The sequence below is a fragment of the Schistocerca piceifrons genome, chromosome 6 (assembly GCF_021461385.2).
Source record: "Schistocerca piceifrons isolate TAMUIC-IGC-003096 chromosome 6, iqSchPice1.1, whole genome shotgun sequence".
In the NCBI taxonomy this organism is placed as follows: Eukaryota; Metazoa; Arthropoda; class Insecta; order Orthoptera; family Acrididae; genus Schistocerca; species Schistocerca piceifrons.
In genome coordinates, this window is record NC_060143.1 from 70,193,165 (window position 1) to 70,265,253 (window position 72,089).

The following is a 72,089-nucleotide window of genomic DNA, read 5'->3' on the forward strand; positions in this document are numbered from 1 at the left end:
GCGGTCCATTTAGTACATGTCGGACCCGCGTGTCGCCACTGTGTGATCGCAGACCGAGCGCCACCACAAGGCAGGTCTCGAGATACGGACGAGCACTCGCCGCAGTTGTACGGACGACATTGCTAGCGACTATACGGACGAAGCCTTCCTCTCATTTGCCGAGAGACAGTTAGAATAGCCTTCTGCTAAGTCCATGGCTACGACCTAGCAAGGCGCCATTAGCCTTACATAGTTTGAGAGTTATCGTATAAATGTCTCAAGAAGAACGATGTATACAACAATGATTAAAAGTTAAGTATAAAGCAGCTACGTACTTTTCTTGCTACCATTCAATAGTTATCCTGTTCCAGACTTCACGCCAGTCGGCGTGTGTGTACGCGTGCCTTTCTTTCGGCTACCCGTCACTGTGGACTGGCTGCCTTAGCAGTCCACATCAATATTCATAGTGCCCCTGCCCATCATACTCATTACTCGCGGCTTTACTGCGATTCCCGTAAGAGTTCGGGCACTGTCTGTGCATCCGCACGTAAGAAGATAAGAAAATGGCCAAATGGCAGGTGAGCCTCAACTATCTATCTATGTATATATATATATATATATATATATATATATATATATATATATATATATATATGGTATCTGTTCCTTCGGACATGTTCGAAAGAACAGATACCATCTTCATATATATAAAGGGCTGAAATGCTGGTAAGAGGGTGCGAGACGACCTTCCCATTGCGTGATACGTCACACGGGCATAATTGTGGTAAAATTTAGTGCCAATGTGGCACTATTAATGCACCTTACACCTCACATGACCTTCTGAACTATGGGCTTTTTTTCGCACCTGTCGACGTCTTGAACTGTTACCAAATTCGAGGGTGACGTCACAGGACGCCACACTTTTGCATCAGTACAGAGGATGTACGCACTTTTGAGCAAAACATCAAACTTCTACGTCACAATGGTAAACAATTACGGAGTTTCGAAAAAGTGAAAAAATATTCAAATGTGTGTGAATTCCTAATGGACCAAACTGCTGAGGTCATCGGTCCCTAGACTTACACACTACTTAAACAAACTTATACTAAGAACAACACACACACACACACACACGCCCGAGGGAGGACTCGAACCTCCGGTGGGAGGGGTGCAATCCGTGACATGGCGCCTCAAACCGCGCGGCCACTCAGAGCGGGCAAAAAAGTGACTCTGTAATTGTGCAGTGCAGTCTAGTTATGCTCATGTGAAGAGACTTGCACAGGATAGATTAACGTGGAGAGCTGCAGTCTTCAGACCAAAGAGAACAACAATAACAGTCTACCAATTTTAGCTTCCTCCATAGCTTCTTAGCATGACGGGCGCGACAAAATGAATCTCCAAAGTGTTCTTATGCTGGCCACAAGGCTGATAAAGGGGTTCTTGTGGTACGCCATTCCACTTCGCCAGCAGTGCGGTTGACAAATGTTGGATAGTTGTTAGCGCATGTGGATTTGATGCAATGCGTCTCCCCAACGCCTCCCACACGTGGACGATTTAAGTAGGAACAAGGCGCAGGCCAGTCCATTCGCCGGATATCCTCTCGTTCCAAGAACTCCACCAACTGCTCTATTTGATGCGGTCGCGTGTTGTCATTCTTAAAAATGAAGTCATGGTCGAAAGCAACCCCCAAAAGGCGCACATGGGAAAGGAGTAAGTTGACCGGTGAGTGTAACGTGTTCAAAGATTTGGAGTTGAGTGCGTCCATGCAACATTATGCCTCCCCACACCATAACGATGGTGTTCGGCAATCTTGGTGGGTGCATTACGTGTTCCTACCTCTCGCCATATGAGGGTTCGTCCAGAATCACTACTCGGGCTGAATCTCCTCTCCTCCGACAAGAGCACGAGATCCCACTCTTCTCTGGTCCAATCCCTGCCCTCTTGGCAGCATTGCAAACGTTGCCATCTACGTGCGCGTGTCAACTAAACATAACGTACTGCAAAGTGACCACTCCCGTGTAGTCACTGTACCACTGTGGAGCGTGATATTACGTGCCTTGCAGTCTTGTTAAACGTGGTTGCAATTGTACCCGCTGTTTGACGTGGGTCCCATCTCGCCTGCTCCCAGGGCTGGTTCGAGAAAATTTTTCCTCATATGTGACTTAGCATTTCCCATGGAAACCTTCCACCCGTGCCAGTTTTCGCAAAGAACTGTGATACGTACAGTACACAAATCTTGCTCTTGGCTCCCCTCTCAGCCTGGTGCTCCAAGCAGCCAGCTACTAATTGTGGTAGGTCCTGTTTAGAAATCTTGCATTTGTGGCATCTCTGCCGCCCCATTCAGCTTGACGCCCAAAACAGCGGCTTGTGTCATTTGTGCCTTACACCGGTCCTGCTTGGCGCACAAAGTAGCTGTCATCTGCTGCTATACTCGACCATGGTCGATCACGTCCTCTCCTCCGGGAAACAGTGTCTGTAATGCGGAATGTTCTCTATGCACATGAAACAATGCTGTGAGCAATACCAAACTCCTCGGCTACATTCGTCACTCTTTCTTGTCATCTTCCATTTTCCCGATATTCTTCCCTCATTTCGAGTGAAGTCGTCCAAATGTAGTCTCCGGGCCACTTTGTAATGAAGAACATTGACAAACACTGTTTTCTCCCACTTTTTCAGCTGTCTCATGTTGCAGGGCCAGCCCCATTTGGAGATATTGTCACGTTGGGCTCATGCCATATAACGTATAGCATGTTAAGGGGAGCCGGACGTGCCTATGCTGCCCATGTTAAAATCACTAGGTTTGAGGAACATTTATGAATAAACTACCAAATAGAAAAATTTGAATTTTTTTTTACATATAGAGTGGTTTAGTATTTCAGTTATGACAGAGGGATTTTGGAGTATCTTTTCTAGTTTCCTTCCAATTATTTTTTTTTATTAATGACCCAAATTTTTTTACAAATAATTGCTTTATAATTAAACTGAAATGAAACTACTGAACATATTGCCAAATGGCTGTGTTACAATGTAAGTTTGACCACTAGGTGTGCAGTATAAAAATTTCATCTCTCTAGCTTGAGTGGATTTTGAGAAAATGTTCCTTATATTCGAAAAATTCTAATTTACGGGAAATGGCTATCAAAGTTTCTCAATACATTCCTGCACTATAGGATGGATTATCAGGCTCTTCTTCTTCATCCTCCAAAAGCTTCCTCTTCTGTCTTCTTTTCTGGCCTGTTGTTCCATCATACTTCATATGCCTTTCTCTTCTTTCTGCTCCTCTTATCCTTTCTCTCTCAATATTTCTTACTGCTCGTACAGTGTTCACCCCGGCTGTAAATCCTAATGCCTTTAGAACTTCACACTTCACACTGTTCCCTTGGTTGTAGGTTGCTATTTCATCATAAATGCCAAAGTGCAGTGTTTTTATGCTTACAAACACCCTTTATGAATCACTTTCCAAATCAAATTGTTTACGCTCTCATTAGGATTCTACGTCTTTCCATGTAGACATTTGTGTAACAATTCTGGCTGTGCTAAGTCATGAAAAATTGGTTTTATTGTTCCCTCCTGATTCTTGTACATACTGCATATTACCCGCTTTACACAAGAAGTATAGGGCTAATACTACCAACAACAGGCGCAACACTGAACTAATTCGAAACGGGAAACAGCAAAGAGACGATGTTCCTCGCTCTTATTCATTGTAGTATCGCAACTTGGTATTAGTGTTAATTTTCTTTTCCCTACGTTCTTCCTCATCTTATATACACGGTTATTAAAACGTGGCATCATAACCAGAACAAAAGTGTACGACAATATTAAATGGAGCAAGATGTTCGAAATTCTGAGGAAAATAGGAGTAAGCTGTAAGGAAATACGGGTAATATTTGTCACAGAAAACAATGTAGCCAACCGTTGCACACTCGCTGTATGCGTAACATAAGGCGCTGTATGCGTAACAGGCCGAGAAAATCCCAAGCAGTTCGCCAGGAAGTCACGAGAGGGTGTTAGATGCATTCAGCGGCAGCCCATTTCCTCTGCAGGCGTGGGGGAAAATGGTAACAACTCCACTTCTAGGGCGATTAGAACAATAATTCAAAGCTTACATTAAAGAGGAATGTTCCAATTAATTTTCGGTAGCAAAAAAAAAATCGTAATTTTTTGGATTTGACCACCTCCGGCTTCCCTTAAGGATTGTATAAGGGACAGTCAAATGACAACCCAGCACTCGACACAATGGGACGACGTAATGGTTCCATTCAAAAGTAATCACTACAGGCGTTAAGACATTTGTCGCACTGGGGGCCTGGACGACCAATTCCTGTTTCGTAGACCGCGGTCGGTCGCTGACGAATCCAAAATCACTCTCAATTCTTGCACTTTCTCATCTGACTGAATCAGATGTTCACGCATGTCTTTCTTCGGGCATCCAGAGAAGTGAAAATCTCACAGTGTACGATCCGCACGGTACGGAGGATGTCGTAGGTTACCCAACAAAATTACTGAAGCGTAGCCTTCATACTGTCGTCAGCGAGAGGGCTGGTGTTCTCGTGCAACGGGACGAGTCCGTCGGACAGCGTTCCGAGGCGTTTTGCCTTAAGGTGCTTCGCAGTATCTGCTAAGTGTCTTCATAGTGCTGCACCTTACTTGGTGCCACCATTTCGCGCGGTTCCAGACTGTAGCGCCTAGAACTGCTCGGCCACCGCGGCCGGCGTCCGATAAGGTCACGATGACCTTTTTCTTCGACTGAAAGAGCCGTCTACTCGTCGAGTTCCTCGAGTGTAGAACCACAATCAGTGCGCAGCACTTTGAAGACACTTTGCAGATACTACGACGCACCCTAAAGTCAAAACGCCCAAGAATGCTGTCGGACAGAATTATTCTGTTGCACGATGATGTCCGCCTCCACGCTGCCAATCGGATGAAGCCTACGCTTCAGCGACTTGTTTGGGAAACACTACAACACCCTCCGCGCAGCCCGTATCGTTCAACATACGATTTTCACATCTATGGCGATCTGATGAACGACAACGTTGGTTTCAGTCAGACGAGAAAGTGCAAGAGTGGGCACATTTGTGGAGTCTTTACCGGCCCATCACTTGTAACGTCCCCACAGAAAATACCCTCTACCACGCACCAATTAATCACTGTCAATCAAACCATCCACATTCATTCACTTTGGAAAAGTATCTGATCTGATTTTCTCGTAACATATGCGGCGACAGCTAGACGACGCCAAAGTATTTTCTAGCGCGTTTATTCTTTGAAATAACAGAGATGCATATATGCATTCTCCATGGTTGTTAGAGTGGTAACTAGGACAGCTTCTGGAGTAGGGATTGAGGGATTGACGTGTTTCTGAGAGATTTTCTTCTCGCTAAATCGAGCGAATTAGCTTTTGTGCCACTAGCGGTTTGTTTGAATAGAAAGAGAGTGTAAACGGAAAATAATTAAGACGTGGAATCACCGCAGATCTGGACATGTAATGGAGATGGATTTAATACACAATTTCCTTCATAAATAAGGTTTGTGACTTTTTGTTCCGGAGTGAATGAACGAATGAGTTTTTTCTGAACCATTTGATGATCACGTTGGCCCTGTAATTAGTGGGGAAGTTTCAGCTGTGTCGAAGAGAGCCTGCAATCACTGAGTCTGTGTTAAATCGTCCAAAAAGGCTTCGTACACATCTGGAATTCGCAATCTTTCGTAAAAGGAACATATTGTCCACACGATTGATTCTCCCGACAGAATACAGTGTTTAACAGTAATAATAAATGTAAAGATCTCTTACAGCAAGCCAGCCGCTGATTACCAAGACGAAGGACTCCACCAAAGATCCTATTTGGCTGATTTCACGTAATGAAATATTATATTAAAAACTGTACATAGATAAAGGAGAGAAAGAGAGAGAGCGAATGAAAATAGAGATAATACTAATAATCCTCCATTAGTCTAACTTTTCGCCTGTCTTATCACGGATCAGCCAAGACACGGGAGGCCCTTACATTACATTATAGATTTATGTGTGAAGGTGAAAGGGTCTTAAAGGCAACAGATACACGTCTATACAGACAAGACATTACACAAAGTTAGCGGCTAGCTGCATTCATCATCTATTCATAGAGGAAGAGACGACAACTTATTATTATTCTTGTTAAACACTGTTTACGAAACAGCATTTCATCGTCTCGTTTCCCAGTGGGATAAATGTCTTGACGCATGTGATGATTACTTTTGAATGGAACCAATCCACGGCTCCGTTGTGGCTGGTGTTCGGTTTTCAGTTTAGTGCCCCTCATAGTAGGGAAGACGAATGGTCGACTTCGGTTTACTGGGGAATTTTTAGGAAAGTGTGGGCCATCTGTAAAGGACACCACGTATAGGACACTAGTGCGATCCATTCTTGAATACTGCACCAGGTCGGATTAAAGGAAGGCATCGAAGCATTTCAGAGGCGGGCTGTTGGAATTGTTACTGGTAGGTTCGGACAACACGCAAGTACTGAGGAGAAAAAATGGTTCAAATGGCTCTGAGCACTATGGGACTTAACATCTATGGTCATCAGTCCCCTAGAACTTAGAACTACTTAAACCTAACTAACCTAAGGACAGCACACAACACCCAGCCATCACGAGGCAGAGAAAATCCCTGACCCCGCCGGGAATCGAACCCGGGAACCCGGGCGTGGAGAGCGAGAACGCTACCGCACGACCACGAGATGCGGGCATACTGAGGATATGCTTCGGAAATTCAACTGAGTATTCTTGAAGGGAAGGCGACGTTCTTTCGAGACACACTATAGAGAAAATTTAGAGAACTGGCATTTCATTCATTTCCACTGAGTTGTTAATACGTTATGTTACTTTGTCTGTCTCGTCCTCAGGTTTCGATGAAAAATATGTCTAAAATAAACTGCAGTGGGACTTTGCTATAACAAAATTCAAAGGACCTTGAAATTTATGTTAGTGTAAACGAGTGTCGTTGTAACCGAGAGCCGCGCGGAGTGGCCACGCGGTTTAAGGCACCATGTCACGCACGGATTGCGCGGCCTCTCCCGCCGGAGGTTCGAGTCCTCCCTAGCGCATGGGTGTGTGTGTGTGTGTGTGTGTGTGTGTGTGTGTGTGTGTGTGTGTGTGTGTTGTTCTTAGCATAAGCTAGATTAAGCAGTGTGTAAGTCTAGGGACCGATGACCTCATCAGTTTGGAATTCACACACATTTGAACATTTTTGTAACCGAGATTCGTATTTTCAGTCTGTTGTGATGGCGCACGGAAAAGAACAAATTTAGTCAGCCTTGTTTTGTTTTACATACAGTATTCACTCTTAAGCTCATCTATTGTTGCATACATTTCATAGTCGCAGTGATTGAGAATATCACAGTCGATTGCTGGCAGCGGCAAATCATCAGTGTCACTGAACGTGTCTTCAGTTTCAACGGCATTTATTCCTTTAGTTGTGATCCCAACGTGATGGAAACAGTTCTTGATGACCTGGCTCCGAGCTTTGGTAATACACCTGATCGCATCCATCAGAGTAATAGAACTTTGTACTATTTTCAGCAATGTGAGCTTGCGATAGTGGCATTTCAGACTCATAATTACTCCTTCGTACATGGTCTCCAATAAGCCTGCCGTATTTGCAGAAAGATAAACAAGCTTGATATTCTCAAGACCAGAAAGTGCGGGATGTGCCGGACAGTTGTCAACAAGAACCAGTATCTCCCTTTTCTGACTTCTAAGCTCCAATTCTAAAGCCTTATTTCAGTTTCAAAGGTCATCCAGGACTTTTTATGAGCATTGTAGTGCACAGGCAGATTTTTTTTATATACTTAAAACACCAAGGATTTTTTGGTTTTGTATCACGAGCATTTTTTCTTCCCATTTCCATCTGCCGCTTAGCACAGGCCAGAACTGTTATTCGTTCTCTAGGTAAATCGCACCAAAACATTTTTCGCCCTTGAATTTCAGAGTTTTGTCAGGTCTCGCCTGCATTACAGACGTCATAGTTTGCATATCCTCACGAATTGTAGACCACATAGTAGTGAGCCATTGTTGGATTGTTTCAGTACTCACACTGCTGCCTTCACCGCTTGTTATCTCCCCCCTCCTTCCTAATCCCAGCTATTGTCCACAATAAGCAAAGTCTTTTATGAAAAATATGATAGGAGCGAAGATTACAATAAACTTTCCAGTTTTTACTTAGCTTTTCGTGCAGAGTTGGATCCAGTTCTTCTGGTCTAGGGGTCTGATTCTTCAAACTGAAATTCTCACGCTTTTAGGTCCTCGTGGTTGAATTGATTTAAATAAATCTGAAGATTGTTGTTGCAGAATTTTTGTTCTTACGTTATTATATTTTGCCACATTTTGTTATATCGTACAGTCTTTTGAATTTTCATATTAACAAAGCCGAAATTATATTGTTCACCCAAAACACAGAAATATGTCCAATCACACCAGAGGCATGCTTACTACTACTTCACTCTGCGGTAATAACCATATTCCAAAGGGTTTCCAATTTCCCTTGATAAATGATTTTCTATTAATTTCGATTATTATTTCATAAATGAATCCAGAAATAAGCGTAGTAAACAGTACTAGATTGCATAATAATAATACAATTTTTAAGTGTGTCAAATAATTTATGATTTCAAATGTTTCTAAAAAAGATAATTTTAACTGTACATTCGGAACTAGTACTGAAATGGAAATAAGCGTTTGGCGTCACTGGCCTGCAGGCCCCTTGCGGGGCAGGTCCGGCCACCTTGGTGTAGGTCTTCTTACATTCCACGCCACATTGGGCGATCTGCGCGCCAGATGGGGATGAAATGATGATGAAGACAGCACAATATCCAGTCCCTGAGTGGAGAAAATCCCCGACCCAGCCGGGAATCGAACCCGGGCCCGTAGCATGGCAATCCGTCACGGTGACCACTTTTTTTAATCTCATTTTGTTCGTTTTCGTTCGTTGCGTCTGCTCGGGGCAGATGTCGCAAGACACCCGTTTCAGTTCGTCGTTGATCCATTAACTCAGTTTTTTTATTACAGAGGGCAACCCCTCTGACCGAACACGCTGAGCTACCGTGCCGGCGTCCACTCAGCTATCTTTTTTTTTATCTCATTTTCTTCATCTTCGTTCTTTGTATGTGCTCGGGGCGGACGTCGCAAGACACCCCTTTCAGTTCGTCGTTGATCCATTAACTCAGTTTCTTTTTTTTTTTTTTTTTATTACAGAGGGCAGCTAACCCTCTGACCGAACACGCTGCGTTACCGCGTCGGCGTTATCGGGGCGGAAGGAGCTAGGAGTTATCGATTGTAACATCGAAAAATAAAGTAATTCCTTTTCGTAAATTTTTAGCTTGAAATATAAGATACGAACCGCACAATAAGCCTGAAAGAGTGGTTCAGTGTGGCGCGGCGGAGGGATGAAGTTGACTGCGGTAGTTCAAATGGTTCAAATGGCTCTGAGCACTATGGGACTTAACTGCTGAGGTCATGAGTTCCCTAGAACTTAAAACTACTTAAGCCTAACTTAAGGACATCACACACATCCAAGCCCGAGGCAGGATTCGAACCTGCGACCGTGCCGGTCGTGCGGTTCCAGACTGTAGTGCCTAGAACCGCTCGGCCACTCCGGCCGGCGACTGCGGTAGTCGTCGTGGGGTTGTAGACCACTGCGGCTGTGACGGGTACGGAGCCTCTCCGTCGTTTCTAGGCCCCTGTTTAACATACAATACAATACAAATAATGCAACAATATTTTTCTCCGGCAATTTCGATTGAATAAATGCAGCATTTGTTGGGGAACATCGTGGAATGTTCCCACATCAGCTGTCATTGCTTCATGAACTTCCGTTGGTGACGGCACTGTAAGTAGCCTTCAAAATGGCGTCTGTAACGGAGGTGCTTTCCAAGCAGGGAGCTGTCATTGAGTTAGTTTTGGCTGGAAACCAGAGCATCGTAGATATTCAGAGGCGCTTGCGGAATGTCTAGAGACCTGGCAGTGAACAAAAGCACGGTGAGCCGTTGGGCGAGGCGTCTGCTATCATCTCAACAAGGTCGTACAAACCAGTCCAAACCGCCCGCGTGCCGGCTACTCCCAAGAAGTTGAAGAAACGGCTTCAGCCTGTATGTCGCCACAGAAATGCAAACGAACTTCTTCTTTTTCATGGCAACACAAGGCCCCTCACAAGTCTACGCACCCGAAAGGAGCTCACAAAACTTCATGGGACTGTTCTTACTCATCAACCTAACAGCTCGGACATTGCACCTACCGCCTTGCATCTGCTTAGGCCGCTGAAGGATGCGCAAACAAAACGTAAACAAAACGCAGTCTTTGGTTAGCCTTCCCCACAACATTTTCTGTGTGTTCCTTCCAATTTCAGTTGTTCGTAATTGAAATACCTACGTATTTGGTTGAATTTACGGCTTTTAGATTAGACTTATTTATCATGCAACCGAAGTTTAACTAATTCATTTTAGCACTAATGTGGATGACCTCACACTTTTCGTTGTTTAGGGTCAATTGCCAATTTTCACACCATTCAGATATCTTAATCTAAATCGTTCTGCAAATTTTGTTTGATCTTCTGATGACTTTATTAGTCGATAAACGACGGCGTCCTCTGCAAACAACCTAAGACGGCTGCTCAGATTGTCTCCCAAATCGTTTACACAGATAAGGAACAGCAAAGGGCCTACAACATTACCTTGGGGAACGCCTGAAATCACTTCTGTTTTACTCGATGACTTTCCGTCAATTACTACAAACTCTGACCTCTCTGACAGGAAATCACAAATCCAGTCACATAACTGAGACGATATTCCATAAGCACGCAATTTCATTACAAGCCGCTTGTGTTGTACAATGTCAAAAGCCTTCCGGAAATCCAGAAATACGGAATCAATCTGAAATTCCTCGTCAATAACACTCAACACTTCATGTGAATAAAGAGCTATTTGTGTTTCACAGGAACATGGTTTTCTAAACCCATGTTGACTGTGTGTCAAAGGACAGTTTTCCTCGAGGTAATTCACAATGTTTGAACACAATATATGTTCTAAAATCCTGCTGCATATCGACGTTAACGATATAGGCCTGTAATTAAGTGGATTACTCCTACTACCGTTCTTGAATATTGGTGTGACCTGTGCAACTTTCCAGTCTTTGGGTACGGGTCTTTCGTCGAGCGAACGGTTGTATATGATTGTCAAGCATGGAGCTAATTCATCAGCATACTCCGAAAGGAACCTCATTGGTATACAGTCTGGACCAGAAGACTTGCTTTCATTAAGTGATTGAAGTTCCTTCTCTAATCCGAGGATGTTTACTTCCACGTCACTCATGTTGGGAACTGTTATCGATTTGAATTCTGGAATATTTACTTCCTCTTCTTTTGTGAAGGCATTTCGTAAGGTTGTGTTTAGTAACTCTGCTTTGGCAGCACTGTCTTCGATAGTATCTCCATTGCTATCGCGCAGAGAAGGCGTTGATTGTTTCTTGCCGCTAACATACTTCACATACGACCAGAATCTCTTTGGATTTTCTGCCAGGTTTCGAGACAAAGTTTCGTTGTGGAAACTGTTATAAGCGTCTCGCATTGAAGTCCGCGCTAAATTTCGAGCTTCTGTAAAGGATCACCAATCTTCGGGATTTTGCGTCTGTTTAAATTTGGCATGTTTGTTTCGTTGTTTCTGCAACAGTGTTCTAACCCGTTTTGTGTACCAAGGAGGATCAGCTCCGTCGTTTGCTTCGAAAATAGGCGTCTGTTGGTGAGGACTGTGTACAGACGTTCTCAGAGCACAGTGCGACGGGAACACCTGGAGGACGCAGTTGTGTTTGCGCTATCGCCAATTGCGCCCTCGTTGTGCGGTCTGGTTTCCGCCAAGGCTGCTCAGCTGCGGACGTTTATGGCACCGGAACTATCAGGTGTGACTTCGCCAGGGCTTTACTGTGCTGGTGCTGCGGTTCGCAACGGGACTCGCCGTCGGCAGGTGCGGACTTCCAATCCCCGCGCGGCCAACCAGACAGAGACTTCAGGCGGTTTCCCTAAATCGATTCACGCGAATACTGGGATGGTTCTCGTGAAAAAGACATTAACTATGTAACACAGTCTTCCCCAGACCTATCTTGTGCGTCGTGTATAACTGAAAGCTACCTACTGTTTATTGCTTATATGAAAACCGTCATTGCTGGGCCGCGGTGGCCGAGCGGTTATAGGCGCTTCAGTCCGGAGCCTCGCAACTGCTACGGTCGCAGGTTCGAATCCTGCCTCGGGCATGGGTGTGTGTGACGTCCTTAGGTTAGTTAGGTTTAATTAGTTCTAAGTTCTAGGGGACTGATGACGTCAGATGTTAAGTCCCATAGTGGTTCAAAATGGTTCAAATGGCTCTGAGCACTATGGGACTCAACTGCTGCGGTCAGTAGTCCCCTAGAACTTAGAACTAGTTAAACCTAACTAACCTAAGGACATCACAAACATCCATGCCCGAGGCAGGATTCGAACCTGCGACCGTAGCGGTCTTGGGGTTCCAGACTGCAGCGCCTTTAACCGCACGGCCACTTCGGCCGGCTCATAGTGCTCAGAGCCATTTTTGAGCAGTTATATTGTCTTCCTGCCCCTGAGTGTCAGATCGTGTGAATTTACATAAATATTGGGTGAATTATAGCCCTCGTTTCTGTTTCAAAGGAAAACTACGTGCAACAGAAATCTACGAGTAGCTACTGAACTTCTGATCGAGCGAAGCTGGTATGCACATGGTGGCGAAGTTTAGCGAAGTAGATAGCTGCAGGAAAAACATTTATTCACAAAGATCCAGTGTACTACTGAACTGCATTTAACATGTAACACATATAAAAACCTGACACTGTGCCGACCGAAGTGGCCGTGCGGTTAAAGGCGCTGCAGTCTGGAATCGCAAGACCGCTACGGTCGCAGGTTCGAATCCTGCCTCGGGCATGGATGTTTGTGATGTCCTTAGGATAGTTAGGTTTAACTAGTTCTAAGTTCTAGGGGACTAATGACCTCAGCAGTTGAGTCCCATAGTGCTCAGAGCCATTTGAATTTGAACCTGACACTGTGGTTGCTTACAAAAAAATGGCTCTTAGCATTATGGGACTTAACTTCTGAGGTCATCAGTCCCCTAGAACTTAGAAATACTTAAACTTAACTAACCTAACGACATCACACACATCCATGTCCGAGGCAGGATTCGAACCTGCGACCTTAGCGGTCGCGCGGTTCCAGACTGTAGCGCCTAGAACCGCTCGGCCACTCCGGCCGGCAGGTTGCTTGCAAACAAACCGTAAAAACTTAACGATAGCAAGGACTTGGTTGGCTATGCAACGCAGCGTGGACGCGCAATTTCTCAGACACAAATATTGAAACTCACAGAGTGATTCAATGCAAAGTTCACTATATTTGAGTAATGAGTGAATCGTCAAAGCCGACTTGTGACTCGAACCGAAAGAATCATGGAAGTTAACTGGGAACACGATGCAGGAAGTGAGTCGCGAACGATTAAAGAACAAGTTCGGTTCCTGTACAATCAGGATGTCCCAGAAAAACACAGACAAATATCAGGGACATGCTTCTCATACAGAGATAAATAAAACATGTCAAGTAAACACCGGCTTAAGTTGTATGAGGACTTGTTCACCTTCGATTCTACGGAACAGATCTCTTCAGCTGCAAGGTCTTTGCTTTCTATATTTTGGGAGGAGGATTGACCAAAATAAGAAAAAGAGCCTAGTAGACACGGGTTCCAAAATGCGTGCCTCAAGAGCAATGAGCACTTATTCTTCTACTGAACAAGTGTTCATAGCTCTTAAGGTATGCATCTTAGAGCCCATGTTTATGGGACTTCTTTTCTTGTTTTGGTCCATACTACTACCTCCCAAAACATGAAAAGCAAAGAGCTTACAGTAGAAGAGATGTGTTCCATAGTAGCGAAGATGAACAATTGGTGATATCTCTTAACATATACGATTTAGAACCCTTGTTTGCTACACAGTTTTTCTTGTTTTGGTGTATACGGAACGTGACCGTAAGATCGTCGGTGTTTTCTTTTGGGGCACCCTGTATACTTGTGGTGTGTGTTCTCTCGGACATCAACGGCAACAGGTGAAAAAAGGTGAAAATTTGTGCCGGACCGGGACTCCCACTCTACACTAGCGGTTGCCTTAACCGTCTCGGCCATCCGAAATACACAGCCTGCACACTACTAACATTGCGTCACCTACCCATGAACCTCTTACTCGCATTCGGGAGGACGACGGTTCAATCCCGCGTCCGGCCATCCTGATTTAGGTTCTCCGTGATTTCCCTAAATCGCTTCAGGCAAATGCCGGGATGGTTCCTTTGAAAGGGCGTAGCCGACTTCCTTCCCCGTCCTTCCCTAATCCGATGAGACCGATGACCTCGCTGTCTGGTCTCCCTCCCCAAACAACCCAAGCTAAACCCCTCTTACTCGCCATTTCAGTTTCTACAAGAGACTCGGGCTTGGTGTGAATATGCTCTGAAAGAGTGGATCTTATATATATATATATATATATATATATATATATATATATATATATATATATATATATATATATATATATATAGCCGGAAAAAATCGCAGCACCAAAAAAATAATTCATGTAAAGTAATGAAATTTCGGGAATACATTTGTCTAGATAACATATTTAAGTGATTAACATTGCAAGATCACAGGTTAATGTAAGCGTGAGACAAGCCATTGAAAATGTGAAATGCTAGTACATTAATAACAGGTATAACCGTCAGAATGTTGCATACAAGCATGCAGACGTGCGTGCATTGTGTTGTTCAGGTGCCAGATGTCGGTTTATACGATGAAATTGCACTTGGTCAGTCAGTACACGGACGGTTAATGCTGTTTGTGGATGACGCTGGAGTTGTCGTACCATGATGTCCCGTATGTGCTCGATTAGAGAACAGATCTGATGACTCAGTAGGCCAAGGCAACATATCGATACTCTGTAGAATATGTTGCGTTACAATAGCGGTATATGGACGAGCGTCATCCTGTTGGAAAACCCCCTAGAGTGCTGTTCATGAATGGCAGCACAACGGGTCGAATCACAAGATTGACGTACAAATTTGCAGTCAGGATGCGTGGGATAACCATTAGACTGCACCTGCTGCCACGCACACCATAACTCGAGGTGTAGGTCCCGTGTGTTTAGCAGGCAAACAGGTTGGTTGCAGGCCCTCATTTGGTCTCCGTCTACCCAACACATGGCCATCATTGGCTCCGAGGCAGAACCAGCTTTGATAAGAAAGCACAACTGACCTCCATCCTGCCCTGCAATGAGCTCTCACTTGACACCATTCAAGTCGCAAATGGTGGCGATTTGGAGTCAGTCGAATACACGCTACGAGGGGTGTGGCTAAGAGCTGTCCTTGTACTAACCGATTTATAACAGTTCGTTGTGTCACGAACTACTGCTGAAATTACTGCTGCTGATACAATACGATCCGCCAGAGCTGTACGCCGACAGCGTTGGTCTTCCCTCTTGGCAGTGCGACGTGGCCGCCCGGAGCCCAGGTCTTCTTGTGATGGCACATTCTCGTGGCCACCGCTGATAGCTATCACGTACAGCGGCTACATTCCTGCCAAGTCTTTCTGAAATATTGTAGAAGGAACACCCTGTTTCTCGCAGTCCTATTCCACGACCTCGTTCAAATTCAGTAAGGTACTGATAATGCCGTCTTTGGCGTCTTAAGATCATTTTTGACTAGCATCAGTTCACCACGTCCAGTCTCAAAGATAACTAACGCTCACGACCATTACAACGTCTATTTAAAGCAAACCTGATTTGCATCCTCATAGTGGCGCTACTACCGCCACTCTTATGCGACTGGTGCGAAATTCGAATAGACATCTTTCAGATGTAGAAACACGCCTACCAACTTTCTTTAATGTCGCACAGCTACTTCTTGATGTGGCGGTTTTTTTCTGTCAAAGTATATTAACTTTTTACAGTTCGTCTCTGAGCAGTTCTGAAGTGTTCGGTTCCATCTGAGGAGTGGAACACGGCAAGTGGCATAACCCGATTTGCCTGGAAGGGTTCAAATAAGTGAACACGCGTTTTGGCTTATTTGTAGATGCTCGACCGTTTCCGAAAGACACGACAGTCAAAGTTTTGCGGTGTTTTCCAAGTAGTTTATATGCCTTTTACCGCATGCTGTCCACAGACGAAATGGTGACACGGTGTTTAGCGTCACCGCTATTTTTTTTTTTTTTAATTTTGCGCCCCATGTTCGAAACCCGATTATTCCTTTTATTTTCATTTATATACCAGTATCCGTAGAAGATTACAACATGAATGGTTTCTAGTGTATATTGACATAACTTTTTCTTTTTGCCAAGCGGAGTAGCCGCGCGGTCTCAGTCAACTTGTCTCGGTCCGCGCGGCTTCTCCCGTCGGAGGTTCGAGTCCTCCCTCGGGCATGGGTGTGTGTGTCGTCCTTAGCATAAGTTAGTTTAAGTTAGATTAAGTAGCGCGTAAGCTTACGGACCGATGAGAGAGACAGAATAAACTGACATTTGACTTTCTATTACTGTATTTATCTTCCGTATTATCTACATGCCTTTATTAAGTACAACGCTAAAAGTTCTTAGACCATGAACGCGTCATATCTACATACATCAAAAAAAGTTTTACATCAACTCGGTTCCGAGAGTTCCGGAACCTGTGCAGAAAATTGGAATAGAGATCAACATGAACATCGTTTGTGATTCTTGAGTTTCTCCCGGCTTATTTGATAGTCAAAATATCCACGGATGTGCTGCCGGTCTATAGTGTCCAACGGGCACAATATTTCGGCGATCATACATGTCGCCATCATCAGGTGAACTGACGGACTGAGCTCCTGTGAACGTGCTGTCACGGAGATCCGTACGCTATGGCTGCTCAGAGGGAACTGGGTTCGGTCGCGGCGGCGGCCGATTTAAATACCCTCCGCCCGCGGCGCGCTCCCTCCGCCGTCCGCGCCTCGCGCCACGGTCGCGCGGTGGAACAGATTGCGACGGCGTCTGAGATGACGTCGGTGTGATGGCTCTGTCCGGCATGGTCGTCACAACTATACGTTTGCTCGATTTACTCTTGATTAACCCAATCGCTGGTTCCCAAGCCTTGCTAAGATTATAGCCACAGTCACGGTTTATGAGGTCGTCATTGGTGCGAATTTCGATGGCCTCTCTAACAACGCTGTCCCAGTATCTCGACGTCTGTACCAGAATCCTCGTGCGGTCATACTCCATGGCGTGATTTTCCGACAAACAATGTTCAGCGACCGCCGACTTGCTCGGATACATCAGTCGAGTGTGCCTCTGGTGTTCACGGCATCGATCCTCGACGGTACGCATCGTCTGACCAATATACGACTTGCCACATTGACACGGAATCTGGTACACGCCGGCCTTCCTCAAACCGAGGTCATCTTTGGCGCTCCCCACCAGTGCACGAGTTTTATTTGGAGGACAAAACACAGTTCCGACCCGGTGTTTCTTCAGAATGCGGGCGATTTTCCCCGAGAGTGCGCCTGTGTATGGAATAAATGCAGTGCCTACCTCCTCCCTCGTGACTTCAGCCATCTCAACAGGTTGTGCTGCAGTGGTTGGGCGGAGAGCACGTTGAATCTGCCACTCTGAACTGTATTTCGAAAAAATGGGTACTCAGAGTGGCAGATTCAACGTGCTCTCCGCCCAACCACTGCAGCACAACCTGTTGAGATGGATGAAGTCACGAGGGAGGAGGTAGGCACTGCATTTTTCCATACCTGATGATGGCGACATGTATGATCGCCGAAATATTGTGCCCGTTGGACACTATAGACCGGCAGCACACTCGTGGATATTTTGACTAACATGAACATCATTTCCGCCCTTTTTTAAAACGAGACGAAAGCCTATATCGAAAACGTTTCGTTGAATTGTTCATATGCTGACACTTGTTGATGGCCCAGCATTGAAATCTGCAGTAATTTGCGGAAGGGTTGCACTTCTGTCACACTGAACGATTCTCTTCAGTCGTCGTTGGTCCCGTTCTTGTAGCGCTTTTTTGCGGCCGCAGCGATGTCGGAGATTTTATGTTTTACCGGACTGCTGATATTCACTGTACACTCGTGAAATCGTCGTACAGAAAAATCCCCACTTCATCACTACCTCGGAGATGGTGTGTCCCATTGTTCGTGCGCCGACTATAACACCACGTTGAAACTAACTTCAATCTTCATAACCTGCCATTGCAGTAGCAGTAACCGATCTAACAACTGCGCCAAACCTGTATTACCGACTGCAGCGCCGTATTGTGTCTGTTTACATATCTCTGTTTGAATACGCATATCTCTAACAGTCTTTGGCGCTTCAGTGTATGTTACCATAGTTTCCAGGCAACGGTTGGACGACGAAGAGATTACAGAACGGTAACCCTAGTGTCGTTATTAATATTTTCGCAAAAGGCAAAGGAAAGTTTTGGACTGAGAACTCAAAAACCGTTGTATGAGCTTGCGGGAAAATTTATGAATGTCGTCATTACTTCATCAAAATGTGTAAAACTTACACCAACCTTACGCAAAAAAAATTTGACTGCTGTGATGAAGCCCTACGTGCAAGGGAACATATTTATTCTGTTAGTCGACTTGTGGGAACACAAACAAATCGACTGTTATACAACAGATGCATTCCAGTGATTCTCGCCGAATGCATTCCAGTCGTGAAACCATGCGGTGTCTATTTTTATCGTCAGGTAAAAAATTTGATCAAAGAGTTTCAAAACTGCTCATCCTTCGTAGAGAGAGAAAAAGAAATCACATCCGGAGAAGACTGCATCAGAATACTCCACATTGTAATTCACCAGCTACCCTCGGCAATTTTTGGCGAAATGATGCGATACATGTGGTTTACTACCAAACTGCTCGATGAGAGAGAACCTTTTATGAATGTAAAACAAATCTGTTTTTCTACAGAAACTTTAAAAAGACGATGTAATTGTAAAAATGTGGTGTTTTAATGTGTGCAAGATGCCTATAAAATTACTGCTTCCCCTTATTTTATTATGAGTATCATCCCAGCATAAGTAAACCATCAACCGTAAAACAATAAAAGGATGTGTTTTTTAAGTATGAAGTTCTTGTAGACGTCTTATAATCCCTTCCTCGAAAATTATTTGCATTTCCAAATTTTTCTTTACCTTTTCTTTTCATGCTTTTTTATGAAAATATTATAAAATACTATAAATGGAGCTTTATTTTCAGTGTAACACAAAAACTGAAAATTAAAAAAATCTGCATTTTGACTCGACCCACCAGCCATCGGATTACCACTATGTTTCCTTTCCACTGCGCCAACCGCAGCAAGGCAACTATGGCAACGTGAAGTGACTGAAGTCTCGGCCGATCCTCGCCGAAAATGCTGTTTTTTGCAAACACTTGGCCATTTGGAGCTCCCCCTTCTGTTAGTTTCACTTCTGGAAAAGCCCTGCGTATACCATAAATTTGGACTAAATCGGTGATTGCTAGAATTCGTGACCCCTTTGTAAGTAACGTCCAATTTTGATGATCTTATGCCCATTGTAATTGTTCTGGGCATTCCGGCACTTCCCAGGGACTTTTTTTTTATGTCTCACTGTAACAAGTCGGCACTGAGAATTAAAATAGTGCACGTGTATTAAATCGCACCGTAACTATTGGTATTCTTGCGATTGGATGCTTACTAATATATTCGAAAACGTCGCGCATAAAACGGGTCTTTTACGGTGCTCATACCTCAGGTTCTGTCGGTGACAAAAAGGTAAAATCAAGTCCTTTGGATAGCCATTGGGCTAGGGATCATTCTTATACCCAACAGAAGTATCATCTTAGTGTCTCTACCCTACAGTACAAGGTCAAAATATGAATACTATGCATTTCCCTCCTGCTTAGGCAATTGGAGCAAATGGGTTGGTTCTTTTTGCATCTGATGTGTTCTACGATGGGTTTGATGGGGCTTATGGAGGCATCATTAGTTCATGGGCGGTCCCTCGGAAAACCCCAAAAAATGGTTTCTTTGCTATATTTTCTAGCGGAACCAAAATCCAGCCGAGGATTCCTAGACAGCTATGCACAGCAAGTGGTTGTAATTTTTACGACGTATTCCTAATATCCCTAGTTCGAACCCCATTCAAAATTTTCTTCATGTCTTTATCCGTTTCCCAGACACAGAAGTCCAAAGTTACCCTACCTGTACACGTCAAATCCGGTCTGAGACGAAAAATTGGTTTATAAAGTGACATAGCTCTAAAGTGTCTGCGTTATCACCTGGGAACCCCATATTGTAGTACTGAAGCACATGGAAATTTTTTTGTACAAAAAATCCTGTCTGAAGTGTAAAATTAGCTTTACTTTATTCGAGTTTCACGTAACTACAATCTAAATTCTACTGACCAATACATTCCTTTTCATAGGGCTACATATAGAAGGAAACAGCGGAAAAATGCTCTAATTAGAGCACAAAAATGGGATCATATTCCTGTCTATTTCAAAGGCTGACTGAAAACTGGGGTACAGCTGCCTCATTCTAACTTCCTCAGCACCTCTAAAAATTTTCACAAAAATATTGGCATGTGAACATATTCGTGCTCTTTTATGCTGAGAGAGAAGAAGACAAAAGCAGTGGCTAAGAGAAGGAAAAATAATAAACACTGGAAGATAGTAGAGAGTGGTTGTGTTATAGAAAGAGTGAAGGGGGCTGTGGCAGTGTGAAAGAAAGAGAGGAGATAATTAGAGACAGAGTATATGACAATGACAACGAGGAAAAGAGAGATAGTGACAGTGAAAAGAGACAGCAGCAGTAGGAAGGATGGAATGAGTGAGATATTAGCATTAAGAGAGAGTAGGATGGAGGCTGTGACAGTGAGAGGGAACTGTAATAGTAGAACAGAACGAATGAGGCTGTGGCTTTGACACAAGAGTCAATGACAGAGAGAGAGACAAAGAGATAATGACAGTGAGTCCAGCTGAATGAGCGAGTGAGAATAGGCAAGTGGGAATGGATGGGTATGAGGGACTTACTGTGATGGACTAGTTGGTGTGAGTGAGTTAGAGTTAGGAGAGCTAATGGGAGTTTGAGGTGAGTTGCATGGTAAAAGAGGCGCGAATACTTTCACATGTCAAAACTTTTAGGAACATTTTTAATGGTGCTGAGGAAGGCAGCAGCTGGTGACCTACGAGCTAAGAGTCTTTTAAATAAGCAGGTACATATTTGCATATTTTGTGCTGTGAGAGGAGCATTTTTCCGCTGATAATTTATCACCTGAAGCTGTGATCGTCAAATATCGGTAACCTTTATGCTGACTATCTTTTGGTTACGGTTGCCACCAACCTCAGAGATCTACTATATAACCAAGATAAGTTGAGCTTCGTTCGTATTGTAGGGACGTTCGTGCTCAGATGTGTTGCTTATCTGAAGTAATGAATATGAACTTTAATTAACCCAGTTGCAAAATAACTCAATGTCTCGAGTCACATTGTGAATTGCTCGTAACTCTTCGGAGAAGTCAGAATTGTATGTGACCCCGATGGGCCCGGAATATCTGCATCGATATTTATTGCTAAATGCTGAATTAATTAATACTTGACACACATTCATCGAGCAGCAACAGTGCAACTGTTGGAAAGTTGCTGCGGGCAGAAGTTGAAAACATGACATCACTGTCACGAAGGCTGTCGACTTGTGCCAATATGTATCCAGCAGAATCATAGTCTGGACTGCGTAAGAGAATCTCGGATAGCTCGCAGCGCTGTTGCCAGCTTTCAACTGCGAAGCGCTAACAGCTGCAGGCGAAAACAGTAGCCGTTGGCAGAGTTGTGACAACACTGAGGCGTTGCCGTAGAGACATTCACAAAATCGCGTTACATTAGTGGTTGAGGAAGGTTAGTTAGTTGGTTTGGAGAGGGACCAAACAGCGAGACCATTGGTCCCTTCTGATTAAGAAAGGAAGTCGGTTGTGCCCGTCCCAGCATTTGTCTGAAGCGATTTAGGGAAGGCACAGAAACCCTAAATCAAGATGCCCAGACACGGGTTTGAACCGTCGCCCTCCCAGATGTGAGTCCAGTGTGCAGAGCACTGTGTCAGCTCGTTCGGTGTTGAAAAAGGCCCGTGAAGCTGCCGTGCCCAGCCCACTGCAGCTGTCAGGGATCAACTCAATGGTGACTCAACTATAGGGAGCAATGGTGCACTGCTACGAGGACTGGCCATAGCACTGTGGACGTCCAGTACCTTGCCACCTACTCATGGTTTCACTGTCTCCCAATCATTTTCAGTACATGATCGCGACAGTGGCAAGCTAACAGCTGAACAGTTTCGCCATTTCCTTGATTCTCGTTCCCTGGCGCCGGTCATAACAATCCGTCCTTTGCTTAAGTCGCTTATGTCAACGGATTTCCCCATTTGTGGCTCGTATTATCGCTAGATTGGTTCCTCATTGTTTCTTTTCTTTATTGTTATTTAAATTTCGCATGATTTGGGGCAGGCTAACAATGGCTAAAAACTGCTCTTCAACCAAAGGTTACATAAATTGTATTTAAAAAAGTGCTTAAAATATGTAAAAAGATAACAACAGAGTGAACGATATTTACCATATTTACATAAAAACAAATGACGAAAAACGAGGATTTTATAAAATACATATTGGTCGAAAATACTGATGGTTTTTAAAACTTGTTTGACAGTTTTATGTTACAGTTAAAATATAGTCACTGATGATGCTACGTGATACATGAAAATTCAGTGATGAATACGACTGCGGAGCCTTGTAGAACTGTAAGTAGCGACTGGAAGTCGGCAAGGCGGATGAAGGGGGAAGAAGAAAATGGTGTGAGGTGGAGCATTGTGATTAGGTTTGGAAAGAGGGATATATCTCAGGACGGATTTCATTGTCTCGTCTCGTTTTATGTTGTTCAAATGTGTGTGAATTCCTAAGGGACCAAACTGCTTAGGTCATCCCTAGACTTACACACTACTTAAACTAACTTAAACTAAATCATGCTAAGAACAACACACACACCCATGCCCAAGGGAGGACTCGAACCTCCGGCGGGAGTGGCCGCGCAGACTGTGACATGACGTCTCAAACCACGCGGCCATTCTACGTGGCTTTGAAATTGTATCTAGCGGATGGCTGTGTACGGGTATAGAGACAACCTCATGAATCCATGGACCCTCCATTTTGGCAGGGGACTGTTCAAGCTGATGGAGGCTCTGTAATGGTGTAGGTCGTGTGCAGCTGGAGTGATATGGGATCCCTGATACACCTAGATATGGCTCTGATGGGTGACACATACGTAAGTATCCTGTCTGATCACCTCCATCCATTCATATCCATTGTACATTCCGACGGACTTGGGCAATTCCAACAGGACAGTGTGACACCCCACGCGTCCAGAACTGCTACAGAGTGGCTCCAGGAATACTCTTCCGAGTTTAAATACTTCCGCTGGGCACCAAACTCCTCAGACATGAACGTTATTGAGCATATCTGGGATGCCTTGCAACGTGGTGTTCAGAAAAATCTCCACCCCTTCGTACTCTTACGGATTTATGGACAGCCCTGCAGGATTCATGGTGTCCGTTCCATCCAGCACTACTTTTGACATTAGTTGAGTCCATGCCACATTGTGTTGGAGCACTTCTGCATGCTCGAGGAGGCCCTACACGATATTAGGCAGGCGTACCAGTTTCTTTGGCTCTCCAGTGTAAATTGCTCATGACTCGCCTGGTCCACGCTAAAAATGCTAATTTTCGAAAACGCTTGTCTATTTGGTGCTCTCACTTCTGCACTTTCATTCCTGGCCAAGTCCTGCTTATACTATAAATATGAATGGGGTGATGGTAACGAGTAGGCGAGGTCCTCTTGTTAGAACAGTAAAGACATGTCGTTTTCCGGTGAAATGCGTTTCTTGTTACTCCCAGATACGCCATCAATGGCTGCATCACACTACGGGTGCAGACCAGTGGTGGCAGTGCTATGTTATGGGAGACATTCAGCTAGGCGTCCTTGGGACCAGTGGTAGTAATCGAAGGCATCACTACAGCTGTGGACAACGTGAACATTGCTGTGGACCTACTGTGTCCCTTCATACTTGATGTCATCTCCGACAGCAGTGACTACATTCAAACAGGATAATGGCCTGTGTCTCATGGCCAGAATCGAACTTCAGTTGCTTCAGGAGCATGATGCTCAGCTCAGGATGATGTCTTGGCCACCAAATCCGCACGATCTGACCTTGACAGAACGTTTCTGGCACGCTATCGGACGTCAGCTCTGTGTCTATAAAGTACTGGCGCATATTTAACCAGAACTGACCCATGCACAGATATCTGGTGCACATACCTCACGAAAACTACCCAGGACTTGTCGAATCAACGCCATGCGGAATTGCTGCTGTATTGCGTTCCTAAAGGTGGACCAACGCGCCAACAGCCAGTTGCTGACAATGTTTTAGCTCGTCACTATGTGTCATGAACCACACCAGAATGCCAAATGCTACACTGGACACTTCTCTGGGAGCTTCTTTTACTTCTGACAGTGCCTCTCCGCTAGGAATGGTATATTGAGTTCTTTCTGCTAGGAAGCCTTCAATTCAGCTGAATATCTGTTCAGGTATTCCATATGTACTCGTTGTATACACTGGGCGACGGAGGGTACTGTTTTTCTTAGGCATTCTGAGAATTAAGAAACACGACATCAGTATGAATACTGCTATTGATTGCTTTTTCGATCTCATGAATGAGCACGTCAAGCTGGGTGTCACACAAGTGAGTGCTTGTAGAAACATTATCAGTTCTGATAATAAAATCGTCCAGTCTCCAGAAAAGTCATCACAATGGAGACCAAAATACACATGAAGACAAAAAAGAAAAACGACGGACCATGAAGAAATTATCGGTAAAGGACGGAAATCACTAGATGGTATGTACATGTATCGACTAATAAACGAATACAACTTCAGAAAAATTACACTACTGGCCATTAAAATTGCTACACCAAGAATAAATGCATATGATAAACTGGTATTCATTGGACAAATATATTATACTAGAACTGACATGTGATTACATTTTCACGCAATTTGGGTGCATAGATCCTGAGAAATCAGTACCCAGAACAACCACCTCTGGCCATAATAACGGCCTTGATACGCCTGGGAATTGAGTCAAACAGAGCTTAGATGGCGTGTACAGGTACAGCTGCCCATGCAGCTTCAACACGATACCACAGTTCAAAAGAGTAGCGACTGGCGTATTGTGACAATAGTTGCTCGGCACCATTGCCCAGACGATTTCAATTGGTGAGAGATCTGGAGAATGTGGTGGCCAGGGCAGCAGTCGAACATATTCTGTATCCAGAAAGGCCCGTACAGTACCTGCAACATGCGGTCGTGCATTATCCTGCTGAAATGTAGGATTTCGCAGGGATCGAATGAAAGGTAGAGCTACAGGTCGTAACACATGTGAAATGTAACGACCACTGTGCAAAGTGACGTCAATGCGAACAAGAGGTGACCGAGACGTGTAACCAATGGCACCCCATACCATCACGCCGGGTGATATGCCAGTATGGCAATGATGAATACACACTTCCAATTTGCATTCACCACAGTATCTCCAAACACGGATGCAACCATCATGATGCTGTAAACAGAATCTGGATTCATCCGAAAAAATGACGTTTTGCCATCCGTGCACTCAGGTTTGTCGTTGAGTATGCCATCGCATACGCTCCTGTCTGTGATGCAGCGTCAAGGGTAACCGCAGCCTTGGTCTCTGAGCTGATAGTCCATGCTGCTGTAAACGTCGTCGAACTGTTGGTGCAGATGGTTGTTGTCTTGCAAACGTCCCTGTCTGTTGACTCAAGGATCGACATGTGGCTGCACGATCTGTTACAGCCATGCAGATAAGATGCCTGTCATCTCGACTGCTAGTGATACTAGGCCGTTGGGATCCAGCACGGCGTTCCGTATACCCTCCTGAACCCACTGATTCCATATTCTGCTAACAGTCATTGGATCTCGACCAATGCGAGCAGCAATGTCGCGATACGATAAACCGCAATGGCGATAGGCTACAATCCGACCTTTATCAAAGCCGGAAACGTGATGGTACGCATTTCTCCTCCTTACACGAGGCATCATAGCAACGTTTCACCAGGCAACGCCAGTCAACTGCTGTTTGTGTATGGAAACTTTCCTCATGTCAGCACGTTGTAGGTGTCGCCACCGGCGCCATTCTTGGGTGAATGCTCTGAAAAGCTAATCATTTGCATATCACAGCATTTTCTTCCTGTCGGTTAAATTTCGCGTCTGTAGCATGTCATCTTCATGGTGTAGCAATTTTAATGGCCAGTAGTGTAGTTGATTTATGGAAGAGAAACAGATTCACAAATAGAGCAAGTCTGTAACGCACTGGTGCACCTCTGGACGTGATTCAAGCAGTTATTTGGCTTGGCATTGATGGTTAGGATTGTTCAATGTCCTCCTGAGGGACATTGTGCCAAATACTGTCCAACTGCGTGTTAGATCGTCAAAACCCCAAGCTTGCTGGAGGGTCCTACCCATAAACCCCCAAACGTTCTCAGTGTGGAAGAGATCCATTGACTTAGATGGCTAAGTTAGGATTTGGCAAGCATGGAGACAAATAGTAGAAACTCTCACTATGTAAATGTAAGCCCAGGATGACTTGCCATGAAAGACAACAAAACAGGGTGTAGAATATTGTCAACATATCGCTGTGTTGTAAGGGTGCCATGGATAACTACCAAAGGGATTCTGTTACAATGTGTAATGGCACCCCAGGCCATCACTCCTGGTTGTCGGTCCATGTGGCAGGTGACAATCTGGTTGGTGTCCCAATGCTGTCCAGGTCATCTCCAGACACATCTTCAGCCTGGAATCTCACTGACTGGAGTAGAATTGTCTTTGGTGATAAGTAATCCTGGCCAGTGGTGAGTTACAAGCCTGACTGTTGCCTGCTATACAGCCTGGCGACCAGCAGGGATGGTCTGCAGTGCTATTTCTTTTCATAGCAGAACACTTGGTTGTCATATGTGCCACCCTTATAGGACAGCAGTATGCCGATGATAGTCTACGTCTCATTTTGTTGCTCTCATGGCAAGCATTCCTAGGCTTACATTTCAGCAAGATAATGCCTGCCTGAACACAGTGAAAGTTTCTGCTCCTTGTCCTCATGCTTGACAATCCATAAATTGGTCAGCAGTGATGCCAGAGCTCTTCTCAGTTGCGAATGCCTGCAGCATTATGGGCAGGGCCCTCCAACCAACTCGCTGTTTTTAATAGCTAATGTGCAATTGGACAGTTGGACAGAATCTGGAATGAAATCCCTCAGGAGGACATCCAACAACTCTATCAACCAACACCAAGCTTTATAACTGCATGCATAATGGCCAGAGATGGACCAATGCTTTATTGACATGCTCAATTTGCAAAGCTATCTCTCTTGAATAAACCATCCAATTTTTCTGAAATTGTAATCACTTGTTTGTCTGTACATGCAAATCACATCTACCAATTTCCATTGCATTTGGTCAATTCCTTCATAGGGCATCATCATGTTTGTTTTTTTTTAGTTTACAGCATAATTCTACCTTACAGCGAAATAGTCAACAATTCTACTCCACAGATCTACAACATATTGAAGTGAGATAGGTCTACAGTTAGGCAATTTTCTTTGTTGGAACTGTGCCATTTTACAGTCATGCAGCATAAATCATTGTTCCAGAGACCTACTATGAGGTCCATTCAGTAATTAAAGAGACAAATTGATGTAGAAAAATAACTGTGTATTATTTTTTCAAACTGAGACTTTTATTACTCTTCAACATAACTCCCACTTGTCCCAATGATGAACTAGATCTTTTCTTTTCTCTTCTTAACAAATGATGCAAGGAGGTCTTTGTCTTGTTGTTTGCAAACTCTTTGACTGTCTCGTTGTTGCTGAACTTTTGTCCACATACTGCCTCCTTGAATGGAAAGAAAAAAGAAAAAGAAAAAAAAAAAAAAAAAAAAAAAAACCTGAAAATCCAAGGGAGCCAATTCTGGACTATAGGGAGAATCAGCTAGAATCTCCGAGTCTGTTTTTCAATGATTTCTAGGTAATCTGGGCAGTGTGAAGGCTAGCGTTGTTGTGAAACAGTATCAGTTTTATTTGAGATCCATGATGCTTTTCTCTGCTTGCTGGGTTTACTTTGTTCAGTGGCATGTTTGAGCAGTAAGCACTGTTTGTTATAAGTTGATCTTCCAAACAATCAATAAAGACGTCACTTTGGGCATCCCAAAAGATGGTCAACATTACTTTACCTATTATTTATCCATCAGCAGGGAAGGAGGGGTGGTACCACTCACTGCCCCACACCCCAGTTCAAAGTCTGGGTGGAGGGCCAGATATGGTTTCATTTTGTGATCTTATCAAGATCTGACCTGAATATCTGTGCAGTCTTTTTCAGACATTATGTGACGTTCGTCTGCTTTATTTCTTCATTGATTGCCATCAGTGTCAATGTACTGTGTTGTAACTAGTAACAGCTAGAATAAATTGGACACTCAGTTGGATACATAAAACTAAGCACAAATTTAGGTCTGGTGTAATATTCTTAAAAACTGAGGGCCAACCTTTCTCTTTTATGGAAAAATCATATTACATTCACATATGTTAATAGTAAGTAGTCAAAATTGAAAAAAAAAAAAAAAAAATGAATTTTAAGAAAGCAGATGGCAAAACAAGATGGGAAGTAAAAATATTCCAGCTTTCTTCATCACAATTACTTCTTAAATATATCATCTGCAAAAGTTTGAAGTTATTTGTAATATTGTCTGATGTATTCTTAATATAAAGCATCAACAGAAAGGATTCCAAAACACTTCACTGGGACGCAATTGATGTTATTTCTAATCTGTCAATGACACCACCTGATGGCCTCTATTTTGTATGGAGCACATTGTGCTCACGTGGGAGCGATCTAGATGCTTGTAAAACTGGTAGCCAAGATCGCAGGAAATCTTTATGTTCCATGATTACCGGTTTTTTCAAACTAAAGCCAGCATCATCGTATCTTAGGACACATACAGGTTGCCTTGATGTTGTAACCTGTGTGTGTCCTCAGATCCGATGATGGCGGCTTTCGTTTCACCGAAAATGGTTATCATAGAATAAAAAGAATTCCTGCGATCTTGGCTACCAGTTTATTGTTTTATGCTGGCGTCTATGCATCGCTTTCAGGATGTCATGTGAGAAAAGTGTAGATTGGGTTTTGCATGCCCATTGTTATCAGTCAGTCAAGTGTTTGACAGTACCTGGGTTCAGGTAGTTCAATCATGTGAAAGTAAGTTCAGCTTATATAATAACCTGTAAGTGATCTTTACTATGAATACATGATTAAGTAGCTCCAAATAAATACTGGTAGTAATAAAAAGTTATAAAACATGTTGCACAAATTATAAGAAGTTTTTTAATTTCATAATTGTGGATAAAAGTGGCTTATTATTTGTAAATCATTTATTGATAATCTAGATTTTAACTACAAACAAAAATTTTATTCAGTAGATTTCTGTGTTACAGTTTTGTGGGACTGGATTGTTGGAAGGCCACCTTGCCTAGCAAAATGCCCAATCCATGTGTGTGAAATTGATCCTGCCGTCGTGCATGGTTACTGCTGTGGCTGTGCCAGGTTGTTTGGTAAGTAACTCGTCTGTTCACTAATAATGTTTGTGTGTGTGTGTGTGTGTGTGTGTGTGTGTGTGTGTGTGTGTGTGTGTGTGCGCGCGCATGTGGATGTGACAATGTGTGTGCCTGTCTGCATGCATGTTTTGTGCGTACTAACTCCATTCTTTATACTCCACCATAGATTTTGTGGTATTGTACTGAAAATCAAAATGAAATTGATACACTGTATTCCATGCACAGGTTATATTTTATTTTATTTTTATTTACATAAATTTCATCTACGTCTATATTCTGTAAATCACTGTGATGTGAGTGGCAAAAAGGGTATGTCCAACTGTACCACATATTGTTCCATTCACGTATGGAGCAGAGGAAGAATGTTTGTTTAAATGCCTTTGTGCATGCTGTAATTGATCTAATCTTGTACTCCTGATCCCTATGAGAGTGATACTAGGGGATTGTAGTATATTTCTAGACTCATGATTTAAAGCTGGTTCTTAAAACTTTGTAAGAAGGCTTTCTCAAGATAGTCTATATCTGTCATCAAGAGTCACCCAGTTCAGTTTCTCAGTGACACTCTCACAGATCAAACACACCTATGACCATTTGTGCTGCCCTTTTGTGTATAAATTCAATATCTCCTGTTAGTCCTATCTGATACGATCCCACACACTTGAGCAATGTTCAAATGTTCAAATGTGTGTGAAATCTTATGGGACTTATCTGCTAAGGTCAACAGTCCCTAAGCTTACACACTACTTAACCTAAATTATCCTAAGGACAAACACACTCGAGCAAATGTTCTAGGACGTGTCACACAAGTGATTTCTAAGTAATCTCCTCCGTTGACTGACTGCATTTCCCCAGTATCCTAATAATAATCAAAGTCTGCCACCTGCTTTACCCATCACTGAGCTATGTGATCATCCATTCCTTATCCCTACAGTGCATTACATGCAGGTATTTGTATGAACTGACTGACTTCAACTGTCACTCATTGATATTATAGACATAGGATGCTACTCTTTTTTTGCTTTTTGAAGTGCACAGTTTTACTTTTATGAATGTTTTAGAGCAAGTTAACAATCTTTGCACCACTTTGAAATCTTCTCAAGGCCTGACAGAATATCTTTGCAGCTTCTTTTAGACAGTGCTTCATTGAAGGTAACTGCATCATCTGCAAAAAGTCTGAGATTACTGTTAATGTTGTCTGCAAGGCCATTAATATACAACATGAACAGCAACAGTCCCAATATACCTCTCTCAGCCACATCAGAAGTTAGTTCTTCATTTGTTGATAACCCTCCATCCAAGATAATTTGCTGTATCATCTCTAGCATAAGTCCTCAATCCAGTCACAAATTTTGATTAATAACCATGCGATTGTACTTGTGGTAGTAAGTATAGGTATGGCACTGAATCAAATGCTTTGCCAAAATAAAAATAAAAAATCTGCATATACCTTAGAGCCTTGATCCAGAGCTTTCAGTATATCATGGGAGAAACGTGTGAATTGATTTTCACGTGACATTTCACATGGCATATAGAATCTAAGGTTTGAGTTCAAAATATGTTCTAAGTTCCTCCAACAAATTGATGTCAAGGGTATTGGATAGCAATTTTGTGAATTGCTTCTACCACCCCTTTTGTAAATGTGTGTGACCTGTGCTTTCTTCCAACTTCTGGGCAGCTTTTTGTTTGAGAGATCTACAATATATTATAGTTAAAAGAGGGGCTAACTCATCTACATCTATCTACATCTACATTGATACTCCGCAAGCCACCCAACGGTGTGTGGTGGAGGGCACCCTACGTGCCACTGTCATTACCTCCCTTTCCTGTTCCAGTCGCGTATGGTTCGCGGGAAGAACGACTGTCTGAAAGCCTCCGTGCGCGCTCGAATCTCTCTAATTTTACGTTCGTGATCTCCTCGGGAGGTATAAGTAGGGGGAAGCAATATATTCGATACCTCATCCAGAAACGCACCCTCTCGAAACCTGGCGAGCAAGCTACACCGCGATGCAGAGCGCCTCTCTTGCAGAGTCTGCCACTTGAGTTTATCAAACATCTCTGCAACGCCATCACGGTTACCAAATAACCCTGTGACAAAACGCGCCGCTCTTCTTTGGATCTTCTCTATCTCCTCCGTCAGACCGATCTGGTACGGATCCCACACTGATGAGCAATACTCAAGTATAGGTCGAACGAGTGTTTTGTAAGCCACCTCCTTTGTTGATGGACTACATTTTCTAAGCACTCTCCCAATGAATCTCAACCTGGTACCCACCTTACCAACAATTAATTTTATATGATCATTCCACTTCAAATCGTTCCGCACGCATACTCCCAGATATTTTACAGAAGTAACTGCTACCAGTGTTTGTTCCGCTATCATATAATCATACAATAAAGGATCCTTCTTTCTATGTATTCGCAATACATTACATTTGTCTATGTTAAGGGTCAGTTGCCATTCCCTGCACCAAGTGCCTATCCGTTGCAGATCTTCCTGCATTTCGCTACAATTTTCTAATGCTGCAACTTCTCTGTATACTACAGCATCATCCGCGAAAAGCCGCATGGAACTTCCGACACTATCCACTCATTCACAAATTCAGTATGGAATCTGGTAGGGATTCCATCAGCCCTGGAGTTTTGTTCAGTTTTAGTGATTTCAGTTATTTTCTGAACACCACTGACCCTAACATTTACTTCAATCATGTTTTCCGTGGTATGAGGATTAAATAGGGGCAATTTTCCTGGGTTATAATTTGTAAAGGAACATTTAAAATGGAATTAGACCTTTCTGCTTTTACTTTCCTAGCGGCAGTGTCAGTTCCTGTCCACTTGCAAGTGGCTGGACACTAATTTTGATTTTGCTAACAGCCTTTACACACCACGAGAATTTCTGTGGGTTGGGGAAAGAGAATTCAACAAAATTCTGCTAACAGTTGTTATATACACAGATTAACACCCATGTGCGAACAAAAATTTTTGTTAGGTGGAGCAAGGCCACTGCTTAATCTTACAAAAAGATAAACTTTCTTCGATAACAAAAAGCTTCTTGTCCTACCAAAATTTTATAACAAGTCAAAGAATATGCCATGTTATTGAATTGAAATATTAGCAACTGAACTGAATTTATGTTCCTTTGTTGGGTTTTCTCTCTATGCTTTCCAGCGGATGCCGAGGAAGTAGACGGGCACAGAGTCCGGGGTCAATGGCCGGCATAGCGAAGATGTGGTACCTGTACGTTCTGGCTGCATCGAAGTATCTTCCAGGCGGCAGTCCGCGGCAGGTCAAAATATGCCTGTTTCCCTTTCTTCCGGCTATTTGACATGGCGGCTCCAGTCTTCCTCTGCTGATTATGAAGTGATGATTGGCAGCTGTTGGCAATCCCTGACTGGTGGATGGTGATATCACAGTGTGAACATCCATGCCAGAAAAAGGCTTGTAAGGCTCATGTGCATGCATAGTTCATGGCTGATTGAATGTTTGGCGGGAACACCTCTAGCGCCAGCTGGCGGAATGCGCCTGCACTAAGTTGCAGGTGCCGCTTAACTCTGCCGTGGTAGCCGACCGTTGCGTTTGTGTGGCTGTGCGCGCCATGGCAACAGTAGTCACTGAAATTTCCAGAATGAAACTTTCACTATGCACCAGGGTCAGAATCAAAGCTGTGAGAATGGGTCATGAGTCATGCTTGGGTGGCTCAGTTGGTAGAGCACTTGCCTGTGAAAGGCAAAGGTCCCGAGTTCGAGTCTCGGTCCGGCACACAGTTTTAATCTGAAAGGAAGTTTCAGTCACTGAAGTCTTCACACATTGCTCTCTTGTTGGCCAAATGCATTTCATTCAGTACCTCTCTATCCATAGCCCTATGTTTTGTTTTAAATCTGTTATACAGTTGTCTTTGTTTCTTTACAGTGACTAATACCATGGAGCATCCCCCCACTCCCCAAAATTATGAACACTTCTACTGGGTTCATATCTATCCAGCACAAGGTCAAACATTCTTTTGAACTTGAGGCATAGATCCTCTACATGCTCCTGTCCTGTGCTAAAAATTTCAGTTTTGTTATTGAGATATGGCATTACTTCATTTGGATCTAGTACACTGAACATATGTATCCTTCTACTCATTTTAAGTGCCCTTTGTACTTTGGTAATCATTGATACTGGTTTTGTTGTGGATGTCATCAAAGAGGATGGGTCTATTTGTTGTCATTATATCTAAAATATTTCCATCATGAGTGGGATTCCAGACCATCTGTTCAAGGAAATTTTCAGAGAAGGCATTTAGTAATGTTTCACAGGATGTCTTGTCATACTCATCATTAACAATTCTGTAATTTTGTCAATTGATTACTGGATGATTAAACTGACCACAGATGATTTAAGTATGATTAGAGAACTTAAGTAAAAGTGAACTGACGTTTTCTTGAAAGTTTTCACTTGCATCCATAGACGAGTCTAGTGTTCGATATGCTTACCCTTGATACTGAGTCTTGCTCAAACAATCTCTCACACAGCTTCAATTTCTGTTTCAGGGGATTAGAGTGTCTTGTCTATTGTGACAAATACACCAACTTCATTCACATTAGCCCTTCCTTTCAATATGTGCTTAAATTTTCTCCAAAAATCTCACTGTTATCAACTTTAGGTTTTTACCAGCTTCCTGTACCCAATGTTAGGCAAGCTTCACAACTTTTCATGAGTGCCTCGATGTCTGGAACTTTGTTGTGAATGCTTCAGTAGTCAATTCCATGGATTACAAGGATTACTTGTATGCACCTCATATACATTCATCTACATGGGTAGCATCCTCTGATGTGTGGTGCACACTTGACTCAACCCTGTTGTACAAGTACAGGAAGTTGTAGCCTAGCTTGTCGCAGAAGCTTTGATGTTTTTGGTTCAATCCTTCAATTCAACTCAGAACCACAGAGCCACAATCACTTCTGAGGAAACTGCTGCAAATTGTGAGCTTCATTGAAATGCCATGCACTAGTCTGATCTACTCAATCTTTTTGCCAATTGCTGGAATGATCAAAATATGGCCTCAGAGCCCAGACAACAGGCATAGTTTGTTCTGACATGTACTGCAATCTGCAGTTGTTTGCACTTCTCAATGGCTGCCTCTTCACCATGTTGAATGAAACTCACAGGCATTCACACTGAGCTTACCTGGTGTTCCTTCATGTCCCTTGCTGCCATTTCCCTATTTGCCATATGTCTGAACTGCTAACAATTAATAGACCCTATCCTTTTGTGTATGCCTCCTCTTGACACAGAACAAAGCAGGTTTCCCAAAAGGTGAAGTAAATCACACTGGCTGAGTTTTAGTTTCAGTGAAAAAGAGCTCCTCAAACCTGTTGGTTATGCAGATCAGTGTAACATCCTGAGTCCTAATTGCTGCCTGTCTAACCTGTTAGAGGATGCTTAGACCTACAGCTTACACGCCACTTACAGGCAAGCAGGTGAGCACTGACAGATCCTGTACTACCTGCAGAGGAGACAGGATCCACAGGAGAAGTTAGTAATTGAGGTATTTCTGGTACACAACTCTTGGGAGCTCTCTCAACACACCCATTCCTAGCAGCTGCCAATCACTTGACATTTGTCAGGGTGATTTCCAGCTGCTTACAAATGTCATATAACTCATCCTGTGTTCAAGAACAACAATCGCAGTGAGCCTGCATTGTGGCTGGTGCAATTTTTGTACAGTACAGTGAATAAATATCTTTAAACTAAGCCTGCTGACTACCTTTTTATCTGATGAGCTAGTTTCCTTTAAGGACTGAAGCAATTAGTCCACAGAATGATATTTCTATTAAGTCAACAGAAGGAGCAGTTGTGAAAATTCATAGTTCCCTAAAACATATTGATTTTTTGGTTGCTAACAAATTTGAAAATAGCCCTAATTTATGATAAATGTAGATAATATACACTCCCTTCAAATGGAAAAATAGATGTAATATGATATGTTGGGTGTAACACTATCTGTGCTACAGTAACTAAATCAGAAACATTGATTTACTATGAAATAGCTTAACTGCATGACAATGGTAACTTCTGAACATTCTCAAAAATTTGAACTTACTTGCATTGATATACTCTGAAATTCAGAGTGAACTATTCTTTGGCAGTAGCTGTAAATCACAGATGCTCATTTGCTATGAAATAAGTTATCCGAAACACTTGCAAGTTGCAAAAATTTTCAAAAATATGCTTTCATAAACATCCAAAAATTCTCAAAATTAACCAATGGGGACTTCACCAATGATAGCGGCAGTGGAGGCGATGACGTTGTGACCAGTGTGGCAGCAGCTGCGAGTGGAATATCTTGACAAGAGAGCAGTATGCTCTGAGTTTTATGCCTGTACAGATGTGTATTGAGTTGTACCGCTAGAAATAATAAAATCCAGTTTATCTGCAACTATGCCATTATTAATCAATGGCTTTATTCTTTCCCAGGGTAAAGAACCACAAACCTATTTCTCACATAATTATGCAATGAAGTTAGGGAACAACTGTTTTTGAGCGAGGACAGGTATCTGTTCTCAAAACTTCCTAAAAGAGCAATATTTAAGTTTAGGCCTACAATTGATGATAATAGTAAGAGTCTGTGGCAACCTAGCAACAATCAAGTTTTCCATGAGGAAATTCTTTGTGCAGAGCTGCAGCTACAATGTAGCAATGATTTCTGATTCAGCTTGCTCTAAACTTGTCTTGTGTATGCATGTTTTGTATCTCTCTCCAGTGAAAAAGAGCACCTCAAACCTGTAGGTTATGCAGATCAGTGTAACACCCTGATATACCCATTGATATTAACTACCTTGTTCATTCCACCTGGAATACTACACTGGTGACCCCCCATCAAACTATGCTACTATCTACAAGCTATGTTATGTTATTTAACCCATCTTTCTCACAACAATAGTGGAGCCATCACATGACTTAGTGGCTGAAGGCCAGCAATTACAAGACTTTGACTTATTGAATTCAGTGCTTTTCAACAACAGCAACAAATCTTGCCTGTGGTTAAACTTGAAAGTGACATTCTCTTACACAATGCTAGGGTGCCAACAATGACATTCTTGTACCTGAAGGAACTGTACCAATTATTTATCTTCTGTTAACTTCAGATATGAATGCCAGCCTTCCACAACCAAACTAGATACTTTTCAACAAATAACCATGAACAGACAGGGACTGATGTTTGGTCATGTTGAGACTTCCGCATCATGTACAATGTTTCTGAACATGCTTGCATTGTGATACACAATCTATTTGGCAAGGCCAAGCATGGTCAATCTCCTGGATTTTACCTTCATGCTGTAACCTCCTCATGAGAGCTCATCCACTATCACTCTCCACCCAATTACAGTGCTACATGGATCTCAGAATTTTCACAGCAAACCTATGTGGCTTAATTCACTACCCAAACTGCCATCCCTCCACCCTGAACAACCAAATATGTGGTTCACTGTCATCAAGTTCATTTTCACAATCATGCCATTTCCAATGACAGTTTTTAGTCCTCATTAGTGAAGTTATATTGTCACCCCCATCGATCAACAAATACAATGTGGTGAAGACTGCACTCATTCAACATCTCGCCTGAACACTACAATAGCAGTTATGTCATGTAATCTATGAGAAATATGTAAGCACATAAGTGCCTTCTCAGCTCTGGAGGCCTCTCCACCATTTAACTGACCCAGTGCTCATGCCAGATCACACTTTGTGGACACTATTGATTGTGAAGTTACTTATTCCCCTACAATTAGCAATGATCTTGCATGAGGTTGAACTATTGGAGAGAAGGTTAATTTTAGCAGACTGACTTCTTGCAGCATTGCATCATCACCAGTGGATTAATTCATTGGACAACTACGACCGACCGTGACTTAGCCAGGGTACGGACTGTGACTCATGACAGCATGCAGCTGAATGGTCTGAGTGCTCACAGATAAGTCCAAAGACAATATCACTCCTAGCCACTCAGGTGACAACCTTCACTCAGCCAAAACAGACAGACAGACAGCTGTCAACAACACTCTGTCTGTTGACAAAATGATGTCTCTGCTGCTTTCAAGCACATTTTGGTGATAAAGGTTGCAATTGCAAGGCAACTCATGATTACTCAAAGCCACGCAGGATTAGCCGAGTGATCTAAGGCGCTACAGTCATGGACTGTGTGGCTGGTCCCAGCGGAGGTTCAAGTCCTCCCTCGGGCATGGGTGTGTGTGTTTGTTCTTAGGATAATTTAGGTTAAGTAGAGTGTAAGCTTAGGGACTGATGACCTTAGCAGTTAAGTGCCATAAGATTTCACACACATTTGAACATTCTGATTACCCAAATGGGAAGAATGATCATGCCACCAATTCAAGTCACTTACTGCCTTGACATATGAGACAACATCACTGCACAGCATTTGAACTGCACTTCCAACTAATACTTTCGTGTTGACCCAGTGTCTGAAGTGAGTATTATTCCATGTGATCTACCACAAACAGAAAAAAAGCTTTATACGCCTTTTAACTTCAGGTGGCGAATGATTCACACATCACAATGTATGGAACCACACCTAGAATGCTCGACTTTGGTTTAGAAGGCAAGTTCTCTCTGGAATTTCTCATTGCTGATGTCAATGAACTAGTATTGGAGGCTGTTTTTCTAAGGCATTTTCACTTCTGTCCCCACCAGTTTGGAACTCTTTTTCTTCACAGCATCAAACATTTTGTCACTGGAATTATCTGCACTCCACCATCCGTCACACAACCAGTGACTATGGATTGCAGCTCGCAAACTGTCAATTCAGTTGGCAAATACAAACACTATCAACAGATACTTCAAACCTGCCTGTCATCAGCACTGTAAATACAATGTAGAACACAGGAACACTATAAAATACAAAAGGAAATGCAACCTTTCTATAAGTGACATAATTTACATGGCAGAAAACAAGCTCACTACTGTACATACATATCTGGAACAGCTCATTTGGGAGCAGTTTATCTTTCAACTTCTCTCATCATGAATGAGTTGGCTGATGTGGGACAGACAGCAGACAGCAGACACTCACACAACCTTGGATCAGCCTGTAACAGCATCATTAGCACCTGTACAGGTCAGTAAAATGTGTTGTTGTTCTGGTGCCAGTGCCACTGTCATGTGTGTTATTCCCACCTAATCTGCAAGTGCAATTCAAACTGCATGCTATCAGTAACTGTACAATTCATAAAATAAAAACCACACTGAATCCACTAGTCTAACACAGAGCATGTAGACTGGCTTCTGATAGACTCTCTGGAGTTAAGTTGGTTATACAGGGTGTTACAAAAAGGTATGTCCAGACTTTCAGGAAACATTCCTCACACACAAATAAAGAAAAGATGTTATGTGGACATGTGTCCGGAAACACTTAATTTCCATGTTAGAGCTCATTTTAGTTTCGTCCACCTATGCTCAATGGAGCACGTTATCATGATTTCATACAGGATACTCTACCTGCGCTGCTAGAACATGTGCCTTTACAAGTACAACACAACATGTGGTTCATGCACGATGGAGCTCCTGCACATTTCAGTCAAAGTGTTCTTACGCTTCTCAACAACAGATTCGGTGACCAGTGGATTGGTAGAGGCGGACCAATTCCATGGCCTCCAGCTGTCCTGACCTCAGCCCTCTTGACTTTCATTTATGGGGGCATTTGAAAGCTCTTGTCTATGCAACACCGGTACCAAATGTAGAGACTCTTCGTGCTCGTGTTGTGGACGGCTGCGATACAACACGCCATTCTCCAGGGCTGCATCAGCGTATCAGGGATTCCATGCGACGGAGGGTGGATGCATGTATCCTCGCTAACGGAGGACATTTTGAACATTTCCTGTGTTTGAAGTCACGCTGTACATTCTGTTGCTGTGTGTTTCCATTCCATGATTAATGTGATTTGAAGAGAAGTAATAAAATGAGCTCTAACATGGAAAGTAAGCGTTTCCAGACACATGTGCACATAACATATTTTCTTTCTTTGTGTGTGAGGAATGTTTCCTGAAAGTTTGACCATACCTTTTTGTAACACCCTGTAGAAGAGTTATTCCAAGCCAAGATTCTTGGACAGTTCAGTAGTCTTTGGGCCTCACAAATTTGGTTGGTTGGTTGGTTGTGGGGATTAAAGGGACCAGACTGCTACAGTCATCGGTCCCTTCACACATTTGGCTCCTACTTGTGAAGATCAGCACTTTTAGACTATTTGGTGACTATCATGCTCTCAGCTCCTCCACAATAACAGACAGTTACCCAATCCCAAATATTCTGGACTTTGCACAGTATTTGGCAGATGCCTTAGTTTTCAGAGTGTTGGTTTATAAGAAAGCATATTTATAGTTTACTATGAACCCTGAGGACATTCCGGAGACAGTTGTCATCAACCCTTTCAGACTATATGAATCTCTTCATATGCCACATGAACTTAAAAGCACAGCACAAACATGACAAAGATTTATAAAAAGTGCTCTTTTTACATTCCTTTTCTGCTTATTTGGATGACATGTTGGTTTTCTCAACTTTCCATGAGGAACATGAAGAGCATTTCAGAATAGTTTTTGACACTCTACACAAACTTTGTGTCATCATCAACAGTGATAAATGTCAATTGAGACAATGTCGAGTTACCTTCCTTTGTTTCCCACAGTGACACATGGCCTACATCTCAACATGCCAAATTCGTTTGTTATTTGTGATGGTCACAGGCCTTTCATGGCTTACAATGATTCCTTGGCATGATAAATTTTTATTGTAGAAATCTGCCTAATGCAGCCACCACACAGACACCTCTTACAGGTGTGTTAGAAGGCAAGTACACCTCAAGCAAAGGGACTGTTGACAGGACTCCACAGATGCAACAAACATTTCACAAAAGCAAAGACTACCTTTCCTAGACTATAATCCTGGCTCCCACACTACCTGCTGCCCAACTTGCTGTCACCATGAATGTGAGTGTTTTTGTGATTGGTGCTGTCCTCCAACAGTCAATAGGAAGCATGAAGCAACCACTGCATTTCTTTTCCAAAAAGCTAATGTACTCACCATGTAAGTGGTCAGTCTACGACAGAGAACTGTTGTCAATGTAAAAAGCAATATTTCACTTTTAAAAATGACACTGAGAGCAGACCTTTGGCAGTTTATATATCCACTTGTGGATTCTATTTGAAATCCTGCAAAAGGTTGTCCTCAGCACCTCTGCTACTTGGAGTTCATTGCACAATTCGTATCAGATGTCTAACATCAGCATGGCATGGACAATATTGTAGCTGATTTCCTTTCATATATAAATGCTCTTTCAATAGATAATGATTTTGATAAACTTGCTACAGTGTAATTAGAGGACCCACAGTTACGGGAACTTCTGCTTGACAACACAATGGGATTGTGCATCAAAAGCCATTACATCCCCTGTTGTTCAAAACAAGTTCTATGTGATGTCTCCCAAAACTACATTCATCCACTTGTACAATGCACCATGAGGTGAGCCATTTTCAAGAAACTGCACAGACTTAAATACCCTGGATCTGTCCAACAACAAAGCTTGTTACTGACCACTTTTTCTGGCCAAATTTCAATAAAGACTGTAAATATTTGATACAAGCATGTGCTGCCTGCCAGCATTCCAAAATAGGATGGCATACGCAGTTATGACTTGGCCATTATGCTACTTCTAAGGGCCATTTTCAGCACATACGTTTAGATCTCATTGAGCCCCTTTCCAATTCAAATGGGCTTAGTCTATTCTTTCACTGATTGACAGAGTAATTTACTGGGTTGAGGCTAAACCAATTCCAGATGATACTGATGAAACAACTGCAAAACTATTTTTCAGCTAATGGATTTTTTTGTTTTTGTTTTGGTTGCCCTGCCACAATAATAATAGACCTAGACAAGAATTCATGTCAGCAGTTTTTACCGAATTCTGTCATGTGTGTGGTGTCAAACACTTTTGAACAATAGCTTACCATTCACAAAGTAATGATCTCATAGAATGCTGGCACCTCACTGTAAAAACTGCTCTCTTGTACCATTTAGGGGAATGGACAGCCACCCCTCCATGCTTTCTTCTAGGTGTGCATGTGCATCTCTCATGGAACTGTTTTATGGAGAAACCCTCTCTCTTCTGGTAGGTTTTGCAGAGCCTTCACAACTGGCTACAGACAAAGAACTGTTGCAGACTGTCTGCAGAGTCAAACAAGATATTGCACATCTAAAAATACCACACATGCATAGACCCCAGGACATGTTCATCCACAAAACTCTACAGGACAGTAACCACATAATGCTTCATGATGATACTATCTGACCTGCATAACACCCACCCTAATCAAGACATCATGAAGTAATTAAAAGAGGTAACAGTAACTATGACATTTTGCTGCATGGTAAACTGACCACTGTTATGGTCAACATTCTGTACTTAAATGGCATTGACCCTGCATGATGCCATCAATACACCTCAGAGTATCAGTAATCTCGCAGATGATATTTTGTATGTTTACCTAGATGACAGAGTAATGAGAAGATCTCATTAAAACTTATCAGTGACACTCTTGTTGTGGAAGAACAACAAGATGAGCAATGCATCTACAATGAGACACCACCAGAAGCATTCTCCTGACAGTATCATCTCTTATTGAAAGTTGATCCATATTCCATCACTTCCACATATTCTGCAGATGGGTTTCTCAGTCACAGCTGCTAAAAGATGCCCCCAACCCCAACTTTGGTCATCCTCAAAACAAGACACATCTACTGCATTTGCCCCATTGCCTCCCCCCCACCCCCCTTGAGTACCACTTCTTTTGTCTCCTACTGGTCATACCAGCTCCACCTTTCCATTGCAGCAAGAAATGGTCCACCTATGCCTCGCCGCACATGCAACCAGCCAGGGCATTGGTGTTTGCATACACCTGTGTGAAGTTAGCAGGAGCATCCCCCCCCCCCCCCTCAATCCCCATGCTCCACACTCCCCCAAGGACAGGAGGTGGACTGGGAGGTGGGCTGGGGAGGGAATGGGAGTGTGGGGGGTGCGGCTCTGTGATGACCTAGCAGTGATCAAGGTTTCTAGTGAGAAAATTCTTTGGACAGGTGTGGCATAAGTCCATGACTCATTTGGCTCTAGACTTGTGTTTGTATGCATGCATGTGTTTTGTATGTGTCTTCATCAGTTAATAAAGCATAGATATTTGGTATTTACTCCTTCATTTCATATGGAATATCTCTGCCCACATCTACACAAAAAGTGTATTGTAACACATGCGAATGTTTGAAATTTCACAATGCTTCATGATACACCCAAGTACTAACACAATCAATTAAAGCTTATGTAGAAGTGACATGAACAGTAAAATATTAGAATATAGAATTTTCAATCAGCAAATTAATCTGTTATGAACTGTCTCACTCAAAGGCAATTTCAGAAGTCAGCTTTTATATGTAAATAAATGTGTGGATTTCATGGAGTTTTTTTATGTAGCTGATTCTGTAACAACTTCTTCACTGGTGTGCCAAGGATGATCACTACTTTATCTCAGTCCAAATTTCAAAAATTTTAGAGGAGCAACAATACACATCTTCTGCTTGGAGTAGCTAAAGATGTTAATAATTCCTTACTGTAAACTATTATAGCAATGAGTTATTTTCTTCCCACATCTGGTACACATTTTCTACTTACCTGCTATTGAAAGAGCTAACTTATGTGATCAGTCTTTAATGCCACCCTTGATCTATAGGAAAAGTCTTTTCTACTCGTAGACCTTAAGCTTATAGATGGTCTTGTGCAGTGTGCAGCAAGTTAAATATGACAAAATTACATCAAACACAAAGAGTTAACAACTGAATCACAGTTACAAAGATGAAATGTTGTTCAAGGAGGAGGAGGAGGAGAATAGTGTTTAACGTCCCATCGACAATGAGGTCATTAGAGACGGAGCACAAGCTCGGGTTAGGGAAGGATGGGGAAGGGAATCGGCCGTGCCCTTTCAAAGGAACCATCCCGGCATTTGCCTGAAGTAATATAGGGAAATCACAGAAAACCTAAATCAGGATGGCTAGGCGCGGGATTGAACCGTCATCCTTCCGAATGCGAGTCCAGTGTGCTAACCACTGCGCCACCTCGCTCGGTATGTTGTTCAAAATTGACTCACAACACAAAAGAAAATTCTTACTTATATATATGCAAATATGGTCTAATTAAGCAGTTATTCCATCACATGTCTTCTGTTGCCTTAATGGTATAAAGAATTTGTCTACAAACATGGTTAGACATACAAGCAATACATGCAATTTAATCAAGAAACCAAAAATGAAGAAAATAACATTACACTGAGATGACAAAAGTCCCAGGATACCTCCTAATATCATATTGGATGTCATTTCACCCAGTGTAGTGCAGCTCCTCAATGTACCATAGACTCAGCAAATTGTTGGAAGTCTCCTGCAGAAATACTGAGCCATGCTGCCTCTGCAGTTGACCAAAAGTGCAAAAGTGTTTCCAGTGCAGGATTTGGTGCATGAACTGACCCCTCAATTATGCCCCATCAATGTTCAGTGGGATTCATGTCAGGCAATCTGGGTGGCCAAACTATTTGCCTGAATTGTCCAGAATGTTCTTCAACCAATCATGAACAATTGTGGCCTGGTGATGATCCCATCATTGTTTGGGTACTTCAAGTCCATGAATAGCTGCAAATGATCTCCAAGTAGTTGAACATAACTATATAAAGTTAATGATCAGTTCAGTTGGACCATAGGACCCAGTCCATTCCATGTAAACACAGCCCACACCATTATGGAGCCACTTCCAGCTTTCCTTCTTGATAACTTGGGTGCATGGTTTCGTGTGGTCTGCGCCACACTCATACCCTACCACCAGCCCCTACCAACTGAAATTGGGACTCATCTTACCACAGCATGGTTTTCCAGTTGTCCAGGGTCCAACCAATATTGTCAAAAGCCCAGTAGAGGTACTGCAGACAATTTCATGCTGTTAGCAAAGGCACTGGCATCAGTTGTCTGTTGTCATAGGCCCTAACACCAAATTTTGCCACACTGTCCTAATGCCTATGTTAATTGTACATCCCACATTGATTTCTGTGGTTATTTTGCACAGAGCTGCTAGTATTAGCACTGACATTGTGACGTTTCCCTGCTTTATTTCTTTGTAGATGGTCCTCAGTGTCGACATACTGCGTTGTGATACCGACTGAAAAATTTGAGGTGGAACTTCAACACTGACTACTGCAAATAATGTAGCAGACAGGTGCACAGTTGCGTTTCACAGTTCTTTACTTTCACTGTCCACCCCATCCCCCCCCCCCCCTTCGCCCCCCCCCCCCCCCCAGTATACACAGTTAATGTGGCCAGTGCACTATTTTTTAACTTTCGATAAGCCACATTAATAGTTTTGGGGCATACATCAGCATACGGCTATAATAGTTTACTGTTAAATATCTGTGAGCAGTAAAAACTGAACCACACAGTTCACAGTTCTTGCCATGTAATTCAGTATGTACTGAACAGGCACTGTCCTTGTTTTAACATATGGCCTATTTGTGTCACACTTATTTCACAGGTAAGTTGTTGATCTAACCAATACGAGTTCATCATCTGAAAATCTGACTGTCTCGGCACCAAAAATTGGGCCCTTATATATCATCACAATAAAAGGCACTGAAACTACACATTGTTTTACCTTATCTTCCTTCGCCGTCGGCGTTGTCGTGGTTACCGTGAGACACCGTTATACCAAGAGGAAAGGCACGTCGATCTTAGAGCATGAGCTATGATGACCTTAAGCCATAGACAACACACAACGGTCACGGTAGCACCTGATTCCAGAATAGCTGCAGTAGTTAAGATCTACGAACTATCCCCTGTTGACCAGGTCCCCAAAACTTAACTCGTAACGAGATCCCTTCAAAGCAAATTGTCATAACGATCATCTATAAAGGCTTCGTACAACGAGAATAAATGTTACAGTTTATGGAATAATAACAGATACGACCAAACTGTCTTGTCTCTGCTTTATTTAACATAACTTCGTTCACAGTTTCATTTCGCATTCACCACTCATTCACCGAAACCCTTTGATGAACAGTTTTGGTTGCTTAACACCAACAGTCAATGATAATGATACAGCTTTTCTCCTTTTTATAAATTGAAGCCCGCTCTCCGTGATATAATTTAAAAAAAACGGTCTCAATGCCGCGTGCCTCGTGAGACGCGAATAGACTTATCCTGGAATTGACCGCCCTGTAGGTGTACTCAATTTAATGACCACACTTCACTGTCGGCTATTTCGTGTAACTGAATGTCCATTTGTTAATCTGATTATACACTGTAGCTATTTAAAATTCACCCCTTTATTTTTCACAATGCACAATTAGCACTTCGTTACTTGTTTTCTTTTTTTTTCTTCTTCTAAGAGTAAACGGAAAAAAAAAGACGCCGTATCATCGGCTTAGTCGATATAAAGCAAAACACCTTAATATGCCCAATTTTACCTCTTCTTATAGGATCGGCTACCTTACTCATTAATTTATTACATATTATTTCCAATAACGCTAAACAGGTATCACTGTTATATTTTAATTGTATTCAAAAGCATGTTACTACTATTATGACCGACCAAATCATAACAAATCGTGCGGTGTGCATTTTTAACGATAACTTTACGCTATTCAAGTTCCGTTACAGCTGTCTTGACTCGTAATGTTACAATATCATCACAATAAAAGGCACTGAAACTACACATTGTTTAATGTTTAATTTCCAGAAATTGCGCAGACACCATGCTTCAGTTGTTAAGTGAAGGCTATATGTCATAGTGTTGTCTGTGATGAGAGGTAATGCCTGAAATTTAGTATTCTTGGTACACTCACAGAATATTAAATTCTCTAACAATTTCTGAAATGGAATGTTCCATGCATCTAGCTCCAACTAACATTCTGCATTCAAAAACTGTTAATTCACATTGTGTGGCCATAAACCCATTAAAAAGCCATTTCACATGAATCGCCTGAGTACAGTCCACCTTCGTAGCGCAGCAGTAGCATTACCACCTACCACGTGAGGGGGCCCAGGTTTGATTCCTGGCAGGGGCTGGGTGTTGTATGACCTTCATCATCATTTTCATTGTCACTGACACACAACTGAAAATACTTGCAATATGGCAGCCAAATTCTGAAGGGGATATCCTGGCCAATAAATGCCATATGATCATTTCGTTTACTTGAGTACAAATGACAGCTCTACCATAGCACTGCCCTTTTATACCTCATGTACATAATATTAATGCCATCTTTATACATGCATATCACTATCCCATGACTTCTGTCACCTCTGCGTAAGTCTGGTGAACACTTGATGCACTTGTAGGTGTAATTTAAACTGAGAAAGCTCACAGGACACTTCTGAAATCAGAATAATGATGCATTTCAGCTGCCAGAGACATGTACAGTTTGGTCAATATAATATGGATAGATAAAAAACGGATAGATAAAAAATGTACTCATCAAGTGGCAGTTGTGGATATGTACAAGCTCTTGGAGCCAGTGGCTCCTTCATTTGGCAGAAGTGTTGAGAGGCAAGTGAGAGAGATGAAGGAAAAATGCTGTTGAGTTGTAGGAAATGGGAAAGGTTACTAAGAACCCCAGGTCAGGAGAGACTTATTGGATGGGATGAGAGACAAAGACTGATTGTTGGTATCTGCACCAAGAGTGGGAAATCTGAGAACTTAAAGGTGGAAGATAAAGTAATAAGCAAAACAGACTTTACTGAAAAAACATAGTGAAAGAGTCACTAAGAGAAGAACATTATACTTGGTAGACTAGAGGAGGGTGAGTGGGGAGGGTGTATAAACAGGTCAGAAAATAAAAAATATAGAAAATTAAAAGGGAGCAGAGAGAAAGAATAGTTACTGAAAAGAAATGCTAAAGCCACATAAATTAAAGTAAATTTAGGACAGGCTGACAGTGAGTACCAAGCATGTGTTACAAAGTCAGCTGTCACCTGTGGACTTCTGAGACATTGACATCAGGGGAGAATCCAGATTGCACATGTGGTAAAACAGGCACCAAGGACATTCCTGTCATGTCGTAGAGTGTTTGTTTTCAGTATTCACCCTCTGTTTACACTCATTCATGTGAAATGATAACTCGCACAAAAGCAGAAGGCCAAACAGTGTTTCTATTTTTATAGTATGTGTTTCACTAGTTACAAGGCTTGTGCAGGTGGTGTTAGGATGGTGTATTGGGCAAGTCTTCAGGGGGCCAGTCACAGTGGTAGGAACCATAGTGTAGAAAAATAGGTGCATAAGGAGCATAAGGTCTGACCATGAAAATGCGATGACTCAGAAAGGGAGGGGACGACGAAAAGTCATTCTAGACAGGGTGGGTAAAATATTGGACAGAATGGACCTCATTTCAGAGCACAGTTTGAGGAAGTCATAGCCCTTTCAAAGTAGCTGATTAATACACACATACCTTCAATACCAGCATAGTACTGAGCGACAATAAGGTGTACTCCTAAGTTATTTTGTGGATGGATGACCAGTACCAGGATTGCATGTGATGGCCCAGGAAATCTGCTTTTGAACTAGACTGGTGGGATAATTATGTACAGTGATGACTAAGGTGAAAGTGGTGGTGTAATGGTGTAAAGTGTCTGCAGCTGAACAAATACACTGGTGTCCAAAATTAAAGCAACAAATGGAAATTTTGCAAGGTTGCATTTATTTTGCCACAAAACAGTATAAACAGGTGATAGCAAAGTAGAAACAATGTAAAAAAATACATAACATAAACAACTGCAACATGCATAAGAGTAGACGAAAATGTTCTTCATTTTTTCCAAACAGATTTGCACACACATTCTGACAACTGGTTAATGCACTCACTGTGGGTTGGGACCACATGTGGCAGCAATATATGCCTGACAACAATGGATCATGCTGTGAATAATGTAATCAATGTCATGTTGAGGCAATAATGTCCATTCTTCCTGTGGAGCTGCTCACAAGTCTTGGAGAGTGGTTGGTGGATGCTGACATGATGAAACCTGTCTCCCTATTGCATTCCAGCCATGCAGTATGGGATTCATATTGGGAGAGTGAGCAGTCCATGTCATGCATGTAGTATCTTCTGTTTCCAAGAAAACATCAACCACTCATGCTCTATGAGGTCAAACATTATCGTCTATCAGTATGAAGCTTGGGCACACAGCATCTTGCAACAAATGTACATTAGGTCCCAAGACCCTGTCATGATGCCTGACAGCAGTTAAACCTTTCTGATTCACCCTAAAATTTCATGAAGAGGTTATTAGAGTGGTCAACATAATCCTTGCCCACACCATTCCTCCTCCATATAAGTCTCTTTCCACAATGTCTGGGTCTCAAAATTGTGTTCCACATTCCCTTAAGATGCAAATCCATCAAGAATCACTCTCTAGACCAAATTGAGACTCATCTGTGAAAAGAATATTGGCCCACTCTTTGATCATCCAGGTGACATGTTGACGAATCTGCTCTAAACATTCCCTCTGTGAAGATGCATCAGAGGCACACATACAACATGTCTCTGACAATAAAGGCAACTCTGTCAAAGCCTTCTCTACACTGTTTGCCTCGATAAAACATGTCCAGTGGAAGCTGCGAGGTCCAATGCCAGTTGCTACGCAGTACTAAGGTGGTATGGTTATGCCTTTACAGCCAAATAACAGTTCTCTCTTTCTGATATCACAGGTGGCCGGCCCTTCTCTGGTCTCTGTGGTACAGTTTTGGTCTCTATAAACTGTTGCCACTTCTGGGAAACAACAGAACAATTCACATTAAGCCATCAGGCCATATGAGTTTGCAACTGAAGGGCATCCATTCTTCCTATGGCCTCCCATTGCAGAGAGTGTGGTAGGTCTCTCCCCTGTGCCATGCTGTACCATCTGTGACTGTGTACACAGATACTGTGGATGTGGGACTACCTGACAAGCACTACTCCATTTGATAGATGCCCTGACGTCACTGTTGGCATGGTTTTCTGTTGATCAAAATGCGATCTTCTGTGCAGAACATAATCATACAGACATCCATTGGCAGTTTGTATGAGTATATTATGAATTAAACAGAGGTTGGGGAAACAGCAGTTTTTGTCTTAATTGTCTTAATTTTGGACACCAGAGTATGTTTGCCTTGAATGCCAGGGCTGAATGGTAGGGAATGTTTGACATGAAAGGATGGCAACTGTCAAAATGTAATTACAATTTTTTTTTGCAGGTTTGATATGAACAGAAGTGTATAGATGGCCCACAGTGAGGATGAGGTCAACATCAAGAAAAGTGGCATGAGATTGGAATAGGAATATGTGAAATTTAATTGAAAGAATGTATTTAGAGGCTCCAAAAATTTCAGTAGGTTAGCCTTACTATGAGTCCATATGGCAAAGTGTATCTGTGGGCTGAAGGCTTATGTTTCCCAAGAATCCCCATCCATGTGACACACAAAAACATTGGCAAAGAAAGGAGGCATCCTGGTTCCCATGGCCATACCCCTGATAATGCTCTACAATATGACAGTTGTGACCTTGGCTGCTGTTTCACCACATGTACCATCTGGATTCTCCCTCTTGGCACCAATTTCTCAGAACTCTGTAGGTGGGCTCTACCATGCATAACACACTTAGCTTTCCACTCTTGTTGATACTTTCACAATCTTTTGTTCAGTAATTTACTTCTTGCTTATTATGCTATCTTCCATATTTAACTTCTCAGGTTTCCAGTTCAGTCCAGTGCAGGTACCAAGAATCAAACCTATGTCCGCACCCATCCATTAAGTCTCCCCTGACCTGGAATCCTAAGTAACTCTTCTATAACTCTTCATATTTCCTAAACTTCTCAATCATTTTTCTTCCTATCTCTTCCATTCCCTTCTATCCTTCTGCCGAGTGAAGGAGCCATTGCTGTGAAAGCTTGTGTTTATCTATGTATTTTAAGTGTTTTTTTCCTGCTGCCGCTAGCTGAGCAGATTTTTCCTCTATCCACAAACATGTTCTTTATAAACTGTGGACACCGTGAGTCTCTCACTACCGGCAAATATTTTCTTCTTCGAGTAAAGTCTGTGCACTGTTCTGGTTACATTTTGACTGGATACAAATATATAACAAAATTTTATAATGAATTTCACTGGGTATGTAAATAACATAATTTTTTTCAGATCGAGTTCCATTCTCATGTCCTGGCAGCCTGACTTGTCCACTTGACAAAACACAACTGTGCCGAGACTACGACTTCATGATGGACTGTTGCTGCTGATATATACAGGTAAGTAATTTACCATCAGTTTTGTTCAAGGAAGGAGGGAAGATTAAACAGCTTGTGGAGGATAAAGTCATTAGAGAGCTTTCACAAGCTCATACTGAACAAAGATGGAGAAAGCAATCAACTATATTCTTTTCAAAGAAATTACCATGCAATTGATCTCCATCTTCAATCCCTGTGTCATGGATGGTGTGTGGAGGAGAATAAACAGTATACCTACATCATCTCTGTTCCCTCTACCAAAATTCCTATTTTACTAATGAATGACACATGGAAAAAAGGCTGTTGTACCTATCTCTATGTAACTGGATTTCTTTGACTTTAGCATCATGGATATCATTTTGGGTGTATATAGAAGATAATAATAAGTCTCTTGCCTGATTCTGGAATATGGACTGTCAGCAATTTGTGAGTGTGGCTGGTTCATAAGACATATCATTCTTACAGTGTCTCTCACTCTGTTGAACATCTCTGTGCCACTGTTATGCTGACTCAACAAATGCGTGATGAATGATGCAACCTTTCTTTGAACTTCTTTTGTTTCTTCCATTAATCCACCTAGGTAATGAGCCGTCAGACCAATGAGCAAATTTTTACATGTTGGGTCTCATGAGCAATCTGTTTTGTGCACAAATTACATTACCTTAGAGGTTCATTAATTAAAACTTCCAGGCTGAGAGGCCATGATCAAACAGTAGAAATTCTTCCTCCTAATGTTTCATTGCCAACTGGAGGCAACATCATCCAAGGGGAGCCAATGACTGCCTCCTTGGCCGTGGAGATCCCATTTGTATAGAGTGCTTAGAGAGCACCACCATTCATCATGTACTGCCAACAGTGAAACTATCTCTGATTAATATCATTACTCCCAATCAAAGGTAATCGATTGCCTTTGATCGAGAGTAATGACATTAGTCAGAGATAGTTTCACTGTAAACAGCATATGACAACTGCTGGTGCCCTTTATGCACTCTATATAAACGGGACTTCCATGGTCTAGCACCCAGTCATTGGCTCACCTTCAAAGATGTTGTCTGCAGTTGGCAATGAAATGTTGGGAGAAAGAATGTCTACTGTTTCACCATGGCCTCTTAGCCTGGCAGTTTTAATTAATGAAGATGCCAGCCATGAAACCCTGCATGTTATTCTTAGCAATTGTTCCAGCAATGTTAACTTGGCTATCTGCCTTCCACATCGCTGGATTTATATGATCATTCCACCTCAAACTGCTTCAGACAGATAATTTCTCATAAATGATTTAGAAAGACCACAGAATTCCTAAATCAGGATGGCTGAAAAGGGATTTGAACTTTGCACCTCCTAAATGAAATCCAGTATCCTAACCTCTGCACCACTTTGCTTAGTAGTGTTATTTGGCAGTACAGAATATGTATAAGGGTTAGACCACTTCTCACCAAATATAAGAGTCATTGGGCAATACAGGTCCATAAAAAAATTAAAAATTGATTAGACACGCATGCATATTTTCTATTTGTCAGGAACTTAGTATTATATACCCTCAATTTACCATTTGAAACCAAATTATCTGTGATTACTTGTTTGTGTTTGGTGTCTCATCAGTGGAAGTTTATCAAATTGCTGTAAACTGATCTTATGGTAAATGCTCTAAATTGTAGATTTATTTTCAAAAAATAATCTTAAGAATTTATTCTAATTACTAGCAATTCATCAAGAACATTAACACATTTAATCACACTATGTAAACATGGAAGTAGTTGTCAGGGAGTAATTGATGAAATCATAAGCAATTTGCTTTTAACAAATGGGAATTTTATTCACTTTAATTAAAAAAAAAAAAAGCTTTAACTGTATGAGCTTTCGGGCTGAGAACCTTGCCGCTCCCTTTTGACATGGCCGAAGTTATGACCGCTCGCAACAGCCTCTGAAAGACTACACTGGTGCAAATCTGCAACACACCAGATTACCTTAAAGTAAAAGTTTTAACAATTCACACAAGCACTCAAACTATGCACCCTGTAGGAGGGATGGAAATGGTACAAAACACTAAAATTAAAAGATTAACTTGCCACCGAAGGTGCAACTTGATTTTCACTTCTAAGAAAAGTCTTATGGTGAAAGGGTGGCAACTTTATATACTAAAATGATCATTTAAATAAAAGCCCATGAAATGCAATCTTATATAAAATTCTATAGGATTGGCCAAACAAGTTCAGATGCTCTACAGTACACAGATACTGCCTCTCAAGATGATAGGCAAGATCAAAACATGTTTCAGGAATTATGCCGTTACACTTCAAGCAATAAATTTGTTAACACACCAAATCTGTCAAACATGACAGAGGCAGCTCCGAACAACAGACAGACACTAACTGCCTAACAAATGCGGATGAGAGACAGATGAGCAAGCTAGGAACGAGAGACTGACCTAGAAGACAAGTGGAATTTAATAAGAGTAAATCACACAACATATCACCAATCACTTAACTTTTGATAAACTGCAATTTCTCAAGAAGAGCTGGCACAGCACCCCCAAATTGCTCTCACAAACCATCCATTGCCAGCCACTTCAACGGATGCAGGAAGGCACACTGATCTCCCATCCTTCCTGGTCCGCACCAACCGACTGACTGCCTGCTGCTCCATGCGTGACTGCTGCTCCATCGTGACTGCACTGCTGATAAGTCTCCCACTCACTTCCAGACACACAATGGCAGAAATACTGGCTCAGACCCAACCATGCAGAGGAAACATGCCCACTGGCAAAACAATATCCCTGCAGCAGGATGGCGTCGCAGCTTGCACTGGCCAGACGGATGTCGTGGGTTGACTCCTGTTGCTCTCATGTCGATTGCGAAGCCAGTACCCCTTGCTATATGGTACGGCCCACTGGACTCACGTGGCAACCTCACATGTGCCGTCACTCAAGGCAGACAAGTCATCTTGTGCCTCAGTGCGTGACCGACCAACCGATCGATCCAACCGCCATTGACCATTGCCTGAGCAACTCGAGCAGACTGGCAGCCTAACGCACAGACTCAGATGCAGGAACTAAGCCCAGATCAGACAACCACTTGCTGAGTTCTGCTACTGGCAGATCTGAACAACAGACATGCTAGCACTCTGAACGACACTTCGTGCAAGAGACAGACACTAATTTCTCCTCACAAATGCAGAAGAGAGACAGACTAGCAAGCTGGGGATGAGAGACTGACCCAGACTGACCATACTGACTGATTGGTGAGCTCATAGCCCCCTTAAATGCACGTGAACAGGCAACCTTTTTCCCTTTCCCACCAGAGGGAGACACCAAAGCTGTGATTGCCACAGCGGCGCCACCACCAGAAACGGAGGGCAACTGCTTCACACTACGTGCTGTGGCGCACTCTTCAAAACAGCAATTTTTACCATGGCTCATGCTCCAATAATTTACATGACACAGCAGTTAATTAATTTGACTTACTTTTAAATTTATTGTCATTAATGACAACATGATGAGCAGTTTCAGATTTCACATATAGGGTTGTTCGCAGGCAAGCACTGTCAACATTCTACTAATCAGTATGATAGTGGTAAATTTTCCATAGTGCACTTTCACAATCAAGTTCTGACAGAGTAACATCACAACATTGGTTTTAATTCACACCGTCAGTCAACATACCTGATTTCCTGATATAATATACAGATATGCAGATGTCCATGATGTTGACACAAAGATGGGACTGGAATGAATGTTACCCACAGGCTGTTTCCAAGAACATAACTACTTAGGCTTTCATGGCTGGTGCTATGATTAAAATTATTCTGGGTGTTGTACCATGTCGTAGTATAAAATACTTTGATTATAAACTTAAAACCAACATTTTGATCATATTACAATGGCCTTCTGCAGGGTAAGACAGTCTTGCCTTGAGGAAGGCAGTTGTAATACAGGTGAAACATTGCTTTTAAGTTCATAATCAAAGTATCTTACACTACGATTGGCTACAACAAGCAGAAGAATTTTAATCATGACTCAAAGTTAATCAGAAATAACAAGAGTTACTTCATTATGTTAACGATAGAGAGTGATGTGGAGATGTTAGTAGTGTATTAGCTCTACTGGGACTTGTCATGCATAGGTCTTACCTGCATGAATGCTGGACTCAAACTCAATATTTTTCAGTTGGAAGAGTTATTTATAAACTTGCAATTGCAGGGTGAAAATTTAGTAAGGAAAATGAACTATTGGTTCTTGTAATGATTTGGTTTAACTAAAAGATAGTTAGCTGGAAAATTATAAAAGTTCTCAAGTATTAGTTGATTAGCACACTACATGCCCCCATGGTGAAGTACCTGTTTACCAGTAAAGTTGCCATATTTGAAATTATGTTAATTTGTTCAGTTGTTTCGTTAAGGGTTTAATTGCATAAGGAAAGGTGTTAACAAGTTCAGAAAAATTAGAGCAAAAATATTATAAAATCAAGTCCTAGAATCTAACAGGTCTAATGCCTCATATGCAAAAAGTAATTTTAGGTGGATTCAAACTTGCTAGCTTTTTAATAAGTGGTTTCAATATTATAAAATCCACAGCTTAACTCCTTCATATATCTCCAATACATATTGTACTAACAATTTCAGTTATCATTTATTCTTCACTAAACTGATTCCTGGCAAAACTAAATAATTATTACCATCAAAAGACAGAAAACTGTCATCTGAATAGTAAATTAAGCATGGACACTATTTGTACAAATCTTGGTAATTTCAAATGTATGTAGTGTACCCACACTATGTTTAGTCATACACAGTTGAAGTATAAATGGGGAAAAATTAATTACTTGGCAGGAGTAGCATATTAGTAAGTGGCACAAGTTGCAGTTTGCTTTGTTTCACACTGATGTTTGATTGAGTACCTATTTTAGTATCTGAACAGGTGTCACAATGCCACTGCACTACACTGTTGGTGTGGATACTTCACGGGCTGATGGTGTCTCTGTAATAACCAGGAGAGGAACCCTGTGAGAGGAAATGAAACTCACCATGCCAGTCAATATATGGGAAGCAGAGAGTCTAAAGCCATAGAGACATACACAGGAATAAACTCAGCATGTGACTGTTCTCAACAATTAATGACTGAGCACTTGGCAACAACACTTGGCATGAAGTGCAAGTTGAGGCCCATGGTGGTTGAACTAAGCATATGCGGTGATCCCCTTGGCTTACTGCCACCTGCAGGTAAACACTTCTGTCAGTGGGTCTGCCCATACTAAACACTGGAAGCATCCTCCATGGCTTTTTTCCACACTATGCTGCTGCACTATCCACACCAGCTCATCTACAGCCATTGTGATGTTCACTGGTGGGGAAACTACATCCCTTCCCCTTAAAAAGTCAGTGGACTGAAACTGGGCAGGCTTGGGCTGTGACCTCCTGTGTAGAACCAAAGATGGCACCGAATACCTGGAAATGGACTGACTATCAAATGAGGCAACAATAATGCCACTGGTTCCATCGAAAGGGCGGAAGAACATAGAGGCTGAGGCAATGGCAGGTTCACTGGAAGCACCAGGGATGAGATCACTTCCATCGGTGAAGGAGAGGAGGATTTGGACAGGATGAGGGCAGGTCGAAACCCATATGCTCCATATTAACAGGTGCAAGTGCAACCCTCACTAGAGTCTGAGACTGCCAGTTAAGGGAGGAAGGCAGAGCCCACAGAGGGGGTTGCAATGGGGAGGTGTTCTGCTGTAAGTTAGAGCCTGCCCCTGGAACAGCATCAGGACCAACCCTGCAGCTCAGATGCCTGGAAGGCACAATGGTGATGCCCCAATAGAGTGTGGGTGCTACTGATTTGCATTTACTGAAATGTGGGGAAAGTGATACAATAGAAGACAGATGGATAGCTGTGAGAGATGAGGTAGTGAAGGCAGCAGAGGATCATACAAGCAAAAAGACAAAGCCCAATACTTTTGTAAGATGAAATATTGGATCTCACTGATGAAAGCTGAAAATATAAAAATGTTTCAGATAAAGCAGGCAAAAGGGATTATAGCTGCCTAAAGAACAAGACTGGCAGAAAGTGCAGATTTGCAAAGCAGGAATGGCTAGAGGACACATGCAAAGCCATAGAAGCTTACATGACTGTGGGAAAGATACATGCTGCTTTTAGGAGACTTAAGGAAACCTTCAGACAAAAAAGAAGTAGCTGTATGAATATCGAGAGCTCAGATGGCAAGCCACTATTCACAAAGAAAGGAATGCTGAAAGATGGAATAAATACTTAGAGGGGTCATATAAATGAAGCAATATTTAATCCTTGACCCATGAGATGTGATCTCTCAGACCACACGAGAATTTTTGAACTCACTTCCTAAGATCAGTTCTGGTAGCATACTTCTATTCTCACTTCCCGCCCCTCCCCCCCCCTCCTCCTTTCATAGCCTCCTCAAACAGCCAGCCTTACAATATTTTATTGTTGATTACATTGTCACCTTATCTGATCTTTGTTGAGAGGTGCTGTTCACTGATTTTGGGGTTTCCTAGACCATATCTCATGAACTATGTATTTGTTTCTTTCAGTACGATAAAATGGGGTGCATAGAAACAGTTTAAAGCTTTAAAAGAAAAAAACTGACAATTTAAAAGGAATATGAAAATCAAAATTGTATATGATTATAGTCTTGCGCCTAAATTTTAGATTTGGGTCCTAGCTCATGCTTTTATTACATAAAAGGATCTTGCTGTTCCTATTCACCTTGCAGAGGGGGATGAATTGAAACAGAACTATTGATTTTATTATTTCTTTTTATTAGTTTTTGGAGTGAATAAGGACATTTCAAAATCTGCTATGGACCTAGGATAATAAGGAACAAAATTTATCTGGTTCAAAATAGTTTTATTCAATACAAAAACTGTAAATATCAGATGAATTGTGATTTTGTTCTATTTTCCAAGTAAAAAATTGTAATTCCACTAATTACTTTATTGACATTAAATCTGATCACCTCCTTGACTAAAAAGTGACTCCTCATCTGTTAAAATCAGTGGGTTCAAATGTCCTTGTGGTCTTTTTCATTTTTTTTTTCTTTTCTTTTTTTCAAAAAAAACACCTCAACACAACCTTTGCCTTCTAAATAACAAATTTTTGAAGCATTGAATCTAAATGACACCTTACTGTTTTATATTTATTTTAATAACAGCATTAACTCCTAGGGTAAGAACGGTGCCAACTGATTCTTCATTTCCATTGAATTCTGGTTCTTCTTCTGAATAAATGCTGATAATTACTATTTTTATTCACCCTGCAAATTATGAAAACACAATCCAATGTTTTCAGTTAACCAAAAGAAAAGTCAGGGTAAAGTATGCTTCAAAGCTAAACTTTTTCTTAATGAAAGCGGACTGCAAATTTGCTTACCATGCACTTAAATTAAAACAACTCAATTCAGATTGGGGCTTACAAATAACATTCAAAGTAAGCAAATTCAGCCCCACATCCCATATTTGTCCCAGAGTGAACGAAACATCATCTGTCTCGCCAACATTGAAATTCAGAATTTCCCTGCTAGACTGGTTCACTACAAACATAGGAAAACAAATCTTTGAATGATATGCCCATTTCCCTTCTGACACAATATCATAGAACTGTTCACCCCATTGTTCCTGTTCATCCCTTTTTATGGTGTAGTACCAAATATGTTCACAGGAATGTGTCAACTAAAAAAAATTGTTAATTGGTGATGAAGGAAGATATCATTAATATAGATCAAGAAACAGATGAAAAATGGATGAAAAAAGTGATGATTCTGCAACAGCATGTGACCACAATTCTACTAGTAAATAAGAGGACCATTCATTGAAAAAACTTGAGGACAATGGTGATGGGCACCTTTCTGTTTCTCCAAAAAAATACTAGTGTTAGTTAAAATCAAATGTGTTCTCAGTGGTGGTAAAGAGAAATATAATTCCCAGCATTGATTGTCCCTTTTACTGACTTACTTTTTGTACCTACAGAGTGCAGTTTCTATATGCAAGTTGAAGCCTTGGAATTTAATTTTGTGTGATAGCTTACTTGACAGAGATACTATTTTTCTGAATGTAAAATTCGGTTCTTTAAGAGTTTGTTTATGAGTACTATTTAAAAAACATACAAGAGTATGTGATTTTGTTTGATTAAAAATAAAATATTGCACTGGACTGGAGTAGGTGGTGTAGAGAGGATGTATGGGACAGGCATTGCATCTAGGCCTATTGCAGGGATATGAGTCATTAGGCAAGGAGTTAGGAGCAGGGGTGGAGTACAGATGGACAAGGATATTGCACAGGTCCAGTGGATCATGGAATACCACTGTGGGAGAAGTGAGGAGGATAGTGAGTAGGATATTCCTTATTTCAGGTCATGGTGAGAGGTAGCCAAAACCATGGCAGAGAATGTGATTCAGTTGCTTCAGTCCTGTGTGGTACTGAGGCATGAGAGGAGTGCTCCATTGTAGCCAGGTGGTGTGCGTGTAGGAGGTGGTAGGTGACTGGAGAGACAAGGCAAGGGAAATCAGTTTCTTTAAAAGACTGAGAGGGTAATTGCAGTCTGTGAAAGCCTCAGTAAGAACTTTGGTATACAGGGTGTCTCAGAAATGTTGTGACAAACTTCTAGGGGAGATGAGACACATAAGAAGGATTGAGAATTGCATAGCAACCCATGGCCTCAAACATTAGGGGTAAATGGTAGCAGAGGTCAAGGATTGGAAATTAACATGAGAGCGATTCATTTGGAAGATTTATTGGACGTAATGAGTACACATGGCGTACGACATGAATAAAACTCTAATATTACAACATGATGGGAGGCCTGCTCATTTTGGACTGGCTGTTTGTAGGTGTGTGAACAGGTCATTCTTGCATCAGTGGATTTGGCATGGTGGACTGATTCTCTGGCACCCATGCTCACCAGATTTATCAAGCCTTCATTCATTTCTGTGAGGAGCTACAAACTTTCTCAAATATCACAATCATGTGGAGTCTGAAATGGATCTTGTCACGGGTCATCTGTGCCACTGCTACAATAAAAGAAACACCTGGTGTGTTCGAGTGTGTTGGCAGTCAATGCCCTATCAGTATCAGCCATGCATGGTGTCTGATGGTGCAAACTTCAAGCATCTATTGTAACATTAGACCTGTATTTATGCTATGCACCATGTGTACCCATTATGTCCAATAAATGTTTAATATGAATCACTCACTTGTTTCCTTTCTGATCTTCAGCCTCTGCTGCCAGTTACCCCAGACATTTTTAGCCATTGGTTGCTATGCAATTCTCAATCCTTTTGATGTGTCTCGCTTTCCTTAGAAGTTTGTTGCAACATTTCTGTCACTACAGATGTGGCTGGGCCGTATGGAAGGGAGTTCTTGGTATGGAATGTGGCAGCTTTTGAAATGGAGGTATTAATGGTGGTCGGTAACTTTGAAGTGAAAGGAGGTACTGATATAGCCAACCTTGAGGTGGAGATCAACATCAAGGAAAGTGACTTGCTGGGTTCAGGAGGACCATGTGAAATTAATGCTGGAGAAGGTGTTGAGGTTATTGGGAAATGTGGATAGGGTGTCCTCACCCTTGATCCAGATACAAAAAGTTCATCAGTGAATCTGAACCAGGTGAGAGATTTGGGATTCTGAATGGTTAGGAATGATTCATCTTCATGGCCCATGAATAGGAAAGTGTAGGGTGGTGCCATGTAGGGGCCTGTTTCTTTGCCATGGATTTGTTTCTGTGTGATGCCTTCAAAGGAGAAGTAATTTGGGTGAGGATATAGTTGGTCATGATGACTGTGAAGGAGGTTATAGGTTTAGAGTGAGTCGCATGTCTGGAAAGGTAGTGTTCAATAGCAGCAAGGCCATGGGCATTGGGGATGTTAGTGTAGAGAGAGGTAGCATTGACAGTGGTGAGCAGGGTGCCATGTTTTAAAGGAACAGAACATCTGGACAGTTGGCAAAGGAAATGGTTGGTGTTTTTTTACATAGGAGGGTAGATTATGGACAATAGGTGCAATATGTTTGTCCATGAGAGCACAGATTGTCTCCATGGTGGCACAATGACCAGTCACAATGGGGCATCATGGTCAGTTGGGTTTATGGACTTAGAAAGCATGTAGAAGTTAGGAGTATGGGGATTGGTAGAGAGAGAGAGAGAGAGAGAGAGAGAGAGTAAGGGGAAAGCTTCTGGGAAGTGTCTAAGGATTTGAGGAGTGACTGGATATCCTGTTGGGTTTCTGGAATGGGATCACTATGGCATGGTTTGTAGAATATGACAGCTAGCAGAGTCCTTCTTCCAGGTAATTCCTGCAGTCCAGAAACAGATTGGTGGAGCCTTTGTCAGCAAGTAGGATTATAAGATCAGGATCAGTTTGTAGGTGTTAGTTTCAACATTGAGGGATTTGAGGAATAATGATAAGGCATGGTTAGAGGGTAAGAAATTCTGGAATATTAATGGGGCCTATTTGGGGGCAGAGTGGATAATATCATGATTGGATGGAGGAGTGAGGTATGTGAGGCAGGATTCAGTAATAGTTTTAGGTTTGGTCTGGTTGATAGGGTTGCTAACAAAAAAATGTTTCACTGTAGAGACTGGAAGAAGGAAACGAGGTCTTCAACAAGTCCATCATGATTGAATTTTAGGGTGAGAGAAAAGTTGAGGCCTTTGGTAAGGACAGATACTTCTGCAAGGTTAAAGCTTCTGGGGGAAAGGTTCATGACTGTGTTTTGGGTCTGTTTAGGTTCTGTATTCTGTATGGTGGTGCGACGAAATTTTTGAGTAGTAGGTCTGCAAGGCAGGGTTTGTTGGCTATGAGGGGATATGGTGTTGGTTTGGAGGCTCTCATAGAGATGGTGAATAGTGGTAGTCCAAGGAGAAAGTAGGAGGTAAACAGTTCAAAGAATTTTTTAGAGGTGGTGTTGTACATGCTGTTCTAGGTTTTGGAGGGTAAGAGGTTTGCATCATACATAAATGTTTTTCTAATGAAAGCTGTACTTGATAATAATACAGATTTTTATTGTGATTTAAAATTTCAGGTTGTCTGCAGAAGAGCTGACATCACTTTTTAATACCAAGAGTCCACCAAAGTAAATGGTTCAGCTGATGAATGATTCTTTTGGTGATGAACTGTAAACAGCTATCATATTTTGGAGATATGTACAAATTGTAAATCTCTTCATATTTTTGAGGAAATCATTAATCGTACTCACATTATAAATATAAAACATTACAAACATGATTTTATTCTTTTTTCTCATATTTTTACCCTCTTAATTGAATAAAAGACGAATTATTGTCTTATTCTATTAAAAAAGCACACAGTATATCAATGATATGAAATGGATTATTATATAAGAGAGATGTACACAATCAAATCTGTAACCTATGGGAGACTGTAGATAAAATACTGGAAAGGTTAAAGCAAATTTGTAAGAAAAATCATAGAACCATGCCCTTCTAGTAGCTTTTTTATGCAGTCAGTATTATGTTGGTCCTGGTTATCTAGCCATAAAGTGTCGGCCTGGAAACTGAGATGTCACGGGATTGATTCTCGGCTGGACAGTGGATTTTTCAGTCTTCATATTAACCTATCCTTCACCTCTCAACAATGTGAGGAGTCACCAGGGGTGGTACATGATTTGGATTTCACATTAAACTGTAGGTCCACTTTTCCCAGTTAGATAACTGGGGAAGGTTAGGGACATGCAAGCCATCAGAGTGGTGTCCAATAAAAAGAACTGCACTGGGCCACTGAGCCACGTGAAATTATTATTACTTTATTTAGATTTAAGCATTTGTCACAATGTTTTTCAAGCACTTTGGAGTCATGGATCTCTTGACCTGAACATAAACACCTGCAGCTCCTTTGGTACATCACATCCAATTCAACGTGAGGGATAAATAAATGTAGCCAGCTTCAAAACAAATTCACTGCCTAGGAACTTCTCAAAATTCAAATGTTCCTCTTGAACAAGATAAGAGTAAATTTCAATCTGGAGTTCATATACTTTCTTCAAGACATTTTCTCATGAAAATCAATGAGAGTTAATGTAATAAATTAGGGATATGTTCTCAGTCCTCATATCAGTGCACATTTGTTGAAAAATCTGGATTTAAGTGGCTAAGTTTTAACAAAGTCTACCACATCTGTCACTGACTCAAGAACTTCATGAAGGACAAGGCTCAGCCTGTTTTATGAAAGTGCTTCTTGGTTAATAAATCAGTGTGCCCAAGAGCACAAGGACCCTCTTTATGAATAAGGGCTTCCAATCCAGCCCAAGAGCTAGCCATATTACTAGCTCCATCCATACATGAACCTACACAGTTTTTCCAACTAATGTTGTTTTCCTCTACAATAAGGTGTAGTATTTCAAAGAGTTGTGTTGATTCTTCTACAAGAGCTATTTTTCTGCAGAAAACAAGATCTTAATGAAATTTCTTTTAATGTGAAAACTGCACATAACAAATTAGATGTGCCTCATTGCACTTGGCTGCAGCATAATCCAATGGAATAGTAATATCATTGTTACCTTTCAGTTTTCCTACTAACTGATCATTATGGTTGTCTGCCAAATTTAGTATTCACTGTGTTGCCTGACACAAGCAAACTTGCCAGTTGCTTGGCAGCTGATTCACCTATCATAGTAGATACCATGTCCAGAATGGCTGATAAAATAAGGTCTTCCATTATGGTGTGAGGTTTCTTGCCTGTTGCTTCACAGTAGGCAACATTGTAAGATGAAACAAGAGCCTTTGAAGGGATCATAGCTAGTTTCTTTTGGTTATTTGAACTTTTGGGAAAATCAGTCTCATGGTTTGTTTATCAAACTACTATGATTCAACTCCAAATGTTGTTTTACTTTATTAGGAAGCCTGCTTTCAAACAAGTGATTGGTCATTCTTCTTTTCCAACAGTAGTAAACATATAACAGAAATTCAAGCAAGTGTCATCATATGTCTTTTATTTTTGCCTATTAGGTGTTTTTCCCACAGTGACAGAGAACCACAAATCACAGATGACAAACAATGTTTAAAAATGATCTGCATTGAAAAAATGTAAGCTTCAAACTGACTGTTACAGAATAAAAACAAATGAATCTCATAGGATGATTTGACTACCACCCATCATGCTGTCATAGTTTAATACTTAGTTGACATCATGTTAGATATCACTACTAGTGCATGTGGTATTTCTTTACTCAGTAAGCACATAAACCAAATTATTATTTTTATAAAACCACCATGATGGCCCTATTGTATGGCTACAATGCCCTTAGGAGCAATGAAGCACAATCTACAAACCTCAATTTACAATGACTTTTACTGATTTGACAATTTTCCTCTACATAGAAGTGTGCTATCTGAGACTATACTTAGCCAGTGACAATTTCTAGAACCTTTTTATCAGAGATTAAGCACTGTTAACCAGACCACTTTTCTAAGTGCAATAAGACGCAGGTCTCTGAAATTTGAGATACTGTTAAATACTAAGACCAAAATTAAACTCTGTCCAAACAGGTTATGAAGGCCCAATGGTACTGACCAGCCGCCATGTCATCCTAAGCCTACAGGCATCACTGGATGTGGATATGGAGGGGCATGAGGTCAGCACATCGCTCTCCCGACCATATGTCAGTTTATGAGACCAGAGTCATTACTTCTCAGTCAAGTAGCTCATCAATGTGCCTCACAAGGGCTGAGTGTATCCCACTTGGCAACAGCACTCGGCAGACTGAATGGTCACCCATCCAAGTGCTAGCCCAGCCCGACAGCACTTAACTTCAGTGAACTGGTTGGAACCAGTGTTACCACTGTGGCAAGGCCATTGGCCATTGTGAAATACTGGTTTTCACAAATTTTTCATCAATTTTCTACAGCATTGATTACATATGGATGGCTAATTTTGTCACTGTAATGAACAGATGACTTTCCACTCTTAAACAAATGATACTATTAACTCACAACACTTTCATTCATCACATTTGGTCAATATACAGCACAAATTTCATAGTAAATATCCACAACTTTGATATTTTTTCCCAGTAAAATCCTGTATTGTTGAATGTATTTCACATTTGGCAGAATTTTTAATAGCAATGCTCACTCTGTTCAGCTTCTGTAGTCAAACAATGAGTAATGTGGCAAATCTTACCCTCATAGTTCCAGTGAGGGGATGAGTCACTGTGTGGTCTGTCAGCCCCCCCACCCTTGTATGCCATCTGGATGTCTCTCAGCTAGGAGCACTTGTAGCATATTATTTTGACTAGTACTGAATCCAAGTAGAGTTTGACTCTGTTTATGAGGCCATAATAGTCCTAATTTTGATGGCTTCCTTTATTACGCCACCCCAAAATCCACTGGCTCTATGCTGGACTTTTGTCCATTCAAAATCAAAAATATGACTGCCTCCCAAACTGTGCTTAGCAACTATCAGATTGTCTTTCTGTCTCTGGTGAATGTACCTGATGGGCTCTGAGCAGAGCTGCTCAGTTCATGGTTGTATCTGCTTGATGATGTACTGCAACCTACTCTAATATTTTACCATAAATGATTATGTTCTTGCTAACCATTTAAGCTCATCAGAATTTAAGGGTGGAGTAGTATCAATATTTGTTAAAGGAACTGAGAATTGTGGTAGTGGCATGAATGATACATACAAAAATTTGCCCAAAATTAAAAATTAAAATAAAAGAATAAAATAACAAAATAGCAAAAAAAAGGAAGTTTGAACTCACAAAAAGAAGATAAAAATGAAGAAACAGATATTGACTGTTCAGTCAACACGACACCAATGTTTTTAACGTGACGTTGAGAAAAGAACAGTGGGCAGACACCCCTCAAGCCCACGGAATATATGAAAAATGAAATGATTTTCAAGAAACCTCAACACATTATTTCAATACAGCATTTCCAAAAACCAACAGGAAAAGAAAAATCCTCCAAAACAAGCAGCAGATCGCTAAATAAATGATATAACTGAAGGCTACATTAAAAGTAATGAAATGAAGCATTGAAACCCACAAATACCACAAAAACTAGAGACAGTTGATAATACATATATGTTGACATAGCGACTATTTATTGTCTCTTGTTGTAAATATCATAATCACTGCCCAGAGCAGCAGGCAACAGTAACATCCTCGGCTCTGAATATCGGTTTGCTCTGGTACCTGTGACCTGACTGTCATGGTGTATTGTCTACTCTGCTAATAAAGTATCAAATTGTCTACTCATTACTAGCATATATTATTCTGTATATACACCTACCAGTAGTGCATTTCCTACACTGGTGACCCCGTCAACATGCCAGCCACACCACGCACTTTTGGGCTCTTTTACCCCACCCACAGAACTGGGGTGCATCTGTTGGATCAATTGTACACATGCCTTCCACTCCTGCTGTGTCACTTCTTGAACCACATCCCACTGTGCTTGTGTGACTTATACAACAATACAATCTGTTGCCCAAGATCTGTACTCAATGTGATGCAACATCTATCCTACCCATGTTGTGCATCTTTATATTCCCAACAGACATGCACTTCCATGAGACACAGTAACTACATACTACATGCTCCACTGTTACCATGTCAGCTGCACCAGTTAATGCCACACTCTGGCCAACAATGTGTGCACAGCCCATCAACAGTCATAACACTGCACAGCTATTTTAAACTACCCCCATCCCATATTGATTACTGCCAGTATGGTTCAATTTATGTAAGTGCAAGGTGTCAACCCACAGCATATAAACAAGGAGGGTTAGATTTGTGATTTTACTCAGCCATCTCAGTGATGACTCGGACATAACCAGTGACCTCTTTTTGGCAGCACCCATTCACAGTAAGTACAAGATGGCCAGAGTCCTGTTGCTCCAATGCCTTTCACACTTCAAAGAGCAGCAGCTACACTTGGTTATAAATGAAGAAGCTCTCAGAGACAGATTGCCTTCTTCGCTCTGATAGCACCTCCGGACACAGTTCGATCCTATGCTGAAGCTTGACCGTATGCTCTGAACACTGTGGCTTCTTAAACTTCGCACACACATCCAGACTCCAATGCTGACACATGAGGAGCAGTCCCTTAACACTAGACTCTGCCTTGTGGACTGGATCTGCACTCTGGTTCAGCATCGTCATCTCATTAACAGCCAGTCTGATGTCATCAAGGCCATCGCCTTGCTCAGCTGCAGTGTGACCAAAGACAGCTGACTCCTGCCAACCTGGCCTGAGCTCCCACCCATGCTACTGGACATCATTACTGCCATCACTCTACGCAGAGGCAAAATGACCGATGACAGCTGACTCTTCCGAACTGACCCCAGCTCCCACTCGACACTTCCCCATGTGACCTTCACAGTGTAGACAGCCAACAAATGTCAAAAGCATTGAAAATACACTCCCTCCCAACCTGCCCTCCCTTCAGTACTGTTTACAGACAAACACCATGACAGAAAACAGTGCCCCCCCCCCCCCCCCTTGCTCTCAGCAGCTGACCAATGCTGTTGGTTCCATAGCAGAATTGGACAGGAAGCACGTAATGCAGGACACCCTGTGCTTACCCAGACACATACAGCAATTGCTGTGGGTGCATCAGGTCACTCTGCAACCACAAGACACCATAACCAACTACACTGGCACAGCTCTGCCACCTCATGTCAGCCATCCAATAGCTTACGCTCGTTCTTTTACCCATTCTCTCACCATCATCCCTTCAGTTACATGCCACAAATGACATCATCATAGCTGTCACTGTTGCTGGCATCACATTGATTATCTTAGACTAGGGGGCACAAACCCACATGCCTTGGACCTTCCTCATTGGTGAGACCATTGAGCCAGTCCTGGGAGCAGACTATCTACATCATTATCAGCTACTTCCTGGCCTCACCCATGGTGGAATTGTTGGCGATGCTCTCCCTGAGCATCTACCACCACATGCCTCATTATCACTGGGAGATACGCCACTAGATAGATATTCTACTTAAGTTTTGTGCACTCTTCAGTGAGCTTTGCTCTCTCATTTTCGATTACTCCTTGCTATTCACCGCAAATGATATCACATGATGTGAAAACATAGACCTCCAGCAGTGCACTGCAGACACTTCCACCACACTACACATAACCAAGCAACATCTTGCTGCTCTACAACATCCACAATAGCCGCACCATTTGTCCACTACCTCAAGGACACTTACACATTTCCGGATCCAGTCTGCAGGGACTCTGAACAGGCTAGTGAAATATTGTATATGACTGTAGTGTGCAATTTTGCCAGTGTACCAGTTGACCCACACAGTGATTCCTCTCTACAATACACTATGCTCTCAGCACCTGATATGCTCCCCACTGATAGACCACACACTCTTTGTGTCGTTCGTGATGGTACTGTCCATTGCATCACTACTACACATTCAATGTAGACCTCGACACCTACCCCTCCAACAAGTTGAGCGTGATGAAGGCTTTCGTTCACAAACTATTAGAAGTGGGAATCATTCACCTGTCAAACTGTGCTTGGGCATCACCTATTAGACTAGTTTTAAGGAAAAGACAGATCATGGTGCTTCTGCAACAACTACTGAGTGCCCAATGCTTCTGAACCAACAGTACTTCTCACACATACTAGTGGATGCCACAATTCTCAGAGTAGTAGACTGGAAAAACATATATCTCCAAATTCACATGGAAGTAGAGGACATACCAAAGACAGTAATCAATACATCTTTCAGTTTTTGTACACACTTTACAGATTAAAAAATGCCACACCAATGTGGCAACACTTTATCAATAGTGCCTTGTTTAGTTTATCATTCTGTTATGCTAATTGAGACAAGATAATTATATTCTCTCCTTCACAGGAAGAGCATAATTGACATCAACAACAAGTTCTCGATAGACTATCCACCCATAGTGTTTCATTAATGAAGACAAATTTCAATTACTAAAAACTTGCGTGGCATTTTTCGGCCAGTATGTAGATGCTTCAGGCATCTGCATGATACCTGAAAAGACCAAACACGAATGACTTTTGCCACCACCCACTAAATATCAAGAATTATGCAGGTTATTAGGTGTCATTAACTTCTACAGAAGACACATCTCTCCTTCCCTTGACTCAAGTTCTGTGCAGGAAAAATACATCAGGTAAATATCACCTCAGGTGGATACAATCCATGGAAACTGCCTTTGAGAAGATTGAAGATGATTTACTGAATGTGACTGCACTGACTCATCTGTCTCCCAATGCACACCTTACCATAACGTTGGACACTAATGACCACACTATTGGCACCATTTTACAGCAAGAGGTAGCTGACATCACTCTGCCTCTGTGGTTTTTCTCACATTAACTCTCAAACATGCAGCATAAGCCGTCAACCTTTAGCCAAGAACTCACCATCTATGAATCTGTATGTTACTTCCAAGATGGTATAGAAGTCAGACCTCTTACAATTTACACAGACCACTGCCCTTTGGCAGATGTGATGCAGAACCCATCCATGAACTCTGGCTCCAGGTGGTTTCAACGCCTTTATTTTATCTCACTACATCAAGGTCGTAGACTACATGTCATGCATCGCCTCTATTGCTGCCTTGTTCAGTTATGACCAAATCGCTGAGGCAAAGATATGGACAAGGACTTACAGAACCTACTTCATGACCCAGACGCAGGGCTTATACTAGAATAATGTACCTTCCCTGGCTTCACCAGGGATGTGGTGTGTTCTGCATATCAGGTCTGACCTGCTGTACCAGAATCTTTCCTCAAACTGATTTTTGATTCAGTCCACAATCTTACACATTCTTGTGTATAACCATCTCCCCATTTAGTCATGGAGTGCTTCATGTGGCTCCACATGCAAAAATACTGCACCACATGGACCAGAGTGTGTGTCCTCTGCCAGCAGAATAAAACAGGCCAACATGCACAGCCCCACTTCACAAATTTTCAGTTCACAAGGGGAGGTTCCAACATGGGCAATTGGCATAATTGGACCCTTTCCTGATTTCATGATTCAGGAGGATGTCATTACATCATCTCAATGTTTGATCAAGTCACACGCTGGGTTGATGCAACTCCTACTGCCGGCATCACCACCAAGACTTTCATCAAAGTCTTTCTTAATAGCTGAGTTTTATGCTTCGGCTATCCTTCATTGTCCATCTCAAACCAGGACAGACACTTTGAATCCTCATTATTCAATGAGCTGCACCATCTTTGCACCTGACACTGCTTCCATACCATTGAGTATCATGTGCAGTCGGATGGACTAGTGGAAAGATGGCACCAGACATTAAAAGCGGCACTAATGAGCCATTCAAAATCATGGAAGAGGCCCTTCCCTGGGTCGTACTTGGTGTACATACCACCCATAATGAAGATCTTGATGCTTCCTTAGCAGAAATCCTCTGAAGTAAGACACTGTCACTTCCTGTCGATTTCATCATGCAGGCCACATCTCTCACTGATCGTGATTGGCCAGATCTCATTGCCCACATTAGATAACACACACAAAACTTGGATGCATCCCTTGCAGCCCATTATTCAGTGCCATGGATCTTCAGACCTTTCCACTTGCTCATTCAGTGCCATGGGTCTTCAGACCTTTCCACTTGCTTGCACGTAATACTATGCATTGACACAGTGAAAGCCACTCTGCATTCACTGTATACTGCCCTCATAAAAATATGGACTGTGGCACAATCACATTTGATGTTATGATCAGGGGCAAAAGATCAACAGTGTCTGTTGATAGACTGAAGCCTGCATGGACCATCATAGACCCATCCCATCAGCTACCCTCTGGCCCTTCACTTGCTCTGCCCTCTTCTACTCCCTTTGCATCCAAATAAACCTTTCAGACTTCCTCCCTGAATATATATCATTGATACTTGTTGATAACAATCTCGTCGTCTCTGCACATTATGATGGCAGGAAATCTGGAGCTAGCACAATTTCACATCACTACCTCCACACCTCTCCTATACACTTCAACGCTGACACAGCAGAGTTGATGTCCTGCATTACTACCAAGGGCTCTCTCATCATCATCACTGTGGCATGGGGCACAGCTGTTTTGGCAATTGATGTCAATGCTATGCACCATCACCAATGTTGTCACACCAGCACTGTCTACTTCACATTTTGGGCATGTTCTGGGGTCCTTGTGAACCTCCTAAACTATGATGTCTCTGACATCACTGCGGTCACAGCACTGCTACTGCCTAACGCCACTACTTCACCATCTCATGTCGTTTTGACTCCTGTCATGCTCTGCACCACAGGGGTGGGGGAGGGCCTCTCTGTGGTGACTATTTAATGACTATTTAACATCTCTCACTATAAATATCAATATCACTGGCCTGAGCAGCAGGCAACAGCAACGTCTTTGACTCTGATTTCAGTTCGCTCTGTACCTCTGACTTGAGTGTAGCACTGTACACTGTATTGTCTATTCTGCTAATAAAGTATGGAACTGTCTTTTCAGTGCCTGTGTATATTATTCCATATAAGCACTACCATTGCCACACTTCCTATATGAGCAAAAGCCAAATCTGTAAATAACATTATCTGAAATTCAATAAATATAATTAAAACAGCCTGGAATATAATTAGCATTGAGAGGGGGGAAAATACACACTGGAAACAAAAGAAATTGAAAGTATGAAAGTGTAAAGTATTGATACAGGGGAGTAAATGTTGAATATTCATATATCAAGTCATTCATTACTTTGGAGATTCAGACAAATAAATTCTTTGAACACACAGTTAAACCAAAACTATTTATGCCATAGGAACTTATTCTTAGTTGCAAATGAATACAAGCATTTAATTTTTTTCTTCCTTCACTTTTCAATCAGATTACCATCTTAACTTCCAACAATAACATCACTTTGATCAACATGCTAGCCTCAACAAGAGAAAAAAAATATTTATTCAGAATCATGCTTTTTCTTCTTATTTTCCAAGGAAATCAACAGACCACAAACACAGATGACAAGCCACTCTATGTTCTTGAAA